This window comes from Marmota monax, unplaced genomic scaffold, assembly GCF_021218885.2.
Source record: "Marmota monax isolate L192 unplaced genomic scaffold, Marmota_monax_Labrador192_F-V1.1 WCK01_AAM20220418_F8-fsc00729, whole genome shotgun sequence".
NCBI classification, from domain to species: Eukaryota; Metazoa; Chordata; class Mammalia; order Rodentia; family Sciuridae; genus Marmota; species Marmota monax.
In genome coordinates, this window is record NW_026693654.1 from 6,998 (window position 1) to 67,945 (window position 60,948).

The 60,948-nt window shown below is 39.2% G+C and overlaps 1 protein-coding gene across 1 annotated transcript; it reads left to right on the forward strand.

Annotated features, from left to right (window-relative positions):
* Positions 1-50,470: 50,470 nt before the first annotated feature.
* Positions 50,471-58,469, forward strand: LOC124103259 (msx2-interacting protein-like). Its single transcript, XM_046459769.2, is given in 5 exon segments — positions 50,471-56,255; positions 56,595-57,011; positions 57,013-57,238; positions 57,241-57,307; positions 57,310-58,469. Coding segments are annotated over 5 exon segments (7,545 nt in total). The 5' UTR covers positions 50,471-50,580.
* The last annotated feature ends 2,479 nt before the right edge of the window (positions 58,470-60,948 follow it).

Here is a 60,948-nt window from a genome sequence, read left to right on the forward strand (position 1 = left end):
AAAGATACCAGCTTGGCCTCTGAGGGACTCAGTCAACTATGGATGTTACTGATTCCTGATGCAATTCTGGACACCAATGTTTGGGGAAGGTTTCCTAAAAGAAAATACTCCACACAGACTGTCACACGTCTTTTCCAAGAAGAGTTGTCAGTGACACCACAGAAAGAGGACAACTGCAAGGTCCTCCTTTGGAACACTCCTGGACCGTGCAGGATGCATCTCGTTCCTTGATTCCTTTTAATCTCTATCCTTTCCTATAACACACCAAAATTGTATTAATAGTGAGTTACATATGAGTCCTTCTATAGAATTATCAAAGTTGAGGGTGGTCACAGGAACCCCTGAACTGGCAGTTGGTATTAAAAGTAAATGTGGTATTCTTACCAGGCACAGTGGTGCAGGCCTGAAATCCCAGCAGATCAGGAGGCTGAGGCAGGAGGATCATGAGTTCAAAGCCAGCCTCAGCAACTTAGTAAAACCCTTTCTCTAAGTAAAATACCAAAAAGGGTTGGAAAAATGGCTCAGTGGTTTAGAATCCCTGAGTTCAATCCCTGGTGCACACACATACACACACACACATACACACACACACACACACACAAAGGCAATATTCTGAACTATGCTTTTTCTTGCTTTTCTGGTAGAGGAGCTGCCTTTCCTGAGTTTAGAATTTGGAACATATTCCGTGTGTTGGGGTATTCGTATTCCCTGCCCAAATGTTGCTGTGCATGCTTTCTGAGCCTGTGCAAGCATCTTCCCCAGATTTACTGAAGAGAACCAGGCCACTGATTTGGCACCTAGGGAAGAGGGGTGGTTGTGGTGACTATGGGGGCCAGAGATGTAATTTGTGTGTGTAGATCTGTAGAATTCTTTCACAGGCCTGAAGAGTAGGCAAGTGCCATGGGGACTTCCATTTGTACTTTATGCTCTAGGCCTAATAAAAGAGGGTGAGAGTAGCTTCATCCTCTCTTTCCTTGCATTCTTAGGTAATTTGGGATTGGTCCACCCTTTCCACTTTTCTCTGACTTGGCAAAACAATAACTAGAGACTTCCCCCCACTACCTTACTTAGGTAGGTACATGTATCTCAAAATACATTCTTATTAAGCAAAAAACCAATCTTAGTCTCATCAATCTTAGTCTCATCAATCTTAGTCTCATTTTCAGCTTCTGACTTGGGGATGTCAACTGACCTATATGGAATGTTCTGGATTCTAAGAAGTATGTTATCATAAAATTCACCTCTGGCATAGAAGTTTCTTTGGGGAAGGAGGGAGAGAATATTTCTTATGAAAGTTTACACATTTATAAACTACAAGGTGCATTTTGTTTTCAGAAACTTTAAAATATGATAAACATTGTTAAGACTAAAGAAACTTGATGTATTTAGTATCATCACACCTCTCTGTTGCTAGAGCATTTAATCACATCTCCTCTCCTTTGGTCTCCTTAGATCCTCATTAAAACTCTTGCTACAATATCAAGGTGCACTCAGCTCCCTTAACCTCTTCCACCTTCTTTCTTTCTTCCCTGCACTCCAATTACTGAAATTGGTCTGTGATCTGAGGACTCCACCCCAGTGCAGCCTGATCCTCACTTCTCCCCATTGGCAGGCCTTTGTTTGGCAGAGAGAGGAGTTGTTAGCAGGGCCTACCATGTGTCTGGGATGAGGTTTGGTTTGGGGCAGGGGAAATGAAAGGAAGAAGTGGCTGCTACACAGAGAACAGCTGTGAGGCCTTGTTTCAGATAACCTCCAGGATGATGAGAGGCAGTCTTATGCCTAAAGATAAGAGTGATAAAGAACAGGCCCTTCTGGGCTTTAGTTACCTCCTCTGTAGAGGGGTATTAATGATTTCTACATTATGGGGTTGCTTGATTATTAAATGAAAAAAAAATTTATATATATACATACTTATACAGATAGATAGTATAAATGTGTGTGTTTGGTGTGTGTAAGACTTTGCCTGGTATCTGGTGCTCATTAATTTTACATGTTATATTAAGTTTGAGACTAGTTCAGTTCCTAGCAGAGAAGGCAGTCAATGGCAGCTCTAATTATGATTATTGTCCACTCTTCCTCCAAGGTAGCTCTAAGGCAGAGTCCTTCCCAAGTCATTTAGAGGACAGGGAAAATGCAAAGAGGAATGAGTCAGAAATAATGCAGATAGAGTATTTTAGTATAAACAGAGTCTAGGTATCTTTCTAAGGAAAGGAGAGAAAGCTTCGGATGCTTCTGGCTCTTTTTCTCACACAGGTAGAGATGAAGTCCAGAGAACATCCAATGCCTAGCTCTATGTATAAACCCATGGTTAGAAAAGACAGGAAATTGACAAGTCTTCCTGCTTCTGTTCCACCTCCCCTGCCTTCCCTTGGGGAAGTAACCAAAGTGATCTGAAGCCATAGAAGGGATGCGTCATCTTCAGAGAACAGAAGAGAGGGAGAAGCAGGTGCTACCTGTGACCTGAGAGGAAAGAGGATGTTATGAAAGCAAGGATATCGGGAAGGAAGTGAAAGGGAAGTAGACAGGGCCACTCCCAGGAAGTAAGAAAAGAGGTATCTGCTGGGAGCCATTAGCCAAGTAGGTATGACAATTTCCTTGCCAGCGTACCCCATGTTGCTTAGAGGAAGGACTCGTGGAAATGGACTTGCCTTGGACATTTGCAGTGACATTGCATGTATGTTCGAGAAAGGTGACCTTGCTCAAGGACCAGGGCGGATCCTGGTTTGGGGCAGATCAGGGTTTAGGGCTCTCCTTGGGTTTAGGGGGGTTCCAGGTTTAAGGTTATTCCTGCTGGGAATAGGGCGTATCCTGCTGCCTGAGTTCCCCTTGAGTTCTCACGGGATTCAGACAGTATTTTTGGGGAGACAGAAGCCCAGTGGGGGTGGATTTGGGCAGAGAACGTGGATTTCCCCAGAACGTGTTTGTAGAGTGCCGGTGTGAGTTCGGGAATAAAGAGTTGCTGTTTGAATCTACAAGGTGTGTGGTGGCTCGTGATTTTGTGCCCAGCCAGACTGCGGCAGGTATCCAGGAAGCCATGCAGACTGGGTGTGATGGTTGAGATATGAGGTGTCCACCAAAAGGTCATGTGTGAGCCAACACAAAAAGTTTTAGAGGTGAAATGTTTAGGTTCTGAGAGCCTTAACCTAACCTGTATGTTAATCCACTGATAGGGATTAACTGGACCATAACTGTGAGCAGATAGGGTGTGGCTGGAGGAGGTGGGTCACTGGGATATGTCTTTGGGATTTATATTTTGCCCTCGATGAGCAGAGCTCTCTTTCCACTTCCTGGTGCCATGTTCCCAGTTGCTTTCCTCTGCCATGCCCTTCCGCATGATGTTCTCCCTCCCCGCCAGCCCCATGAAAAAATCTGACTGAAACACCTGGAGATTCTCAGGAGAGTGCCTGAGCTAAAAGCTTCTGTGATTCTCAAGGAAAAGTGTCATCAAACAGAGAAAATCAGAGGAAAGGTGATGGGGGAGGACAGGATGATAATCTGGAATGTTCTTCTGCCATCATGACCATTTCAAAGAGAATCTAGACAAGTCGCCAGTGATGGGCTGCACTGGCTGAATTCTATGACTTTCCATGAAGGAATCCTGGGAATGTAACCACAATTTGTAATAGTATTTCTGTGGGAAAACTGATGTCTGACTCTCACATTTTCTCATTTCCCCACTGGCCAAGAAATGAATTTCTAAAATGCAAACCATGCCCAGAAAGGTGATGGTTAAGGCTGTCCTCCTGAGTAGAGAAAGATGTGTTTGTTTTGCTCCAGACAAAAGCAATTGAGGACTTGGAAGCAGATTAAAGAGGGCTCCACATGAATACTGTATGGAGCAGGCAGGCAGTTGACCCTGGAACATGCAGTGTCCCGGAGAACGTTCCCACATTAAGTTGGATGGAACTCAAAGCACATTTGCTCCAACATTTTCACCTTAGTGGCTCCCTTATTTAGTTCTCTCTATATACTTTTGTTTTATAAGTCTCCCTTCTTCTTTGCACCCACTCACCACTGCTTCCAGGGGAAAAGAAACTGCATCCAGTATAAAGCCATTTGGATTTTTTTCAATTCTGAACTCTTATAGCAAATTGGAATCTACTCAGTCAGGTCTAATTCTTTATGTTTATTCCTCTACAAAATGTAGATTAATGTTTCACAAATTTAAATAATATGTCTTGAAAAATATTGTCAAATTTTTAAGGCCAATGTCTGTCCTATGATTCTGTCCTTCACAGAGCACTGCTCAGTGTAGATTCAAGAACGTCCCTGCAGAGGTATGGTTTGCTCACATGTTCACAGACAGTGATGACTGCTGCCTGATTAATCTTTAACTACTATCACCACCACCACCATCACAACATATAACCCTGTGTCACCACCCAGAATCACACTGCCACTAGAGATTTTGTTCTGCAATTCAGAGTTTATAAGTGATTCCACATACAAAATTTTATTTTATATGCACAACTACATTATCAGGGAGGTATTATTTATTATTCCATTTTGTAGATGATGGTAAAAAATATAAGATGACTCTCCTGTGTAACAGATCTGCAAGTCAGAATTGTTTTAGGTCCTCCCTGAAGGCACATCTTCATGTTTGTGTGAGCATGAAACAATGAGACTGCTTTCAAACACTTTGAAGTGTTGTTCTGATTATATAACAAACCTCCTAAAATTTTAGTGATATAAAAGACAACCATTTTCTTATGCTCCCGATTCTGTTTATTAGGATTTAGGGACAGGGAACAATGGGACTGGCTTGTTTCTGTGACATGATACCTGGAGCTTACCTGGGTGAATCACATTCCTACAACCACATAGCTGGGGCTTTGGTCCTTTTCCCCATGGCATCTGGTATTGTGGCATCTGGGGCTGAAAGTCTGAGATAGTTCTTTCATTAGTATGTGCCTGGCACATAGGCAAGAATGGCTTGAATAGCTAGAAGTGCTCACTGTCACTCTTTCCCCATATGTCCATCTTGGGCTTTTTCAGAGCATCGAGTTTTTAGAGTTGCCAAACTTATTACATGGTGGCTGGCTTCCTCCAAAACAGGGGGTCCCAGCCACAAAGATGGAGTTGCATAAATTACCATGACCTAGAAGTCACACAATCACTTCCATCACATTCTATTGGCTATATTTGGCCAGAGCAGAGCAGTGTGGATGTGTACTATATAGGAGACATCTATGGAGATCAATTATCACAGTTGTTTTAACTGATTATTATCACAAATACGCAATTCCTTTGGTCCTGCTCAAAACATTCCTTGAAAGGAAGAAGAATGTCAACAACAACAAAACAGATCTCTTTTGCAATTGTTAAAGTCAGAATTAATTATCTATAGTTTAAACCTGCAATTGCCCCTTTTCATCACAAGGAGGTATGCTGTGTTAGTAGCTTTTCATTACTGTGATCAAAATACCTGACAAGAACAATTTAGAGGAGGAAAAGTTTATTTTGAGCTCACAGTTTCAGAGGTTCAGGCCATGATCTGATTCCATCACTCTGGGCTTGAAGTGAGGAAGAATATCATAGTGGAAATGTTTGGCAAAGAAAAGTTGTTCAGGTCACAGAAGTCAGGAAGGAATGGGGGGGGGGAGAGAGAGAGAGAGAGAGAGAGAGAGAGAGATTTTTGAAAAGCCAGGTATAAGATATATTCCCCTAAGGCAGACCCCCAGTGACCTACTTCTGTCAGCCATGTGCTGCAGTCCGGCTGCAGCAAAATAACGGGGGGGGGGGGGGGGGGGGGGGGGGGGGTGACTAGGAACTTGTGAAGATTGATACAGCAGGAGTGGGAGCCGTTTATTGTAGGACCAGAGGGGTGTATATACATTACACACAGGTTATCTTAATTAACATAAACTAGATACAGCAGTCAACCAATAAGGAATCTCCACACTCAATGGCTCGCTGGTATTACTTCACAAACCACTCCCTCTGCAAAATGCCAGGCACCATCTTGACTTGTTTACAGACTCTAACATTTCCCCCTTTTGTTTAATTTAAATAATGACCATAGTGGTTTTTACACAAACACCATAAATAATCTGCTACAAGCAAAAGGGGAGGATAAAAAATTCCACAATACCAGAGGTGAGGCAAAGAACCTCACCCCCGCACTGGCACCAATGCCAAATTTGGGGGCCAACAGAGGTGAGGCAAAGAATCTCACCCCCCCCCACTGGTGCATAGGCCTATCCACAAGTATGGCTGTATGCTGGACCGGTAGTCAGTGACGGGTATGATCCAATTGCAGTGGTACCAACCTAATACAGGAGGCTGACGCCTAGAGGTCAGCTCATCCGATGACAGGTAAGGACCATATGTAGCATTGGACAACCTAACAGGCACAGTCCCTAAGCCACATTGCTTGTTGTTTAATTAAACAGAAGGGAGGAGATGCTGAAAGTCATAGCCAAGTAGGAATGATGCATGGCATTTTTGGTTGAAAGGTGAGGCCAGCAAGCCATTGAGATGATAATGATTATGTTAAGATGTGCATTCAATTGGAGATTAGACCCCTGCTGTCTTCCTAGGCCTACTACTTTGGAGCTCTTGTGGGACTCCCAGAGAGTTCCCATTGTTTGGGGAAGTGCGGTAGGAGGGAATTCCAGAGGAGGGATTTCCTGTTGGGGTGTCGTCCTGGGAGGAGCCGCGTTGGGCATTTTTTTCCCAGGAGCCTGTGTGGAGTGTGCTGGTGGAGTTCAGAAATAGTTTGTTCCTGCTTGAGTGGCTCGTGATTTTGTGCCCAGCCAGACTGCGGCAGCCATGTCCTACTTGCCTATAGTTTCTACTTAGTAGTCCATTCAAATTATTAATCCATCAAAAGTGTTAATGCACTGATGAAGTTATAACCCTCATGATCTAGTGATTTCTCTTCTGAACAGTCCTACATTGCCTAACACCTCACATTGGGGAACACCTCACATTCATCCACAACATATGCTTAAATTAATAAGGCAAAAGTATATTTCAATTGGCCTTGAAGATCACAGAAATTACAGAATAAACAAGTTCATGTAGAAAAAGGCAGCAATAGCTTTCATGTAACTTAATTTTATTAAGAAAAATAACAGAATAAATAATTTGAGGGGATTTTTGAAATTTTTTATTTTTATTTTCTGCAGTCTGGTTTTCTTTTTTTCTTCTCCCCAAATTAAAGTATTTAAAAAGTTGACTTGGAGTCCTAGAGAAAATAATGATCTTCAATTTGCTACATGGATATTTATTGAGCAGCTACAAGATGTCAAGCACAGAGATAGACATTGGATGTATCAGAGGGCAAGTCAGATATGGTCTCAGCCCTCATAGAGCTTATTGTGTAGTGAAGGGAACAAAATATGCAAAGAAAATAAAACGTCCCTATTTTTATAAGACCATAAAAGAAAGAATCTGTATCGAGTTAAGTTGGTATTAAATAATGTAAAATACATGTCATGGAAAGCCTTTTTACTTTAAATCTAAACATTTGGAGAATTGTGATAAAGCATACATAATATAAAATTAGCCATTTTAACTTTGCTAAGTTTGTGATTCAGTGGCATTGAATGCATTTGGAATGTTTGCAACAATCATCACTTCCAGGACTTTCTCATCATCCCAAACAGAACTCTCTATTCCATAAAACAATAATTCTCATTTCCTCACTCCTTTAAGCCTCTAGTAATCTCTATTCTACTTTCTATGAATTTGCCTATTCTAGGTATTTCATATAAGAATTGTGCAATATTTGTCATCTTATATCTGGCTTAATTAGTATTCAAGATTGATCAATTTTATAGAATGTTATCAGAATTCCATTATTTTTTGTGACTGAATAATATTGTGTGTGTGTGTGTGTGTGTTTTCATACACATTGCATGATGATTTGAGTGTATTCTCCAAAACCCATGTGATGGAAACTTAATTTCCATTGCAACAATTTTGGGAGGAATTTAGGTCATGAAGGCTCTGCTTACATGAATGGATTAGTGCTGTTTTATAAAAAGAATTTTTAGGAGTGTATTCACCCTCTTCTGTTTTTAGGCCATGTGAAGACATGCTATTTCTCCTCTCCTGAGGTGTACAATGCAGCAGCACCATTTTGAAACCAGAGACTGAAACTGCCAGTACTTGGTCTTGGAGTTTATCATACGTGGAATTTGTTGAGTTTCTTGAATTTGTAGGCTTCATATCTTTTAGCCAATTTAGGAATTTTTGGTCATTATTTCTTCAAATGATCTTTGTTTCTTGTTCTCTGTCTTGTAAATTAAAATACTCCTATAATGTGTCAGGATTGGTCCATTTGATGGTATCTTTCGAGTTCCTTCATTATTTTTCTTTCCATTCCTCAGACTTGTAATGTCCAATTTTCTATCTCCAACTTAGGTAATTATTAGTTCTGCCTGTTCACATTTTATGTTGAATCTCTCTAATGAACTTTCTCACTTCTTACATTTTTCATATCCAGAATTTCTATTTGATTCCTTTTCAAAATCTCTTTTTTGATTTTGTCATTTTGTTTATACTTGTTTCTGTGATTTCATTAGACGTTTGCTCATGTTATAAGCATATTTAAGATGGTTGTTATAAAGTCTTTAGCTAGTAAGCGTGGTTTTTTGTTTTCCTCATGGATGGTTTTTGTTAATTTATTCTGTTTTTGGAATAAGCCACTTGCTCTTGATTTTTCCCAAACTATTTTTGAAAAAAAAAATTATTCCATGTTATGTAGGATCACTCATGTCTCTGTGGTCAGTTAATATTTTGACAGAGATTTGAGTACCAGAAACTCTTCCTGTCTTTACAAATTGGATCTGTGCTTAGAAACCTCTTCAGCACTTAGCTAGGCTTCTTATGAGTCAGCAATAATCTTAAAGTAAATGTTTAAGGTCTTCTTAGTTTTTTTTTTGTTTGTTTGTTTGTTTTTTTTTTTTTGAGCATGCATTTCCTGAATGTGTGTGGCTTTTTAGATTCCTCCATACTCATGAATGCTTTTCAATGTCTTAATTTTCCAAAGAGTCTCACTTCAGTTTTTCTGGACTTAGATGTCCTGTTGTTTGTCTCCACTTGTATTCTTTTGCCTGGATATATGCAGGTAGATAGTCACTTTTCAGTTTTTAAAAGCAATGCCCACTTTTCCTGCCTAAGGTCCAGCTGAATAAAACAGTGATGGTTACCTTGAACCCATATTGTGAATATTTCTCAGAAAAGCTACAGTAGATGTACACAATAATTTAAATTTTGCTCTGCTCCTTCAAGTTTAAAGGTAGGGGACTGTGAAGGAGTACACTGCCTAAAGACCAAAACCTACCATGCCAAAGAGGAAATGGGACAAGGACAAGTAAAAATACCATGAAATTTTCTACCAGTTTGAAGATGTCTTTCTTTCTTTTTTAATTAGATATTGACTTGGTAGCTGTAAACTTTGACTATTTTCCAGAGCTCTGATGAAGTTGGTTCAAACAGTCTCTATTTGGGTTTTTCTCAATGTTCTTTTGGTAATGAGAACACAGAGCTTCCTAGGCACCACTTCATAGACATCACTTGAACAAATCACAGCTCTACTTTTGATGAAGCTATTCTTGCCCACTGCATCTAGACCAGGTATATTCTTAACTACAAAGGTGAATTCCAAAAGTTCAGTCTCAAAACTCACTCCAAAATAAATTCTATAATATTAATAATATGTAGTATTTTGGAATAATAATTCCTCTGATTTACTAACACTTTATTTTAAAAAAAAAAAAGTAGACACATTTGGGGAGCTAAATATGTCTAAACATTACACAATGCATACACATGTTGAAATATCACATGGCACCCCTTTAATATGTACAATTTTATGTTATGTATCAGTTTTAAAAATTAAATATATAAAAATAAATTAATAAAATAAGTGTAAGCCACCATAGCTTATGGGCATTATCATGATCAACATAGTTTGTTTTTAACTTGCTATTAATTACTTCATAATTATACCACACACACCCATATTAACGTGGAAACTAATTTTAAATACATACAATTAATTTCAAAATCAGTGAATTTCAGATGTTTTTCTTCCATTATTATTCGAGTCTCTTAGGTTATATTTCTCTAAATAAATGAAGATGACCTTATTCCATCCTTACTACACTCTGTCTGGATAGAGCCATATTCTTCCCAACTTTTCTGAAGTAATAAAAATAAATGTTCCTGCAATCCACTGTCCTTAAAATTGTATTTGAAAGATCTTTACCAGAATTTTATGTATGTGGACTTAAAAAAAAACTATGGAATTTGATCAAGAAGTTTTCCCTCACTTTGCATTTAATAAAGTATCTTTCTTTCAAGCTATTGTTCAAAGACAAAAAGAAATGGTAAGAAGTGTCAGAGGTCTGGGAAGTGTCCCCCTTTATCTTCTTAGGAAGCTAATTTTCACTGAAGAAGAGAAGGCAAAGATCTAAAGCTATTTATGTTCACAGGGGCACCCCACCAGGCCAGGTGAGACAAAAGCATAGTGAAGGGTAGATTTCTGCAGATTGACTGTGAGGTCAAAAAAGAAGATAAAAATTTTGGCTAGAAGAATATTGTCTCTACTTTCGCACTGTGGAGAATTATGTAGAAATTGATTTCAATACAGAATTCTCTGACATTTTCCCCTATTTTTAACAATGCTGCAAAGTCTAATTCTTGGGGAAGCAGAGTAGGAAAAATACATAATTGTCCTAAATTTCTTTCCCTCACTGGGGCCCTCGAGGTGCTGGTTAATAAAGGGTTCTTCACTTGTGTACCAGCTGGAATCGCTCAGGGCATTTCCAAAGAGTCCACCCACCTCACATTAGTCAGCAGCTTCCTATGAGAGAAACCTTAACTTTACCTCACTGAGGGATTACTCAGCCTTATAAAACACACCATATCCCCCTTCTCAATAGGACATTTAATTAGCCCCCATTGATTCACCAGGCAAAGCAACCAATAAGAATTTTTTGGCTTTTCATTGTGGCCCTAGGTTATCCACCCACTTCTTGGTATTTTGAATTTTTTTTCGTTCAAGCTCTACTCTATGTTTCCACAGTAGAGAGAACAGAAATAAATAAATTCTGCAGGCAACCCAGCAGCACTGTTCAACCAACTGTGAGGTATAAGCTGAACTACCTGCTGGAGAGGTGGAGAGCTAAAGGCGGATCTTTGGCAGAGCAGTGTGTGCAGAGAGCTATATTGGTATCATTGCTCTGGACTGCTTCAGGGAGGCTTCCAGGGAAGCCCTCCTGTTAACCTGAGGTGGCAGCACCTTCCTGCATGCTCCCTAGAGGGTGGTTTTCCTGTTAAGAAGGCTCTATTTTCTATGATTTATAGTCTGAACTAAATTCCAAAGCAAAATTAGGGAAATATGTGCCCATGGGTACACATTGATCTTTGATTTCATTTTACCTGGGCTGTTGGCAATTATCAGACTGATACCTCAATTTTATCATTGAAGGAAAAAAAAATGCACCTCTAAGTCTTCAGTAGTAAAACACAATGTATGACCCAGTTTCTGTAACAAGGTTGAGACACTGGCTGGACCAAATCCTAAAAAGCCTTTTCTCTCCCTCACTGTCAGTGTTTGTTTCTAAATTCATAAACAGTAGGAATTTATTAACTCTCCACCTCTCTGCTAGTAGATTTCTTAAATTATCTCACTTTATATTTGTAATTACTGTGTGTAGTAGATGTGACTAGTCCTTTTCCTAGTCATTTAGTACATAGCAGGATTTCAATAGACACTTGGTGAAAAAGAAAAGCTAAATGGATGAACAATTGCATTTACAAATAGGTAAAACTAAGTGACTTCTTCATAATCAGAACTGGATTGTGTAAACTGAACATTTTATATATTGAGTAAAAAAAATAGTGGTAATGAGGGGCAATTACATGACACTGACCTAAGCCAGTCTGCTCAAACTCCTGGGGATCAATCCTCTATTGAGTGGAGAACACAGGACTGTACAGTATCCAGATGGTGAGGCTGCCCCCACAATGTGGAAGCTCTGTCTGCAGCTTCCTTTTCCTTATGCATGAGAGGGTGAAGTTGCTTGTATAAACCTTTGAGTCAACAATTCTCAAACCATCTAGAGTGTAGTAAGTATGAGACCCAGTTTTTCTACAACAGCTGCCTTCCTTTGCTTAGGTATGTCTTTCTCCCAGAAACTACTAAAGCCCTTGAGCTAAAACTACTTTAGATATTGCCACTCCTGGAAAAAGATGAGAGAAAAATTGCTGGACTCCCATCTGGGACCCTCCAGTGGGTGAGCTCTCCTTTGGTACTACTTATGGGAAGTGATTGTTCCTTAGAATGTAGTTGTCTGTCAACCATTATCTATTTAGATATTCCTACATACCCCTGAAAGCAGGAATGTTCCAGGAGCAGGAAAACCCTCCAAGGACTCCAGCTTGCTCCTCCTTCTCATTTGGCATTCATCTTTGGACAACTGTCCTGCCAGGGAGATCCTAAGGACAAACTTCTTCCTTTCTACCTTACTTAAGACACACTTGTACAGATTTGCACCCACTGAACAAAAGACACCATTTTGAAAGACACCTTGATCAGAGGCATGTGTTATATTTTTTCTCCAGTCTAGTTCTCCAACCTTTAACCTATGTAAAAGAGAGTAAACCAGCATGAAACTCACAGAGCTCAGTGTCTTAAACATACATTTATTTCAATAACATTTTAGTGCCACCTATTGACAGGGCATTGTGTGCTTGCTATGTCCTGGGACATTATGTTAAAAAGAACTTCACAGTCTCTGCCTTCAATAGATGCATAGTCTGCAAGGATACTTGACAAGAGTCAAGAAAATCCAATTGTATTAGGTGTTGCAAAGAAGAGGGGCAGGTTGTTAGGAACATAACTATATCCCAGTACTTCAAGATGTTTAATTCTCTGAGAGTTAGAATTAAGGCCCTAAGATTTCTTCAATCCAGACCTTTATTTTTATTTCCAGATGCCTAATGAAGACATGAAGAGGACTTCAGGACAAATGGTTGTACTTTCTAATACCAGATGGTCAGCAAGATCTGTCAGTCTTTAGCTACACTAGTATTAGAATAGGTCTCATAACTTTCTGAAACTTGTCCACATGAAAATTAGATCCAGGAGTAAAAACATAAAAAGACAAAACTCAGAGTGACCTGATGGTACCAGCTAGATACTACATGACACTTTTATAAATTAGTGATGGAACAATAATGGGAAGCCATGAACATCAGACCAACTTGTGGTTTTTTTTTTTTATTATCTACAAGTCTCTCATTTTTATTACAAAGTTAAAATCTGGCATATAATTTATACAATACCTATTTGATGTCAATGTCTCCCTGCTTTGTTCTCCAAAATGCATGCCAATAAAACAACTGGACCAAAACAACATATAGCAGAAAGAATGGTAGCTTTGAATTTGGACAAATTCTAACTTCACCCCTTAGTAGTTGTGTACCTTTGAGCCTTTGAAGTGGAGAATAACATTACTCAGCACATCAAAGGTCCCAAATCTATTGTATGGGAAGCACCTCCCACCATTAAGCTATTGGACCTACCCTAGGAGCACATGAGAGCTGGTCTGTACCAAGCTGTCCATCTGCATGAATGAGGTAGAGCAGAAAGCATAACCTCACTGGAGGCCACAGCTGCCAAGCCACTTATGATACCCAACTTTTAATGCAGACAAATGCCATGACAGATCAGTTATTAAATATATAAAATATACTATGCTGTATGAATCTTTGTTTCCCATAGCTTTCTCTTGGATTAAGCTGATTCTTGAAACAGGCTGAGAAAGGGTAAACATAGAAGACTAGCACATGGCATTATAAATGGGTGATATGTGATCTGGAGTGTGGGTTAAATCAGAGAATACAGTGTATAGAAATCCCTTCCTCCCTCCCTCCCTCCCTTCTTTCCTTCCTTCCTTCCTCCCTCAGACAGTGGCTGCATACTGTGTTCCAGAGACAGAATTGAGTGATGGGGAATATAAATGAATAAAAATACTTTCCCTGACCCTTAGGAGCTCTAAAATTTTCTTAGATTTATGTCAACCTTGAAAATGGTAGTATTTTCTTGGATTTCTTGGCCTAAATATGAGATTCTTAAAGTGCATAGAAAAATTGAGCAAATTATTAGAGAGAGATTCCTGTATATAAATATGTTCCAGTTTTCATAGGAATTACCCAGCCTTCTTCTAGTTGTGAGTTCTTAACCATAGAATCATAGTCTGCTCCCCTGACTCCTTAGCTTTCCATCTACAAGGTAATTGAAAATAGTTGTTCCCTACACAGGTGATAGTAGCCATCACCATTAGTGCTTATTCCTTGCTATGGCCCAAGTGTTTCTAAATATGTCCCATGGACACTGTAGGAAAGCTTTCTTCATGTTACTTAGGCAATTAAAATCCCAAATGACATTCATTATACAAAACCAAAGAAACAGGATAAAATGCATTTATTGGTTAAGTAAGAATTGAAGTCCCATAGTAACTGAGGTAGTTCTGTGAGCTATACATCTAAACACAGTGCTTTTAGGAAAATCTGTCTCTTTCCTTCATATTCGTCCTGGTGGGTTTCACAGAGAAGGCAAAATTTCCTGACTTTATTTTAATTTCACCTTATAATTACTCATACCAGTTACTTATGTCACCAGCTTGGTTTCCTTCATTTGTGTTTGTGCTGGGTGTTGACAGGATAACAGCTAACACTGTCATTAGATGGTCAGACGCATGAAAAGAAGTAAGACAAAGTGGGTCCTTTCTCATTATAGCCAAGACATTGAAAGTCAAGAGGGAAAGACACTTTAACTTGACCTGCATAAGACTCTGTTTTCTTTTCTGTAAAATGAGATGAGCAGTCCAAATGGTTAACAAGTGCTCTTCAATAGAACTTTCCTCAATGATAAGAGTGCTCTCTATTTGTGCTGCCCAATATGTAGCCACTAGCCCCATGTGGCATTTGACCAGCTAGTATGAATAAGAAATTAAATTTTTAATTTTATTTGATTTAAATTATTTTTAATTTTAATGTAAATAACCACATGTGGCTAGTGGTTACCATACCTAACTGCATCTGAAGCAATCTCTACAGTCCTACACAACTCCCAAATTCTAGGATTTTAGAACTAGCCTATACATAAGGATTGTTAACTCTGGTTTTCTCCATATCAAAGTCCTTAGAGCATCAAACCCATTTTGTGATCTCAAACACTGAAGTTTCCATTCAACTTCTTATTCAGCTGAAAGATGAGTAAAGGTATATATAAACAGAAAAGCTCCCGGGGGAATGAACGACATCTCAACAGGGCTCTTGTCAGGTGAGCATTCCAGCAGACTCCCAGAATATATTACCCTTGTGAACGATTCTCCTGCTATGAATGCTGAACTATCTAAAATATTGCTGGGAGGCCCTTCCTCCCTGTCTTTTTTGAAGCAGGCCATTTCTTCTGGATCATGAGATACACATATCTACAATGGGATTGCCTATGCCAAACAAGAGATCATGAAGATTTAGGAATTACTGGTTAATAGAACAAATAAAGGTAGCCCAGCCATGTATGGCAAGACCCCCCCACAAACCAGAGAATATTAAAGAAACAGGTGAAAATTTCCATATTACAGATTAGATCTATGTAGGCGAACACTTAGTCTAGTTTGCTGTCTGGCAAGTATCAATTTGGAGTTTAGTTCTCTATGCTGAGAGGTTGAGACTTTTTACTAACATTATCATCTCTAGAGCTGCTGAGTTCAGTTCAGCTAGAAAGACCAAAGTAGCAAAATATATGTTGATCCCTGTTTTCATGCTGTCCTAAGTAGCAGACCAGCTTTCTCTAACTCTGCTCCAGTCTCAATACCCATCCTAGGAGGCCACTTTGCTCAAGGTATGGTGCATCACCCTGAAGAAACTATCTACAACACAAACTGGGTTAAGTCTACAAATTGTCAGTTTTTCTTCTTTATACCTTTGTCCTTAAATGACTCAGAAAGCTGGGACAGCACAGCTAAGCAGAAAGAATGGAGGCTTTGGATTGACTCTGTTGAATAACCACCTGAAGACCCCCACTGATGTCAATTTGTCCTCCTCTGAGTTCTGAGAAATGCAGAGAATCATGGGAAACAACATAGCCCATTGTGGTGTGCTTGCTTTATTCAATACCAGGGATGCCAGGTGTAGAGAAGCTTCTGAAGTGGTATCAGGCTGAACAAGTGTTGACTCCCAGCTAGAAACTCCTCTGGGGTTTGCACTTTAAGGAGTCAGTCAAGATTAACTTGGAAGGGGGAGGTTCTCTGTATGTGGACACCCAATCATCTCTCTAAAATTCATTGTATTGTTCCTCTCTCCTTGTGTGGTGGCACCCAAATGGTTTTCTTTCTTTCTTTCCACAAATATTTACAGAGCACCTTCTTCCTGTCAGAAACTATTCCAGGAACTGTTTGGGCTGTGAATCAAACAAATCTCTATGGAAATTTTATTTTGATGCAGAGGGTGAGGGTGTGGGAGAGACAGAGGCAACAAACAAGTAAATAAATGTTTAATATGTTGGGCAGTAGAAAGTGCCAGAGAGAAATTCAGCAAAGTGAGGGTGAAAAGGAATGAAGGGTTGTTATTTTTATAAGGTAGCCAGGGTAAAATTCTTTCTGATAAGAAAACACCAGATGGAAGTAAAGGAATGAACCATTTTATTAGATGAGGAGAAAGTATTTGGAGCAGAGGAAATCCTTAGTATAAAGGAAGCAGAAGGGTGCTTGGTGAGTATGAAAAACTGCCACGAGATGATGTCACCAGAGAGATGTGAGCAAGGAAGGGGGAAGGGAGAAGAAGAAGAAACTGGAGAAGAATGTGCTTGCGTGCTTGCATGCATGTGTGTCAGTGTGTGTGCATGTGGGTTTGTGTACATGTGTATGTGTGCATGCGTGTGTATGTGTGTGTTCAGGGTGAGTATATATAGCCTTACAGGCCATTGCAAAGAATTTGACTTTTACTCTTCGAGAGACTGGAAGCTACTGAGAGAATCTAGACTTGGAATTGGCATGACCTAATTTAAGATTCACTCTGCAACTATGTGGGGACAGAGCCAGAATCAGACTGGAGTAGATGAGCAGGGCAGATGAGCAGCAAAGCATTGTCGCAGTCTGGATCTTTTAGAAAGAGGACCTAAAACAGATGCTGTAGCACTCACCTATAATCCTAGCAAATAAGAAGGCTGAGATAGGAGGGATGCAAGCTGGAGGCCAAAGTGGGCAACTTGGGGAGACTCTGACTTAAAAACTTATGAAAAGGGTTGTGGATGTAGCTCAGTGGTAGAGTGTCCCTGGGTTCAATCTTCATTACTGGGAAAAATGTAAATATGAATATATAAATAAAGGCAGACTTAACAGGATTTATTGGTGAATTGGTTGTGAAGTGTGAGAGAAGATTCAAGGTCTGACCTAGAATTATCTTGGAAGTAATTTCTAACGGCCCCAACCTTGTACATCTTAAATGAAGCAATGACTAGAGGTGGCTGGGAAGAAGGTACCCAGACAGACACCTGAGCCTTTTGACCTCTATTTTAGACAGAAAGGAAGGGAGCATCCATCAAGTAAGCCTTTCTGATCCAGCAAGCCACACAGATTTGGGAGTGAAAAAGACTTTGGTAAAAGGTAGGCTGTCAACCACTTATAATCTTCCTTGAGATGTTTACTCATCCCTGGTCTCCAAGTCTTTATCTTATTAGGATTGTTGAAAGAATTAAATGAGATAAACAGAGCACCAATCAGAGGTTTGGCATTTACTAGGCAGTCAGTATGCCATACCTATAAAAGCTAATTTTTTATTATTTCATATTACAAAAGTAAACAACTAATAAAATCTGAGCAATGAATGCTTTTGTTTTTATATTGGTATCTGTTTATGTTCATAAGAGGCTTAGTTTCACTCTCCTCTCTCTGAGTCTCTGGGGACTGGGAGTTGGAGGAGGTGGAGTGGGGAGTGGTACCCACCAGAACAAGCGATAACTCTCAGATAACACCATTTGTTCTTTTCCTTCACGTTGGTGCAGCTGCAGCCTGGGAGTTCACATCAGAGTCTATCATAAAGTGGCTTTATTAAAAATAATAATAATAAAAAAAGGATCCAGGTTAATTCCAGCTATTGACCCTGTGGGCAGCACTTATATGGGCAAAAGGGGATTCTTTCCAATGCTGGTATTGATTTCCATGTATAACTCCCTCCTCACTGAGTCTTCTCTTCATTGCAGCCAGCATAAAAGTAATCATTCTCTTTATGATCACTCCTTCAAGTCAGCCCCCAAGCCATTTGTAAAAGAAAGAAAAACAGCCAGGAAGGAGAGCCCTGCAGCATAGTGAGGTATCTTCTAGTGTAAGCAGTGCTCTGAGTTAGCTCCAGACCCCAAACCTAAGTGCCCTGAAAACACATGAGATGTGGCAAGAGCAGAAGTGAGCAGAATTCTGAAAAATCCATTGAAGGTGTGTTATGGGGAATGGATTGTTGTGTAACTAAAGGAAGCTTGAAATGGAATCAATGGAATGCTTTCTGTCTCACACACACAGAATCACACACATACATATCAGATTGATCCACTTTTCCTTTCTTTGAATCTATCTCATACCACACAGGGCCTTGCGCTCATGTGTGCTATGATTCAGGCTCTGTCCCCCCAATAGCTGCAGAGTGAATCTTAAATTAGGTCATGCCAATTCCAAGTCTGGACTCTCTCAGCAGCTTCCAGTCTCTCGAACTCCTCAAACTCACTCCTCCACTCCTTCTTTTATAAATTCTGCTGTGCCCTGGGTTTGATTCTCAGCACCACTCTATGTCCAAATTCATCTCAAAACCTTATTCCCTCAGCTAGCACCTACTACTAGTGAAACCTTGAGTATGAGGATGTTCATTCCACTTCCACAGCCAGATATACCCTGTGGGAATATCCAGGCCCCTGAAGGTGACTCATAGCCATAAGGAATTTGTGGTTCTGGGATGGTCAAGAATTATCTAGAATTATGCTATAATACAGTAGCCACACCACAGGGGCCATTGAACACTTGAAATGTGGCTAGAATTAAGATGTGTTGTGAGTGAAAAGTACACATTGGAACTTGAAGACATATTACCAAGAGAAAGAACATAAAATAACAATTTGCATGTTGATTATATTTTTAAGTAATAACATGTTGGATATACAGTTGTTCCTCAGTATTCATGAGTTTATATCTGTGGATTCAACAAACAGTGGATCAAAAATATTCAGGGAAACAATTGGCCTCTGGACTGAACATGTATAGACCTTTCTTGTTATTCTCTAAACAATGCAGTATAACAACTATTTACACAGCATCACATTGTATTAGGTACTATGAAAATAATCTAGATCATGAAAATCAAAAGGATATTAGTAGAATAGAGGAAAGGAACTTGGAAAAGGGAGGAGAGGTTGACAAGGAGAAATACAGGGGAATGATATTGGCCAAATTCTATTGTTATATCGTGTGCATGTATGGATATGTAACAACAAAATCCCACCATTATGTACAATTATAATGCACCAATACAAATGGAAAATATTTTTTAAAAATAAAAGTAATCTAGAGATCATTGAAAGTATATGAGATGATGTGCTCAGGTTATAGGCAATTACTGCACCATTTTATATAAGACTTAAGCATCAGGGATTTGGGTATTCACAGGTGGTTCCTGCAAACTGCCCTCCATGGATACCAAGCATAACTGTATAATTAAACTTAATTTGTGTGTGTGTGTGTGTGTGTGTTTTAACATAGTTACAGGAAATTTAACTCACATTACATTTCTATTGGACAGAGCTGTACTAGATCAGTGGTTCTCAAAATGTGGTGCCAGAACCAGTAGCATCAACATCTTTGAAGGAAATGGAAAAGTGTTAGAAATGCGAATTCTCTCAGGTCCCACCCCAGACATAGTAAATCAGCAGCTGTGAGTCCAGCAATCAGTGTGTGAATCAATAGAATCACCTCCAGGTGATTGTGATGAGAATCACTAGCCTGGAAGAGAAAGGAGGCATTTTCCTTTTCCCTTGGCACCACACCCCTTATACCTGCAGGGAAGGGCCAAGGGCCAGACCCTCTGAAGACTCAGAGGCCCTGCCGCACCCCACACCAAGGGCAGAGCTGCCCTTGGCCCTTCCCTTAGTGCCTGCCTGGAGCTGTTCTCCTGCCTACCAGGAGATGTATTTATTCAACGGGTTCAGTCATCTTGCTAAATAAAATCACTTGCTTAGGCTGGCAAATATTGACTCAAGCTGTTACGCTTTTATGTATTTCAGCAGCTCCCAATGTTGGAGAGCTCAGCAAGCAAACAAGAACAGGTACAGGAAGTTATTGTGGTGTTTGGGGCCCTTGTTTGTTTTTGTGCTGCTGATGCCTGTTGCTTAATGTGTAAGGCTGGTTACTAATGACCTTGTAAAAGAGCGCTCTGAAGTTGGTAAGGCCAAAGGCTTTAATAGAATACAAATGCATGTTACATTTCCACTTGAGGAGTTTATTTTAATTGTGTTTTGAAATATACTGTACCCTAAAGGCCTCTCTTTACCCAGCAATGTACATCCTCAAAATAAAACCCTACAAAGAATGGAATGCATAATGGGGTGCCTAATAATGGGCAGTTTGAATTTAATTTGAAGGAGGGCTATTGCTATCCTTCTGCATAAATTTAAATAGGTCTCTGCAGCTGGGAGGGAGGAATTAAGGGCTGCCTCATGAAAGGCCTTATGGAGCTGTGCATTCACCATTCATGGTTTCAAACAATAGGAAAGTGGTGGAAATTCTTCATAAGCTTTTGCATTTTCTTTAGCTTCTTGGCACAATCCTAATGATGGGGAAAATAATCTTTAAAAAAAATTCTGATTCTAAATGGAGTGTTGGAGACCATGTTCGGAAGTATGATAAGAAAGCTTTGGCATGCACAGGGTTGGACAATGGATGGGACAGGCATGGTAGAAGAGTCTGTAGCAGCTGGAGAATTTGAGGAAAGACAAGATGTGCAGGGAGAGGAAAGCCAGGATCCTCAAACTCACTCCTTTACTCCTTCTTTTATAAATTCTGCTCTGCTCATTCTTTCATATCATTTTCTCTTTTCTTCCTTATCTTTTTTCATTCTTGATGATTTCTTCTTCCTTTCTGCCCCTTCCTTCATCCTTTTTTAATTTTTTTTTTTTTGCCTTCTGGAACAATGTGAAGACAGAGAATCACTTAAAGGAAAAAGGGAGGGAATTAGCCTCCTAAATAAATCATGCTCACATATCCTCCCCTCCCTCACACACTTGTACTTGCAAACACATCTTTACATAACACATATAGTCCCAACAAAGGTACATAAACATATGTATGTGTATGTCAAATGTGTGAGAAATTCTTCAGATGTCAATCTATGGAAAAATAAAAATGAACATTTTTCCAAAATGACACTGACATTGAAAAAGATTTGGTGTTTGGGGGTCTCCTGTTTAAAGTGATCATGTGGGGCTAACCACATCAGGGAATGCTGGGCACTGGCTAGGCAGTACATAAATATCACAGCATTGCTGTTTCTGGGGTGAGAACCAGTCATTTGAAGACATCCTGTTGTTCAACCATCCATTTTACTTGTTCTCTGTCAACACCTTAATGATGTGGTCAAAGCATCAAAATCATAATTAACCTGGTACTTATTTTCATTAAGCCATTCTTTCAATTGTAGATAACTTACACAAAATCTAATCCTTAGTGAACTAATGTTGAAAGCTCTTAGTGTCCATTTATCGCTTTCTTTTTCTGAGTCTGTCTTCCTTGACAATTCAAATGAAACCTAGTGATGAAACAAAGTCATTTCAGTTCACTGACCAGCTAATCTGTTGCTTGGGGATGACCCATGATTTCATTACTGAGAGTTCATTCTTGTACCAAAGCTTCAGATAAAGACTTGGTTCCAAGCCACTGCCCTATTGATTTCCCCCTGACTTTAGATATCAGTCTGTGCTTTCTCACGGCATAATTTTGGAGGGTCCTGGGAATCTAGGACCCAGATAAATTAAACTCTGTGATGCTGAGCTGAGCATTTTGGGCTTTATTCAATTCCTCTCTGGGGTGGAATCATACTTTTTTTTAGTGTGACAATTCTTTAATGCCAGATCTTTTTTCTGACAATTCTTTAACCCCAGATCCTTCTATCAAAACAAAACACCAAGTATGATGGTGAGACTCTTAAATAGATTTTGATGCAGGCATTTTGCCTTATGAGTGATAGTTATAGATAAGAAAATAATATTTGCTAAAATTGATTCAGTCATAAAGGTAAGCCAAGAACCATATCCATACAATGTTACGCTGTTAGATCCAGTTTCTTCAAAGTGTCATCTTGGCTATAAACCCATCAGTCCATTCTAATTTGAATGGACTAACTGGATGGTAAGTATATGCAAGGGGCTAAAGGAAGTGGGTCACTGGTTTTGTGCCCTGAAACAGTTCACCTCCCCCTTTCCCTCTTTGCTTCCTTGTTACCATGAATGGAGCAATACTCCTCCACTGCATCCTTCCAACATGATGTTCTGCCTCACCTTGAGTTTAGAGGAATAGAGTCAACACACAGTGGCCTGAACCTCTGAAACCATGATCTCAAAACCTTTTCCTCCTCTAAAACAAAAACAAACTGCCATCCTAAAGTTTGTTAAATGTGTGCATTCATAGGCCCTGTCCTGAGTTACTAAGAATCTCCAAGAAGGAGTCAACAAATTGTGGGCTCAGATCTAGGACTAGATATGGAAACTAATATTTTGTTCCTGTTATCTTTTCTTTCCCCCTAGAGTTAGTTTTTACTCTAAGTAGATGGACTTTAGTTTATGTCATTTGAGTACAAAATCATATACTTTCATTGTAAAAATGTTCAGATTAAAAGTTTAAATAATAAGTTAAAACCCATCAATCATCTCACTACTTAAAGATAGTGATCAATGCCATCATATATATACATTGTGTATTAAAATAAACAAAACCATTCTGTGAACATCGCTGCTGCCTTCATAGAGCTACAAAATTAATGTCATGAGGGAAGCTGGAGATGGTATGTGTCCTACTCCCTCACTTATATTTAAAAACTAGGTAATAAGATACCTGACAAAGGTCCAGACAATGACCCCAGGTAAATAAACCTAAAAACACCCCTATCAGTCTCTCCATCACATTGTGAATGAAGCTTCAGATTAGCTATGTAAAATGCTAGTGGCTTAGGACAAAACTCTATATAGTTTAAAATTTCAATAAAGCCTAAATAGTGTGGGCAACTAATAAGGCTCATAGCTTTCTCTTGGGGAAGAAAAGAAATAGGTAATGGAGGATAGTGTATGAGACCCACTAAAATTATTTTTCCATCTTCAATGAAGTAGTCTACATAATAACAACCATCTATTAGTCAGTTAGTACTATGAAATATATAATAGAAAGGCAACTTTTTCATCCTTCTATTTGATGTTTTCACATATATTGTCTGAGCATCTATTTTGAGCCAGGCACTACTCCTATAGGACTAGTGTCTTGGTGTTATGGTTTAGAACTTTAATGTCCCCCACAAAACCCATGTGTTGGAAGCATGATCCCTGATTCAGCAAGGCTCAGAGGTGGGGCTTTACCACAGTGATTTGATTGTGAAGGCTGTAATCTCATAGGTGAATTAATCCATTTGATAGGTTCATTTTGTGAACGGACCACAGGGTGATATCTGTGGCTAGAGGAAATAGGTCCCGGGGCATGCCCTTGGGGACTATATTTTGACCCCAGCTTCTTTCCGTCTCTTCTTTCTCTCTCTCTCTCTCTCTCTCTCTCTCTCTCTCTCTCTCTCTCTCTCTCCCTCTCTCTCTCTCTCTCTCTCTTCCTCCCTCCCTCCTTCCTGGCTGCCATGAGCTCAGAAGCTTTCTTTGGCCACACGCTTCTACCATGATGTTCTGTCTTCCCTCAGGCCCAGAGTAATGAAGTCAGCTGACCATGGACTAAACCTCTGAAACTTTTCTGCCTAGAAGTTATTTTTGTCAGGTATAATAGTCACAGTGATGAAAAGCTGATAAGATTTTGTAACATGTAAAATGTACACATTTAGGTGTATCAGTTGACTAAACTTTTACCTTCCTCAAAAATAATCTTAACTTGAGGTGTTCTATGAGGAGCTAGGTTTTTTGAAGCTAAGAAATTATGTGCATCCTCCTTCAAATTTAACTGCATACACTGCATATCATCAAATGAACTTAATGAGAATATTCCATCTCTAGAGCTGCTCAATATTTGGAGATTAGCTTTTAATGAAATATTTTGTTGTCATTGTCCAAATAATCAATGACCTTTCCAATGGTAACCATGTATAAATGCAGGGAAGGAAATCAGTATATTTTTTGAAGGAGAAAAAGGGGTTGGGGGAGAGAGGGAGAGAAAGGCAAGCAGCAAATAAAAGAACAGGAGGGTAGGAAACATTCAACAAAGGGAATTATAAAAATGAAGATCAGTACATGTGTCTTCTAGGAAATCACTTGGTGCTCCTCATAGTAAGGGCATCTAATGCCAGGAAGTGACTTTCAGGGAAAGAGTTTCCCAGAAATGCAACAATCACACAAAAACTTAAAAAGAAAACTTTAAAAGCAGATATTTTCCAGATTATCAGACTCTGTGCCCTCATTTTATTGATGAGTAAAGGGAGGCTCAGAGATGTTACATGCTTCCTCACAAACTAGAACCTGGGTATTCTATTTTGCTCTTTCTACCATTATTTTGCCTATACAGCTTCAGAATGCATGTTCACACTGCTCCTCTTTAGTCAGGACTAACATTATCTTATAACTATGCCCTACCATTACTATAAACAGCCAACCATTATATGGTAGTGATAGTCATGATATCACCTTTTGGTTAGGGTATTTAGTGAAAAATAAATAACATACTCTCCATACATATGGGAAGTTCATTAAATTGAGGCTTGAGAATACAGCAAAATTTGTGGGTGATGTAAAGGGTGGGTATAAGGGAATGTGGGGCTGGGGAAGGTGGGAACATTCTGGAAAGGACAGCTACAGAAGTGCCTTTGACAGAAACTATGGTCAATGTGAGCTTAAAGCAAAAATTGATTGTTAATTTTTTAAAAAAATTTTCATACATCTTGCCTTTCTTCCTTACAATAGAACCTAAGTTTGGGAATCTAACTTTTTTCTCAGTTCATAATGTATTGTTAGGACAAGGCAAGGAAAATGGTTTCTAAATATGATATTCCACTAGGAAATGTCTAGACGGCTGTTTTTGCTCTTTTCCTCTTCTCCTTTCCAATCATGCAGGCCCTGAATGTGAGAAAGACTTAAGGCCTTCAAACAATAGGCCAAATAAATGTCTTTCACATTCTGGAAGGAGGAAAAAATGGGTCTCAAGGGCTCAGTAAACCGACTTTAAGTTGTCCTGGAATAGCCACAGTTCTTTTCATCCTCTAGACTCCTCACCGTCCTTGCAGAGTTGTTTCCCTGGCCTTGAAAACATGCTCTGTGACATTGTGGGGCTCTTATGTTTTATGGTGAATTACTGTATCCAATGCAAACCTCCTCCAGAGCTCAGGGAGATCCCAGCAGCAAGGAATATGGAATTGTTCAAATCAGGACTAGATGGGGACTTTGAAGATAGAGTAAACTGTATTTTCTTGTTGACAAAATACTCTGAAGCTTTTGTTGTACATTTCCATAAAAGACTTCCCAGGCACAAATCAATATGGCAGCACCAACTCCACAAGAATAAGAAACGATAAGTATAGTTTTCAGCACCCCATAACCACTCATTACATTTATTTCCCAGTTTTCTTTGTTATTCCTTTCCTGTTCAAATCCGAGCCAGCACATTTTTGGCTTCCCAGCGGAAGCAGGAGGCACTGCCAATCAGCAGGAAATATAATACAGATAAGATTCATATAAACTCTTTGAACTGGTAAAATAGCTGGATGGGAAATGGATGTTAAATTGTTTACATTTGGCACGAGAAGAAAACATTCCATTTTTAAATTCAAAGCCTCTGCACCTTTGTAAATGAAAACAAATCACATGGGTCATGTAGTGTTCCACTCTGTAAAAGCCATCAGGAGATGGATAAAAGCTTTTGTAAATCACTAACTTTATCTGGGACTTGCTCAAAAGAGTCAGTCCCCAGATTAAAATGATGTAGCCCTTGTCCCAAGTCTTTAGAAAAACTGCACATCAACAATTGGCTTCCAGAATACTCTGAGGAGTGCTCTACAAACAGTGGCAAGTGGCTTGCAGGGGGTTCAGAAAACTTTAAGAAAAATGCCTATGAATTCTTAGTATTCAACTTAGATCTTTCAAAAACCTTATGAAGGTGAGAGAGCATGAAGGATTAAAAGTTATGGTCTGAAGACAGCATTGTGAAAGAGCTTTCATCTTGGCAAACATTGGTGCAGCAAGCTAAGTTCAAGTGATAAAATTGGTTTGTGAAAATAAAAAGTAATTTTTAAAAATGGTCTGTGAATTCCATGAAATAACCAAGTAGCTTATCCCACAGGATGATAAATTCCCATATTGTCTAAATGTTCACCTATCTTGGCTAGTTGCTCTTATTTCATGAAACATAGTCTAAACTCTAAATGATGTAAAAATTGCTCAGAATGTGTTTAAAGTTAAGTAAAATTAATTATCCAGCTGAATTAGAAACAGCTGGCTGGGTAGTAAGCCCTCTGCCATAGGTGGGATATAGAGCCTGGCATACCTTATCACAGTGGCCCCTCATGAAATCAATCTAAGTTATTGTGTCATAATCAAATATATCATAGAGTCAACCACATGGACCAATGAAAGGGGACAGCAGTATCATGGTTGTTGCAATTACATATCAGCCTGCATTGCACATGGAAAAACCATCTGGTTTTTGATTATTAGAACTATGCAGGCTTCAGAATGAGGCAGATAGGAGGATTCTGTGCAACTCTGCATCCTTTTGGATGTGACCCTTAGAAACTCTTCTGGGAGGGGTTTCTTCCTTTCATTCATTCCATAGGGAAAATCCTGACCTGCCATCAGGAATGTAAAATGAAATCAAATGAAGATAGCTCTCTTCATGCACGTTGACATCTCATTTATATCCAAGCAATTTCATGATTTGTGAATCAGGAGATATTTTCCTTAAAACTCTGGCATAGGTCCAGGTTCCTGAGATTTCAAAATGGTGGAGCTAACACAGGCAGGGGAGAGGAATAAGAACACTGAAGAGCTTCCTTTGTAGACATTCTCCTTCTAGGCTGGATCTGAGTTCTCATTTTCGGAAGATGATTCATTGGAAAGATGGTGCCCAGTTCCCCAGGCTCTACTTGGTTTTGTAGTTACTCCAAAATGGAAGTTTCAGACCAGACACTTGTCTCTGCCTGCCACCTATTGATTTTCTTTTAGCCAGCACCTCACAGATTTCAAGCAAGTATTTAACAGAAGCAAAGTCAAGGACTCAGGACATAGCTTACTCTCCGGCATTCTGAGTGTTGCTAAAAAGACACTTTGGAATCAGTAAACTTAACATGGAAATTCCTTTTTTTTTTCTATGCCTGTGAATGCATAGAAAGTGAGAATCATTTTCTTTCAAGTGTTCTTTGTCACCTTCAGGTTTTCTAATACTACCAAAGAGTAGTGCTATCTGTTGCTGTCATAAGGAAAAAAATTATCAAGCCAAGCATTGCATTAAAAGAACAATAATATGAATGCCTAAATTAGACAGCACCAATAGGACATCATTTTAAATATTCACAGAAGTTATAATATACTCCTAAACTAACACTTTTGTTCAATACTTGAACAAATTTTATACCTGAATTGAGTACAACCTCTTATTAGTGCCAGTTATTTGTATGCACAGCACATGAACAAAAGTAATAAACAAAGTGAACTTCTGCTATTGAAATTTGACACAAAGGAATCACCCGATATGTTGGGGAGATGTAGATGCTCTAAACAGCTTATTTTTGCACTGACGAACAAATGAAACCATACTTCCATCAAGGCTTGGAAGAAATAAAGCAATAAAAACAAGAATCATGGAAATAAGGATTTGGGGCTTAGCAAATATCAGCCTGCAAAATGTTGATAATGTGGTTGGGTAAATGGATAAAGTAGATCCCACCCAGAATTTGCAGAGGGCTCACTCAGGAGGAATAGCAACACGTAAACACTTGGGATTTTAATTAAACTATTAAAAACAAAACCCAGGTGTCAGTTTGAAAATTCATTAACAATAATGCATTTGGGATCCCCAGTGTTAATGTAATCAAACCCAATATTGGGAAATGGTGACTCATGGAGGGTCCAAACAATATGCAGTAAACTCTTTTCTTACCCAGTTATTTTATTGAAAGAGAGGCTGTTTTCCAGTGATAGACATTTAGAACATTTGGTGATGGAATGAACAGAAAATTATCACAGCATAACTGTACTAATGATACTTGGCATTGAGTTTAATAAAGGTGACTGGGTAACAGGTGTTTTTCTGATGAGGTGATGGCTTCTACAAATCAGACAAAATGTGCTGAGGTTGGCTTTGTAGGCTTTTCCTGGTAATTTGAGTTTATAGCCAGAATTAGAGCAATAGCCCTTTATAAATTTGATCTGATTTGAATCTTGCTGTATGATGTTGCTTCTGAAGTTTGTTATCAGAGTCTTTTCTTCTTTAAAGTTCATCCCTCCAGGATAGCCATTGACTGTCTTAGTTTAGAATCCATCAGAAGCAGACCCTGAGGCAAGGATATGAAAACAAGTAGAGAATTTGAAAGGCAGTCTCAGATAGGTTAGACAGATTTTATAAAGAAAAATGTAAAAGTTCAGATATACTTTCAGATAAACTAAAAATAAATTAGTGTAAGTTACAGTCTATACGATATATCAGACATGTAATAAAAATAATAATTTGTTATTTATGTAAAATTAAAATTTAGTTGGGCATTCTGCATCTTAACTGACAATCCCAATTCTAGGAAGCTAAGAGAATGGGGGTGAGGCAGACAAGGGAAGGAGACCAGTGCAGGGTGAATTAATGAACAAGTTACTGCTGTAACAACTGTAGCCTTTGGGGACTTTAGAAAACTGAACAGAACATTTGTCCTATCTTGGGACAAAGAAAGTTGAGAACATGTATCCACTCTCTCCTTCCACCATTTGTTAATTGCTAAGCCTGCCGGTGTGAGCCTTCCCATCCATTCTGTTTGCCCCACGTAAGGTAAGGCAGGGGCAGGGAGCACATTCCTGCAGTCACAAAAAAACTCCAGGCAGTTTCAGTGCTTATTGGTACTTGCCTATCAGTAGATGTGGGCAAAACCCTAACAATTCCTTGTTTGAAGACTTTGAGTAAGTTATGTTACTCCATTTTGTCTAAAGTCTCAATTCTTCACACTTCTTGCTAGAGGCTCTCTTTTTAGGATGGTGAGTCACTGATATCTTCACTAGGAGAATCTGCTCATTTTCCTAGATTAGGGAAGAGATTTGAGATTGGTGTTTACTTGGTTCCCTAGACTATCATTTCTTCAGTATCTTTTTACAAATTTGCATTTCATCCCTCTTGTCAGTTTATTAGCAAGCCTAGCACATTGTTCATAGTTCCACCCTGACTCACACACTAAATTCCTCCTGGGCAACACCTGTGTGGATGACTCCCCTGATACCCAGAGAGACCTTTGCCTCTACTTCACTCCAGCCATCTGTCCTCTTAGACACAGCCCACATTGTCATCATGTGGAACTGTTCCTCTACCAACAGTAAATTTCATGCAGCACCCCCCCAATTTTACTGTTTCCTGATTAGTCACTCTAAAGACTTATTCTTTGCCCCACTGAGACTTCTAATACCTTGAACCCTGCTGTTAGCCACACCCAGGCTTCACTGCTTTTTCCACCCAAGAGTGACAACACGGTTTACATCGTCAAACTGACTCTTGTGATTTTTCTAACCCTCAATTCTAATGCCTCACCCTCAGCCATTCATCTTTCCATCTCCTCTGGGTCTTTGCTTAGGCAATTAAGTCCTTCCAAACAGCATCAGAACTCTTGAAAATTGTGACTCTAAAAATTTGTGATCTTTACTCTTAACATCTTAATCCTCAGTACCTCTTGCAATCATATATTTCCTGAATGTGCTCTCCCTGGCCCCAGACCCTGTATTTCCAACAACTATGTCAAATTTTTTTTTTTTTACTTTCCTCTAATTTCCCTCACTCAATCCTCCCTATCTGTACTCTCCCTCCTCAACTCTACTTCCTCACTCTTAGGATATAATTTTACCCTTCGCCTCCTGTTTCACAAAGAAATAGGAGCCATTGGGATGAAAATTTTCAGATTGTTGCCACTTAAATCTCAAATTTTCCACACTTACCTTTTTATAATTTTTTCTTGTCAAATACAAATGGAAGCAGGATTTCTACTTCTTTTTATAACTAAACCCTTGATAAATGGCATGGAATCCATTAACACCCATCTTTCCTGGGATCTCAATTACACCTTTTTACTTTTCTGAAACCTCTTCTTATTTACTAGCCTATATCCATCAACTTTTTTCGGGGGTGGATTGGGGGGTATTCTTTGGCCAGTATTTCTCAAATACAGTTTCTGCCTCTGCTAACCAAATGCAATGGCCTTTATCTATAGTCACCAATGAAATCTTAGGTAGTACATAAAGTATGTACTTTTCAGTGTTATCGTACTTGAATTCTCTGAGATATTTGAATGGCTGATCACCTCCTACTTCTTGAACTATTCACTTCCCTTGACTGTCTTGAGCCTCTTTAGCTGTACTTTCTCAATAATCCAGGGTTTCCTAAATCTGTACTTTCCCTTTAATTCTCAATCCTAGACACTTTCTCAGCTTGTATTTTCCTTTCCTAGATATCTTCCATGGTTTTAATTCTTATCTATCAAAATACTCTTCCAAGATTGTAATTATTTAATAGATTGATAACTTTTAGTTCTTCTCTGAAAGAATTTTTCATTTGTCCATATCTCAAGGACAATCCCAAATTAGTATACCCCAAATAGATTAATCATCTGTCCTCTAGCCCTGTCTTTCCTCCTACATTATTTGCACAATGAAAAATCACTACCTTCCACCTAACTGCCCTGTAATATTTGGGTCCCATCTTTAACTAATCTTTCTTCCTCCTTCTCCTTCCCCATCTTATTGTTTTTGTTAGCCAGATTTTTGGTGATGTGACAAATATCTGTTGAAACCAACTTAGAGGAGGAAAAAAATAATTGTTCTTATATAGTTTTAGTCCAGGTCACCTGGCTCTGAGGCAGAAACATCATGGTGACAAGACATGGCAGAGGAAAGCTGCTCAGCTCATGGTAGCTAAGAAGCAGAAAGAGACTCAGAGAAAGAGACTGGAGACTAGAAATATCCCTCTAAGGCATTCCCCCAGAGACCTACTTCTTCCAACTAGGCCCCATCTCCTATGGTTTCCATCACTTCCCTCTAATGTCATACAATTATTAATACACCAATGGATAGATCCTCTGATGAAGTCAGCAGCACCTTCATGATCCAATGACTCCTCCAAAGTTCTACTTCTGAACGTTGCTGCATTCATGCCTTAAACACATGAGTCTTTGGGGGTCATTCCAACCCCAAACCAAAACATCATTAAATATTATTATCTCCTATCAATTTAGATTATGAATATCACTTAAAGTTTGCATAGTTTGTCAACACAATTGCTTTAGTTATAGTCCAACCTTATCACTAAAATGCTTCCCTTCCTGTGGTCTTGATCCCCTGTAACAGTGGTCCACATTATGCTTTGAATGTAGCCCTTGATGCTCTGCCACTGCAACTTATTTTTGAAATGGATATGTTTCTTTCTCTTCCTCTATCTCTGCTTCTCCCTAACATATCCCCCCTAATATTGGGGAAAACCAGACCTTTCTTCCCCATTTTAGACAGATTTATCTGTTCTTGAGCACACACCCACCCTAAAAACAAAGTAATTCAGACTTTGGGGATGGCACCAGAAGATCTCAGAGATGACTATCTCCCAAATTAATACGTAAATTACAACTCCAACCGAGAACACATGGAATGTAGCCTTTGAATCCCCTCTTTAGAAGGCTCCTGTTCCTGCTGATGGGCAGAATCATAGCCTCTGGGACAGGTGTCCCCTGTGTTTCTTCCACACAGGCCAACCATTTCCTCTTGTTGGTCCCACTGCTTGCATCAATCTCTGTCCATCACCCCTTCCAGTTGCTTTGTTCATTTTCTTTGGGAAGCTCTGTCTATGGTTCTCTGTTCCCACACTGACCACTTTATGAGTTAGGGATCCCATGGCCCCCATACCCTTATATAAACTTCTAGCCTTGCCCTAAGTTTACTGTAACAAGAAAGTCACCTACCACCTCTAGCCATAAAACCTAGGACAAAAGAACTAACAGGTCTAATTGGTTCATAGTTGTCTCCATCAGAACTCAGTAAGTATTCTAAAAGTGTCTGTTGAATAAGTGAGTAAAAATGAACTAAAATGAATTAGCTTTGTATAAGATTCCTGTGCTCCTTAAAGACAGACATTTTTGTTTTCAAGCATTGGATTTCAGTAAGGATCACTGAGTCTCAGAGATCATGAATACCATAGGTAATCTTTTTAAAGTGACAGTGAAATGAATGTTTAATTCATTGAGTTTAGTCAATAAGATGGCCAATTAACAAAAACTGGCCCTGTTTATTTGATACATTTGAAAGGTAAATTCTATATAAATGAAGAGATCCTACAGCATTATATAAACTCCATCTGTGTTAATGCTTAGGGGGAATTTTCAGCATCAAAAAGATTAAGAATTCTCAGTGAAGAAGAAATAATACTGTTAAAATAAGCATCCATATTTTAGCAGTCCTTTCTTGCTGGATTTCTTCTATCAGTCTTACAAAACCTGGAGATTGCTATTAATTATGATTTGGGTACATTATTGTTTCTTAATGTACATCAATTTCAAAATGCAATATTACTTTCTGAACATCACCTTCTTCTTTCTATGTAAGAAAGTTCAACAAAAATCTCAATTCCTATTTTTAAATTTCAGTGAAAGACAAAAAATGACTTTTCCTTCTTCTTTGAAGATATGAGTATTATTTCAGTTCTTAGACAGTAAAAGAAATCAGCATATTTTAGTGATTTTATTTCTCATTGAATAAATTCATTCATAATTTCTCACAGAAATTTCGGACCTAAAAGATCAGTTAAACCTCAATGCAGAAGTTTGTTTTGTTGGGTACCCTATGATTTCATTAGCAGTTATAAATCTCATAGTTGATTTTATCTTGAAATAGCCTAAAAATGGTTATATTCAATCCAAAAATTGCAAAGATCAAAAGAATTTGTATAACAGCAAAACATTTTAGTACCTAAGATCAAGTATAGACTCAAAATACATCTAATTATCTACAAGACGATTTTAGCATTTGCCTCAGTGGATCTTGTGTATGATCAAAATTTCATATATTCTCTTTCCTCTGTGAAATCCCAAAGCACTGCCATTATAACACCCTCTCACTTATAAATGCTAATGGGGATGTTAGATCACCAGAGATAAAAGGAATTTGACAATATTTGATGAATATTACTCAAAACACTTTTATTCTCATTCGTTCATGGGATTACATACTCCTCTATTGCTCTTCCTGCATCTCACCTTCTCTGACCTCCCACCTTCAATCCACCTTCTTCTAGTTTGGGGTATAATAAGTAGGAATGCAATCCTGTGGTAAGCTCATTGGTGAGATAATAATACATTGTATATTACTATTACTGACTCAGTGAATCAGATCATGGTGGGAAAATCATCTAGAGTCACATCTAGAGTTACAATGAACAGGCAAAGCCCAGATAATGAAGAGCTAAAAGAAATAGCTTTAAAAAAAAAAAAAAAAACATTTTTTACCCCTGTAAAAATGCCTCCATATATTGAAGGGCTTAAAAACTTTCCAAAATATTCTTATAAAATAAAGATTTTTAAAAATGGGGAAATGCAGATCAAAAAATAGGAAGGGGATCTAACACTTGGGATAAGTAATTCAGCACTGCTTTTAGCTCTGAGCTCCCTGGAAACTAAAGAAAAAAGGAAAAACCAATGTGTCATTATGATTCTCATTATTTGAAGTTTTTAAAAATGCCAGATGTTTTGAGAGTTGTGTTCATGGCAGTGAATTCTGAAAGGAAACATGTCAATAAAGATTATAGATTCTTACAAAAGGGACATTAATGACAGTAGAAAATGCCTTCTCAAAGCTATAAGCATGAAAAATATTCTTGAATTGGTTATATTTAAAACTTTTTTTTTAATTGGAAGATTAAGTCATGTGCAGAATCAGAATTAAAATGAAGACTTTGTACTTAGTTCCCGTCTACTGTATGGTGGTCCAAAACAACACCAACAGAGATTTTAATGGAGGTATTGGGGTGCTATCTATCACTTCAACATACTGCTTTAGTCCATAAAATTCCTGGAGATAGAGCTATCTTTATGAGCCATCACACAGTTTTAGTAGGACATTTGAGGTTGGACTAAGTCCATGTTTGGCTGCTTATATTAAATTGTCATTTCAAAATTGGGTGTATTTCAACATGGCTGGCATGAAACACACTCATCCTTGCTATCACCAAGCCAATGGACCCAGACCTATCTCTGCATTTACAGTGTCACACTCACCCCATCGTTCACCCATAGTTAATGGCACTAAAGCTGCATCCGTGGAAAAATGAGGACCTGAGGTATTCAGCCACTATATTCAATATTCAGAAATTCTATAAACTTAAACGCATCTTTATTCAAGGCAATTTTCCCCACAGAATACTTTTGTTTATTTTGACCTTTTACATTTTCATGTTGGTTATATAGTTTAGGCTGGAATAGGGTAGAAGTTTCAGGATGCCATGAGAAAGGCAAAGACAGAAACCAGAAAATATTAAAAACCTCAAGAGAGAAACTTTGTGCCACATCTCCCCTGAAATTTCAAAGGCTGACATGAGCCAGACTTAACTCATTTGACTGGTAGAGCTGTAAACTGCTTTGTTTAGCAGATACTTGGTGGTTGCTGATGACTAGCCTGCCATTAGCCTCTGACCCTCCAGCTCCTTGCAAGCAGGTCTCCTTTTTAATCTATATGATACTTCCAGTTCTGTTGGCAACTGACAGCCTCAATAGTTGCATATCTAATTATGAGCCAGTGTAGCTGAAGCCAAAGTCTACCATAGCCATTCATGCTCTTGTTAGTATAGAATGAGTGGACATCTTCAAAATGAAGTAACAGAAACAATTTTGTTTAAATAACAGTTGATGTGACTAGCAATAATAAGCAAAGATGCTTCTCTCATCCACTTTCAATTTTCAGTTCATGTGTGATGGCAAATATCTGCATTTCCAGCTAGTTTGCATCTTTATGGGGCTAGTAAAAAATTTTCTTTCAAGGACCTTCTGTCAGTTCCACATGAAACTGGACAAAATGCAAACTCACCATTCTTCCTGGAACCCAGTTCCACCTTATTTGCTGTTCTCCTTTTTTATTCTCCAAAGAAATAAATCATTGTCTTCAGACCTGGATGAATTCCCTCTCCATCCTACTTCTTCTGCAGTTCTTGGGTAAGATAGTTCCTTATTAACATAGCAAGGAACATCTAAGCTACTTTTCAGTTGGGGCAAAGTTTTCTTCAATATCCAGTAGTACCAGAGAAGTACACCTAGTATCACCAACAACTTTATGTTCTGCTTCCACTGTGTTTCCCCAACCCAACCATATAATTAAGAATAAAAACAGTACTAACTACTAAAATAGCTACTGTACAAAAATTCCTGTAGTTTTTTTTTCTGTGATTACTTCTGTATACTTTTAAACATTAAATTTCCACTTGTTTCTTCCTTGTCTTCCTTTCTTTCAAGCTTCTCCAGATTTTCAGATATCATAAGAAAACATTTCAACTGCCTTTGGGATATTCCCATTGGCAGTACCAATGTTGCTTAATGCTGGGCCTCCACAATTATCTGTGAACTCACAGCTGAATTCTAGACTTCTCTGCTCACAGAATCTTTTTGTTTGATGCTGCTTAGTCAGCAGGTCTGGGTTATAATCTGAGTCCATTCCAAATTTTCTGACTTTGGCCATTCCTTGGGGCATGCTATATCCTTCCTCATGTCTGAGCCCACCTGATCTCTGCCTGCTTGCTGCAGCCTTGCTGTTACCTTGCTCTGGTCTGCAGTGCCCAGGCTCATTTCCATTCTGAATTATTTTCCTAGACACTAGCTCATTTCTGACTGAGCTCTTGGGCCTTTCCAGAACTCTCTAGTCCTGGCCCATGCCTCTTCCTCTCAATGGCCCCTTGATCCTTCAGTTTTCTACTCTGGTTCCCATCTGACAATCACCACTGCCTGACACCTCCTGACAACCTTACCTGAAACCTAGTCATTATACTTGATATTATTCCTAATGCTCTTGGCTTCTCTTAATATTATTAGAGATCACTGTTCTCATCTGAGACTGTTGTTGTAATTACATTAGTGTTATCCAGGCCTTTTTCAGTCCTGACAATTTTCAATACATCAGGGACATAATTACCAGATTAATCTTTTGGAAAATACTACTTTAATTATAAGAATCCACAACTCAAGTACATGCCTACATTCCTTTCTGTTGACAAAATAAATTCAAAACTCAAAACATAGCATTTTTAGAAATTGGCCTGAATTTATTTTTCCAACCAATATTTACCTGTACTATTTACCTTACTTAGCTGGTCAATATATCATCCCCAAAATATAGTTCATGCATCTATACTACTCAACTTTCTCATTTTTCTCATCTTTTAAAAAATACTTCAAGCCACAAATAGGATGGTTTGGAGTAAGCTACATAACCCCTTCAGAGTGCTAGAGCAGTGTAAGAGGAAGTTTTATGAGACAAGATGATCCCTGGAATTCTTTCCACCATCAAAGTCTGATTCAGAGTATTCTATCCTTATCTATATACTACAAGTCTTCAAGTTGTCCCTGAGGCCAACTGTATCTGCTTCCACCTACAGTAAGCACCTTTTCCTCTAACAGTATTTTGCTCATTCTCTCTATTGTACATTTGGCCTATTAACAGATGACCTCTTATATTCTGGTTCAGCTTGACATGTGTCTATATTTTCTCTCTAATTTCTGAATCATGGGACCTAGGTATTCCATCATCACATTATAGTTGTGAGTGCCCAATCGTTATCCATTGACAGATGTTGAGTGAATCAAATCATTAGTGAAAGTTGCTGGAAAAATAGATTAGAAATATAGGTATCACAAGGGGACTCGTTAAATGTACTCTCACTGGTCTAATTGCATTTAATTAAGTCCCTTGGGGAATAATTGCCCCTTAGGCCATGTCACCCAAGGTCAATGTGACTCATTTTAATCAGAACTTCTCCTAAGGGTGATGGAGCAATTATACAGCATTTTGGACTTACATCTATGATTTGGTTGAGGCATCATTTTAATTTCGTGTCTGAAATATCAGGATTTTTAAGTATAAGAAAAAGACTTTAAATTAGGCTAAAGAATAGTAATTAAGATCTGCTTACACAATCGTTCCAGATTTCCTCACAGTTTCTGTCCTTTTGCTATGGGCTTTCTTCTCAGAAGCCTTGGACTCAGGTCAGATGGCATGACCTTGGGAAAACTAGGGGTGAGATGTAGCTGAAGGTTAAAGTCATGCAGTTTTTAATAGGCATGTTTTGTCCAAGAATATAAAGCAAAATGAAATATCCGGTGGTACCTTTGAGTCATTGCAATGATATTGGTTTCTGAACATATTAACCAAGAAGCTCATAAGTGTAACAGATTGGTAGTTATCTAGGTTTTACTTTTGGGGCCTTTTTTAAAATTATTACAATCATGGGTAGTGTCTTGAATCCACAGGCATCTGCTTTTCGATGCCGAGTATATGTATTTCATAATCAAATAAAATGATTGCAGAAATTACGGTGCTACCCATCCATTTTGTCCCTCAAGTTTTGGGGAAATGATTAGGTCTGTTTAAAGATTTCTCATAGGTATGTATTATTCACTCGGGGGGGGGGGAGGAAATATATATATATATATTATAATATATATAATATATATATTAATAGTATGTGGAATTAATATATATATATATATATATATATAGAGAGAGAGAGAGAGAGAGAGAGAGAAAGAGGGAAGTGAATTCTATTATTCCTTTCTAATTATTTCAAAGAAGCACTACATGGGCCCACTCAATTATTAAAAAAAAAATAAAAACTGAATAATTTTGGAAACCAGAAATATTATTTATTTTTATTTTAGACTAGATCGGGAAGAGGGTGTTTGAATGGTGACACATAGTTTGGGAAAATAGATATTTAGGAAAAGGAAAGGAGATTCATGGGACCCAGGATGGCATCTGGGCCTTGATCCCAGTCCTACTCTTAATGTGGTCTGTGACCTTGAGCTCATCATTTGATGTCTGGTACCTTAATTTCCCCAATGGTAAAATGGTAATAATAACTATTCTTTCTGCTTTTATTAGGTTTTCAGAATGGTTATTTGAGATATTTTTTAAAAGACAAAATAATTAAATTACTATACATGTTTGACCTATTAACATTCTTTTTTTAAAATTTTTATTGTTGGTTGTTCAAAACATTACATAGTTCTTGACATATCATATTTCACACTTTGATTCAAGTGGGTCATGAACTCCCATTTTTACCCTGTATACAGATTGCAGCATCACATTGGTTACACATCCACTGTTTTACATATTGCTATACTATTGTCTGTTGTATTCTGCTGCCTTTTCTATCCTCTACTATCCCCCATCCCCTCCCCTCCCATCTTCTCTCTCTACCCCATCTACTGTAATTCATTTCTCCCCCTTGTTTTTTTTTCCCCTTTCCCCTCACTTCCTCTTGTAAACATTCATTCTTGAAGGTAGCATTGAGAACTGTCCTTTGAGCCATTTGAAAATAGGCTTATCCCAATCTCATTTTCATCTACTCAGGATCAAAATGTCATCATTTGACATATAAAGATAATGATAACTAGCAGCTGTAAGGGCAGTATTGAGTCACTGGCTGGTGATTCCATAATTTGTACTGTCAAATATATATATATATATATATATATATATATATATATATATATATAAAGGTTCCAACATATGCTGAACACTTATAAAAAAAGATGTAATATATGAAATTCACTTCCTTTCCTCAAGGACTATACGTTTTTATTGAAGATAAAACGTCTGATCATTCAGCTTCATTGATGGTGCCTTCATACTGTTCATGGAATAGGAATAATTCAATTCATTACCAAAAACTGATATTTTCTATGTGCAATTACTATCTATACACATAATGAAAATAAACAACAAAATAACAATGAAGAATTAGTTGAGTTTTCAGGTTTGGAATAAAATCTGGAAAAGACCAGGACATAGCAGTAAACCAGAAGTAAATTTAGGGTCTGAATCAAGCTAAGGATAGCTTTAAAGAGCATCTATTGGTTTTGAATAGTAATGATCTGATTGGTACTATAGTTCAGTCTAGAGAAAGCTGAGGAAAAAATTAATAACTCTGTCACTGTTTGTCTGTGTGATTCTGGCAAGTCAGATTTGTTGGTCGGGCTAGGGGAAATGAAGTATCCCTTTTGTAAATGTAGGGACTTGGAATAGATGGTTTCCAAGAGTCATTTTGGGATCTTCTGTGCTTTGTGATAGGTATGTGGAATTAATATGTTAAATAAAACCATATCCATAAATATGACCTACCAGCCATTGCTCATCATTCCTCCTTCCTTTCTGAATTGCCCCCAACAACAAATCTCTTTATTTATACCATATACTCCCTTAAAATCACCTACTTGAATCTTCACATGTGAAGAATTATGTGCTACAATTAGATACTCAGCATATACTAACATTTAATATTGTCCCTTTTAAAAACTGTTTTCCCTATTTTTTCAGGATTTCTGAATGAGCAATGATGAGCATATAAGAAAGATGCCATTCCTATAGAAGATATGCTTCTCATCATTTCAGAGAAGAGCCCCTTTGCATTGAAAGAATAAAGAGGGAAGAGATGGGGAAGAAATGGTCCTCAGTAATACACACAGATTGTTTGCCATCTTGTCTTCCCTCATGTACCATGTAACCATGGGCAAATTATACAGTCTCTCAGAAACATTTTTATTCCACTTGTCAAACTGAAATCCACTTCTTATCTCATTTGAATAACACTTCAAGGCAGGGGGCAATTGATAGAGAAATAGGAATAGGGATAACAAAAGTAAATGTGCATTTGAATTTATCAGTTTAGCCATCTTCAAAACCATAGAGATCTGATTACCCTAGAGCTGATATTTGCATGTGTCATGATTGAGGGCAGAAAAGATTACCAAAGGCTTTTTAATTAATCTTGGAACTGACAAGAAAATGCAGGATGCCAAATACCACCACACAGGATCACACAAGGAGTTGTAACTCTTTTTCTTCTCCCTCCTCCCTCTGCACCAGCTGCTGTCCTGGACAGACCTAGGCTTCTGGAGCTGGAACACTTCCTGGTGCTTTCCTGGGTAGATTCAGGCATGGGCCTGAAATTGGGAAACTTTGTAGGCTTTTTATAATAAAAGAATGCAATAGTATATATCTAAAATTAGATAGGAAAATAAATGTTTTAGAATAGGAAAAAATAATAAATTACAAATTTCACAAAGTAAAAAAATACTATCCACCTCACAAAATCCAAAAAACACTTTTAGATGAAATACCCAGCACATGTCTATATATACATTTTTCTCCTACATGTTTTTGCTTTATAAATGTTTTCATTATTAACTGAACAATGATTTTGTAAGAACTTTTCAAAAAAAGAAAATAATTCATTTTCTCTTATCATGATTAGTCATGCTAAATCATGTTTTCTATTATTGATAGTTGAGCAAAAATTCATTCAAATTCACTAGTTATTGATAATTACTTATAAAATCAAAGAACTGTGGTCAATTTGGGAAAGAATTCTTCAAATTTCTTTCTTATAAAAACAGAAAAGTTTCAGGACATTTCAAATTTTCTACTGTGTGACTGATCTTAGTCATTAAATTGACATCACTTATTTAGCAGTTAATTATCAGTGTGCTTATAGCAATGGCATATGATTAGTTTTCATTATCTTCTTTGTTATTATTTCACATCAAATCAACAAGTATGATGGATAAAAGTGGTCACAATTTTTTCCTTTTTATTCATCCATCTGTTTTCATAGCATCTCTCTCTGCTTTAGGTAACTGAACCTAACTACAGCACTTACTTTGATGGACTATTACCAAATACGGTCTAAGCTAAGGCCAGAAAGGCACTTCAATTTGAGGCTAGCTATTATTAGAAACACTGAAACTATCATCCTAAGAATAAGCCCTGACCTGTCTTCTGAATAATGAGAGACTGTGGCCCATTCACTCTGTCATTTCTGTTGACTGTTCACCTGCCACCAAACCTATAAGGGATGGTGTATCAGATAACCAGTCTTTAGGTAATCCCACCCACCCAGCTGACTGCAGACACATGAGTGAGATCAGCCAAGACCAGGACAGCAGAAGAACAGCCCAACTGAGCCCATCCTAAAATCACCAACATGATGAATGCTGAGTTCAATAAATTGGTTTTAAAATAGAGGTTGGCAAGAATTCAGTATATTAGACTTTCTGGGCCACCTGTGGTCTCTGTTGTTGTTCATTGTCTTCTTCTTCCTTCTCTTCTTTTTTCTTCTTTCTTCTTCTTCAACACATATTTAAAAATGTAAAATTGTTCTTAGTTCGCAGGATGTACAAAAATAGGCTGTGGGCCAGATTTGGCCTATAGAGTATATAAGCCATTAGGTTTGGGGAATTATAATACAGCAAGCAAGAGCTCATTTATACAGCAACAAATTTAAATATTTTCCCAAATGTATTCATATAATTCATTTATCTTCATTGTTAGATTCAAACTAATCTCAGGATTTGATCATTTCTTCTATTCAAAATTCGTCTCTTCAACTTAATAAATTGCTTCTTTTGATATGTCAAATTCCCTTCTTAAGATCAGAATAATTTCTATTGATTTCATTCCTCATCCTTATCCCTTATATGACATAACCTATTATTTTTATATTAACATTTTCTCAAATCATTTGATGATAAAATTAAAAGTGAAAAAGAAGATACTCTTCATATATGTCCAAATCAGGAATCTGTAACTTCTCATTTGTTTTAATTGAATATTCCAAACTATCTTTCCAAATAGCAGTTATAATAATGTCTTTGAGCTTTTGTGATTTTTTTTGAATAATTTTACACCTTATTTTTTCAAAATCTTTAAGAAATATAACTTAGAGGTTTTATTTTTAAAAATTATATACATACATATTTTAAGCTTTGAAAATATTTTACACAACTATTAAATGGGAAAATATCCCATAAACTATTGAGTGGAAAAATATTCCATAGACCAACTCCTTTCTATCTGCAATTTAAACTTTGTTTCTTCTCCATGGGATATGTCAGTTATGGTAAAACATGTACCTTCATTTTTTTTAAGTGATTAGGTGCAGTGAATGGCAAGACTATTCCCAAAAGCCATTTCCAAACTTGTAAAATATCAATAAGTTAACTGTTCATGGATCTGTCTACATCACACAAAAATACATACGAACAAAGCAAACAAATGTCTTTCAAATTTAAGTTCCATTTAGACACAATCCAAAAATGCTCATGTTCACTCCAATATCACCTAAAAAAAGGAAGTGTGAGGGAGAGAAAATCACAGTAGTGCGCGTGTGCGCAAATACGCGCACACATACACTATATATATATTTCAGTGTTAGTATCTTCACTGTAAATCTACCTTTGTTAACTTTCAGAACATTGTAATCACATGAAAGGAAGCAAGCACAGGCTCAAGTGGGTGAGACACTTATTGCCCAATTCCATTAAGAGATAGATTTTTATCTTTAAAAATGGCAGACTTCTACCTGAATTCTCAAGCAGCAAATGGATTTTTTTCAGAATTTGCCTAGCCTATTTATGCACCACAGTCTCCATGTCAGACATTCTCAAGTACAGCTAAATATTTCCATGAGATTTCCCCCCACTTCTCATATGATATATGCTACATTTTTAGCTTCAAAGTATCAACTTTTTAAATTAGCATTTTAACACATCCTTGGAGCCACCCATCAATTCTATCTGGTATCTGTTTGTAACATTGGTCACAGATGACACAAATGGTTATGTTTTTGTGAAACTATTCCCACAATTTAAAGACTATTATTTACCAAAAACTTGTTATTGGTCAACAATGTGAAAATGTTTTCCCTTGGCCAGGTTAATTTAAAACAGTGTTGTGGTTTGGGAAAAAAAAAAAAAAAAACGTTTCCATGAGATTTTCCTTATCTCTGTTTCCCATCTGGCTTGCTGTTATAAACATTTAATCTAGTGTTTGCTGCCAATGTTTCCCAGAAAGCCTTACAATTGCTTGGAATTTGTATGAACAGTTCCAGTCTGGTGCACAATTAGGGATGCACTATAAAATTTTCATTGCTTGATTTAGTTGAAATTATAAGATGGATAGGGAACAATAACACCCATGGTTGTAGACCATAAAAATGACTACTAGAAATTTGCAAATAATAATAATAGCAATAGATTAAAATTTGATATGTAGTTATAAGCCCTTACACAAAGAAATCTTACATCCAAATGTAGACATAGAATGTTTAATTAGACTTTATATGTGGAAAAAAATAACTTGATGTTTAAAATTTACAGAGTTCAAGAGTTTGGGGGAAAAGTAGGCTTGTGGCCCTGTGCTTTCTCAAGTAAATTGGCTTTAGTTTAAATCTTTATTGACTCCTGTAAGAAGCAATATTTTTCTCTGGTTCTTTATACCCAAGGAAACAGAGAGGCAACTAAATAGTGACAAAAGGCAATTAGTATCAATGTCCTGCCAAGATTTGGCTGATTGATCCAATTGGCATTCTTAATTTCTGAAATAAGCTAATTGTGCAAAATCTTTCTAAAGGACTTCTTGTTGTGCAGTGGACTATAATTTCCATGGTTTCTATAGTTCTTGAGGCTCCCAAATTGCTGTACCATTGGGTATGCCATCAGAGTATATCCATTAATTTAAGAGAATGGTAGTTGTTCTGTGCCAGTTAGTGTCTGTGAGTGTTTGTGTTGCCAACATCTAATTGAAAAGTATACAGTCCCACGCTTGTACTTCAAATGTTTCAGCTCTGTGGGTATATAAAATTAAAAGAATAACACTGCTGGGCTCTTGGCCTAAAAATGAACTTGAGTGGAAAATCCAGGTGAAATGTAGATAACACAAATGAAGGTAAACTGGGATTTCTGAAACACTTTTGCTATGGAAGGCCTGCTGTGAGAGGACCCATGTGTGGAGTGAGAAAATGCATTAGCTCTTAAGAGCCTACTAGGGCTGAAAAGTCAATGGCACAACAAGCCAATGTCAGATCCAGAGTGGGATCCATCTGTTTATTCTATCTAGCTTATCTATCTATCTATCTATCTATCTATCTATCTATCTTCTATCCATCATCTATCCATCATCTATCCATTCATCTATCATGTCCATCTGCCAATCCACCAATCTCATTATTTCTGACCTACCTAATGCATGGAGATATTCAGCTGTTCCACTGACCCACCTGCAGGTGAGAGGATGCAGAAGAAATTCACTGGCCAGTCAAGGGAATGAAGAATCCCCAGAGTAAGATGACTCTGAATTTGTAATGGAACCTGGAGGAATATTGTAGTCAGATTTTAGTTCAAGAGGTTATTCTAATTCTAAACTTTCAAAGTCCTTAAATTTAGGATGCAAAAAACCTTTCCAAAATTCAATACAAAGTAAATACTGCTACTTCATATCAGACCCTGCTGGCCCATTACCTGTATTTCTATTGCACAATTCTCTCCAAGGGCATTTGAATATCCCCAAACTGGCATACACAAATTGGGTAGTTTTATACTAACTAACTATTGGAATAAAAGCAGTACATCCTATAGAAATTCTGCCTTGATTATATTGATTAGAATCAGAATGACATGATTTTCTCTTTGTTTAATTTTAAGCAATAAGGAAAGACACATTGTGAGAAGTTACACAGTCCTGATTCTGCTACTTAATACTTACTCAATATCAAAAAATTCATGTCAATAATTTACAATTTTGTGAACCTCAGCCTTCATCAGAAAATTGGGCCTAATAGTTCTACCCTATTGTATAGATTATCTTAACAAACTAATAATAATTACTTTCATCTCTCCAGATTAATTGTATGGAGAAGTGTATGGATAACAGCTCGATTTCCTTCTTTTTATTTTAATTTTAACCCCATGCTTTGGTGTTAGGCAATTCTGTCAGTGTGTTAACTGTAAAACAGGAGTTAGACTATTCTTATTCTCATAGGCAAAATAATAGTAATAATGTTTACATTCAAGATTTGTTAGAATTATTAAACAAGATTTTTTATGTATACATATTGTGTGTGCTTAAAAATAATAAAATTATTATTGTTGATTATTTATCATATGAGTAATAGTGTAAACACACAAATCAGCAATGTATTTTAAAAAGAATATACATTTTTGGTTCAGGGAATAAAATATCTGCCATCTTTTTGATAAAATAGTAAAATTTGCCATATATTATCCAGAGAACTTGTTGGGACTGTCAACATTTTAGACACATCTAAAAATAGCTTTAAAACTTAGAAAATAGTATGACTGACATTGCAAATGACTGGATCAGAAATCTCAGGCTAATTTCTAATCTTCTTTTCACCCTTGAAAATGTCTACTCTCCAAAGTGGCATGTTTGGCCCCGGTCAGAGACATGGGCCTCACCTATGTGAGTAACTACACAATTTCAGGTTTTCTTTCCCTTTCCTTCACTTCCTGTAGATTCACTGGACTGCCAGTGAGGAAGAAAGTTGAAGTATGAGAAACCACAAAAATGTTTTAAATCCATTTATATGAAGCTCTTGAGATTTACTTGGTGATGAAGATAACCACAGAATAAGGACAACATTATGAAGGTTTTCAAGCCCAAACTTGTCCACAGTGTACTGTGAGTGTATTTTAATGTTTCCTCTCAAGTTTCCTTTTGAATGAAAAGAAACTATAACCTAGACAGTGGGCATCAGAAAGCCCCGAAATTTCCTTGCATTATAATAAACTTCTTCAGGAAGCATTGCCAAGTTGTAGAAATCTGTATTGCAAAGTGGTGTCTATGACTTTAAATGTGAGCTGTATGCAGTGTTAGACTAATCAGTCATTAATTCTACCCCTCCGAAAATGTAGAAGAATCTAAAGTAACAGCGAGTACCTGTTCTCAAAAGAAAAAAAACCTACTTATACAATTGCCTCATAGAAGATGCCCATTAGCACTTTTGAATTCACTGCCCTGGGGAATAGCATATATAAATCCCTGAAAGGATTTTGGAGTGACACCTCTAAGATATCCTGGGAGGAACTCTTTCTGGGTCTATTCCAGTTTGCACTTGATCTCAATTACCAATTTCCAACCGTGAGCAAACTGCATAACCTCCCTTCAACTCAACTTTTCAATTGTATAACAGGACCCATAATATTTGTAACCTAACTCCACAAACAGGATGCTGTAAAAATGATTACAGCAATGTTTCCAGGATGCTGGGAGGTCTGGGATTAACATGCTGAAATGTGGCACAAAGTTAAGTCTTAATCAGTTGTGCATATAGGTGAGTATGGGTTCTAGTTTTGTGTAGGCAGCATCTGAACTTCAATCTACTCCAGCTCTGAAAGTCTGTGTTTTCTACAATACACAATTCAGTTTTGCTGTGTACTCACAGCCTATCTTATCTTTAGTGATGTAGACTATTCTTGCACCCCTGTATCTCTCTACCATCTATTGTCCCTGGCTCTTAAAATGCCCCAAACCTTTCATTCTTTACTTTTTAGTACTGTTTTGTTATATTTGTCCTTGGTTAGTAAAAGAAAAAAAGATAAAAATATTTCTAAGTATATGTAGCTTTAATGCCACTTAAAAATGTAAACTCAAAAGGGAAAATGAAGGATAGCAATGGGATTTAACAGTATTTAAAGGTCAATGCTATTTAAGCCACATTGTATTAATTTGATCCTTAGAAGAAATTTGATGACAATCACTAGATCAAGTTAGGAAGTTATTTAATGCTAATGCCTGTTTATAGGATTTCAGGATAAAGGAATATTCATTGGTTTCCTGTTTTAGTAACATCCCGAGACAGACCTACTTGAAATCTCCTCTTTAATCAAAAGTAATCATGATACCTCTCTTTCTTTAGCTCACATCTTTGCTTCCGTCTTGCATGCTCATGTCCCAACACAAGCACACAGACATTCCCATGGAAATAGTTATTAGCCAGGGACAGGTTATTAAAATTGAACAGATAATGTCAAGATGTAGCTGCCAAGAAGTATCATCATTTACAGAGCATCCCTTATTGGATTTCTCAGTGCCCCTAAAATTCACAGGCTACTCATTCCCTAGGTAAGAAATTAAAGAGTGTCAAGATAAAAACATTTGTAAATGAGTTAACACTTGTATCTCAGAGGTCCAGGTTATGAGAGAAGATATAGATCAGTCTTGATGAAGGGAGGTGGAGGGATATGTGTATAGAATAGGATGTTAGTAAGTAGAAGATCAGAGGTGCATATATATAAAGAAAAAAGAGCTCCTGGGCAATAATTAATTAACAAGATAGCACTATGTATGCAGAATTGATGATGTAAGTTCAAAGACAATTGGAGAATCCCATCATTTGTTGTAACAGGGCTCAATATTATGTCGCATGTAAAAGCTGAGGAAAGACAAATATACCATGGCAAAGAGATGACTCACAAGGATTCTAATAACTTAATTCAAATATCTTTAGGGATTTCTATCACTGGGATGCTTAACTTAAGACTAGATGACAGTTGATGTGACTGCCATAGAAGAAACTAAAGCACCATAGATGTTGAGTTGGACCAAACACATGGAGAAAGTTTTTTTTGGACTATAATTCTATGGCTTCATAAACTTTTTGAAGACTGGTTATCCTATGAATACTTACATTGGAAGGTGAATTGGAAATCACATTTATCAAGAGTTTTGTATTCTGTATTTGACTTTATTTAAATGTCTGCATAATTTTTAAGAAGCCAAGGATGAGTTTTAGAAAGCAATTGAAAATTTGAAACAAATTCTAGGATTCACACAGGGCCAAGAATAGCTTATGTCCTACCAGCCACTGTTAAAGCCTCATAATATGAAGGCATCAAGTAGAGTCTACAGATTAGTACTATCTTAGTTCTGGTGCTACATTGCCTCTAACTCAAGGCTGCTCTGAATGTGCCCTAACAAAGTTCAAAACAAAAGACTTGAAAGAATGCAACTGATCCTAAATTGACTTTACACCAGAACAAAATCCAACATGATTTCAAGGGACAGAACCAAACCCAGTAAACAGCAAAAACAAAACAAAAAAAAATCACAATATCTATCATTCAATAAAAATAAAGCTTTTGCAAAGGAAGAAAATTGATTCAAAACCAGAAGAAAAAAATAAAACAATAGAAGCAGATCTCAAAGAGCAGAGATGACAGAATTAGGAGACAAAGACATTGAAATGGCCTTATAAATATATTTAATGGATTTAAGGAAATCAATGCATAAAATAAGCATCATAAGAAAAGAAATGGAAAATATTTTCAAAGGTTGAAATGAAAATTTTAGAGCTGGAATACTTGAAATGTGAAAATACAAACAAACAAAAACACTAAATGGGATTAAAATCAGATTAGCCACTGTAAAAGATAAGGTTGGTGATCTTAAAGATATAAAAATATAATGATTCACAGAAAGAAAAAAGGAAAATAAAAGATCAGAGTATCAATGACCTGAGAGTATATAAAATAGCTTAACATTTGTATAATAATATTCCAGAAGGGGGAGATGAAGAAAAAATACTAGAAGAAAAACATTTGGCAAAACATTTTCCAAGTTTAATGAAAGCTATAATACTAACTCCAATGACTTGAATAATTTGCTATCCTCCTCTCAACACATGCACCAAAGTTGAGTCCATCTTAATCCTGATTGTGACCTTACTTACAAACAGAAAATTTGTAATGTAGTTAATCAAGATGAGATCATTCTGGATTAGGCTATCTAATTCAATTACCTGTGTTTTTATAAAGATAGAAAAAATTGGACATATATTCAGGTATGAAGGCCATATGAAAGCAGAGGGAGAAACTGGAGTGACTCAAGGCAACCACCTGAACCTAGACAAAGCAAGGAGGGACACTTCCCTAGGCCTTTCAGGGGGGAGTTGGTCATGCTGACACCCTGAGTTTAAATTTCTTTGCCCTGTCACTGTGAGATAATAAATTTATGTTGTTTTAAACCACCCAAATTCTGACAATTTGTTACAGTGTCTCTAGGAAACTACTAACTCACAAACCCAAGAAACTCAATTAACCCCAAGAAAAAGTAAACAATGAAAAGTCATGCTGAGAGCTAGCCTAACTACTTCAAAAATGAAAGTATTATGAAAAAGGCACACAGGACCCAACCTAGAAGACCTCTAAAATGTCAGAGTTTTAATGATTTGAACAAAATTACAAATTATGTAGTTTTAGATTATAAGCCAAAGTATAACTTAAGTAGTCATAAGTCACCAATATAAATAAATGATTTAATAAATAATTAAATGGGGTAGATTAGGCATATCTGGTATACAGAAAAATTTCCAGTAATTTATGTACATCCTACTCCCTACAAGTATTCAACTATCTCTAAATATTGCCTATGCTTAGTGACTTGCTTCTAAAGAGTTTTGAAAGCTGTATGTGTGGTGTGGGTGTAGGAGATAATTTTATAGTAGAGAAACCAAGCAACCACTATTTTAACCAGGTTATGAATATTAACATCATTAGGAATAGGGCATTTCCATGGCACATACCCTTGATATGATATAACAATGGCACATCACCTCTGTGATCTTCCTCCCCAAAGAACATCAGCCCAATCTAATAAAGACATTATACAAGCCCGGCGCCGCGCGCCTGCGCGCAGGCTGTGAGGAACTCGGCATCCCGGCCTCCGTGGGCGAGGGGGCGGCGGCCAGGCAGCGGGAGGCGTGCCGCGCGCTCCGATGGGAAGCGTCCGGCAGCCACAGCGCCAGCTCCGTCGTAGTTGCTGCAGCCCGGGTCCCGCTCGCCCCTCCTCCCGCTCCCCCGCTCCCCCCGCCCGCCGCCGCCCGCAGCCGCCCGCGCGCATGCGCCGCCGGAGCGCGGGGGTCGGCTTCGGGTGTGTGGTGGCGGCAGAGCGGAGCTGCGAGGCAGAACCTGGGGGAGAGGGATGGTCTCTGCACCCGGGAGAGCCGGAGGAGCCGCCGCCGCCGCCCCGGCGCCCGCCTCCCGGCGCTGACGGCCTCTTACGAAGCCGGCGAGGGGGAACCAGCCACCGCGGTCGCCTGCACGCCGCCCAGCATGGTCCGGGAAACCAGGCACCTCTGGGTGGGCAACTTACCCGAGAACGTGGGGGAGGAGAAGATCATCGAGCATTTCAAACGATATGGCCGCGTGGAAAGTGTCAAAATTCTCCCTAAGAGGGGATCTGAAGGAGGAGTGGCTGCCTTTGTGGATTTTGTGGACATCAAAAGTGCACAGAAAGCTCACAACTCTGTCAACAAAATGGGAGATAGAGACCTACGCGCGGATTATAATGAACCAGGCACCATTCCGAGTGCTGCTCGGGATTTGGATGATACAGTTTCCATAGCATCTCGTAGTAGAGAGGTGTCTGGGTTCAGAGGAGGTGGTGGAGGGCCTGCTTACGGCCCTCCACCATCACTTCATGCACGAGAAGGACGTTATGAGCGGAGACTTGATGGGGCTTCAGATAACAGGGAGCATGCTTATGAACATAGTGCCTATGGACACCATGAACGGGGGACAGGAGCATTTGATCGGACAAGACATTATGATCAGGATTACTACAGAGATCCTCGAGAGGGGACTTTACAACATGGGCTCTATTATACTTCTCGGAGTCGAAGTCCAAACTGCTTTGATGCTCATGACCCCGGATACGAACCTAGGGCTCGGGAGCAGTTTACACTGCCCAGTGTGGTACACAGGGATATCTACAGGGATGATATTACCCGGGAGGTAAGAGGCAGAAGGCCAGAGCGGAATTACCAGCACAGCAGGAGTCGCTCTCCACATTCGTCCCAGTCTAGGAATCAGTCTCCTCAGAGACTGGCTAGCCAAGCGTCTAGACCCACCAGGTCCCCTAGCGGCAGCGGCTCTAGGAGCAGATCCTCCAGTAGTGATTCAATCAGCAGCAGCAGTAGTACCAGCAGTGACAGTGCTGGGGATTCAACTCAGAGCCTCACACATGCTAGCAGTGATTCCAGCAGCAGTTCAAGTGATGACTCTCCAGCCCGATCAGTTCAATCTGCAGCTGTCCCAGCACCCACTTCCCAGTTGCTTTCATCTCTGGAAAAAGATGAACCCCGTAAAAGTTTTGGGATCAAGGTTCAGAATCTTCCAGTACGCTCTACAGATACAAGCCTTAAAGATGGCCTTTTCCATGAATTTAAGAAATTTGGCAAGGTGACCTCAGTGCAGATACATGGAGCTTCTGAAGAGAGGTATGGTCTGGTATTCTTTCGGCAGCAAGAGGACCAAGAAAAAGCATTGACTGCATCTAAAGGGAAACTGTTCTTTGGCATGCAGATTGAAGTGACAGCGTGGATAGGGCCAGAAACAGAAAGTGAAAATGAATTTTGTCCCTTGGATGAAAGGATAGATGAATTTCACCCCAAAGCAACAAGAACTCTCTTTATTGGCAACCTTGAAAAAACCACTACTTATCATGTCCTTCGAAATATTTTCCAGCGCTTTGGAGAAATTGTGGATATTGATATCAAGAAAGTAAATGGAGTTCCTCAATATGCCTTCTTGCAATACTGTCACATTGCCAGTGTTTGTAAAGCTATTAAGAAGATGGATGGGGAGTACCTTGGAAATAATCGCCTCAAGCTGGATTTTGGAAAGAGCATGCCTACAAACTGCGTGTGGTTGGATGGGCTTTCTTCAAATGTGTCGGATCAATATTTAACAAGACATTTCTGCCGATATGGGCCTGTGGTGAAGGTGGTGTTTGACCGTTTGAAAGGCATGGCCCTAGTTCTTTACAATGAGATTGAATATGCACAAGCAGCTGTAAAAGAGACCAAGGGGAGGAAACTCGGTGGGAATAAAATTAAGGTGGATTTTGCAAATTGAGAAAGTCAGCTGGCATTTTATCACTGCATGGAAAAATCTGGTCAGGATATCAGAGACTTCTATGAGATGTTAACAGAAAGGAGAGAAGAACGAAGGGGATCCTATGACTATAACCAAGATCAGACATACTACGAGAGTGTTCGCACTCCAGGCACATATCCAGAGGACTCCAGGCGGGATTACCCAGCTCGAGGAAGAGAATTCTACTCAGAATGGGAGACATACCAGGGGGACTACTATGAGTCACGCTATTATGACGATCCTCGGGAATACAGGGATTACAGGAATGATCCTTATGACCAGGATATTCGGGAATACAGTTACAGGCAAAGGGAAAGGGAGAGAGAAGGCGAAAGATTTGAGTCTGAGCGTGACAGAGACCATGAGAGGAGGCCCATAGAGCGGAGCCAGAGTCCAGTGCACTTGCAACGGCCTCAGAGCCCTGGTGCGTCTCCCTCACAGGCAGAGAGGCTGCCCAGTGATTCTGAGAGGAGACTCTACAGCCGGTCCTCAGACCGGAGTGGCAGCTGCAGCTCCCTCTCCCCACCACAGTACGATAAAGTGGACAAGTGTCGTCTGGAGCGCTATGCCAAAAATGAAAAGACAAATAAAGAGCGGACTTTTGACCCTGAGAGAGTGGACAGAGAGAGGCGCTTAATACGGAAGGAAAAAGTGGAAAAGGACAAAACCGACAAGCAGAAACGAAAAGGAAAAGTCCATTCCCCTAGTTCTCAGTCTTCAGAAACAGACCAAGAAAATGAGCGAGAACAGAGGCCCAAAAAACCAAGGAGTTCCAATAAACTGAGCAGAGAAAAGGCCGACAAAGATGGGATAGCAAAGAACCGCCTGGATCTCATGCCCTGCGTGGTCCTGACTCGAGTGAAAGACAAGGAGGGCAAGGTCATCGACCACACTCCCTTGGAGAAGCCCAAGTCCAGGCTGGATAACGATGCTGGCAAATCTTCTGCATTAGACCAGAAACTTCAGGCCTCTCAGATGGAGCCTGCAAAATCCGACCTGTCTAAACTGGAACCTGCCAGAGTGAAAGTGCCAAAGGAAAAAGTGCTTTTGAGTCACACCGAGGTGGTAGATAAGGAAGGCAGGCCTAGACCTCGGAAGCACCTCAAGCCCGAGCAGACTGCTGATGGCATGAGTGCTGCGGAGCTAGAGAAGCTGGAAGCCAGGAAAAGGAGCTTTGCAGATTCCAGTTTGAAAGCAGAAAGGCAAAAACCAGAAGTCAAGAAAAGCAGTCCTGAGATGGAAGATGCTCGGGTGCTTTTAAAAAAGCAGTCTGACGTATCATCTAGAGGCATCCTTCTGATGAGGGAGGGGGAGACTGAAAGAAAGCCTGTGAGAAAAGAGATTCTTAAAAGAGAATCTAAAAAAATCAAGCTGGACAGACTTAATACTGTTCCCAGCCCCAGAGACTTTCAAGAGCTTGCCAGTATTTCTGTGGGGTCTGGCTCAAGGCCCAGCTCAGACCTACAAACAAGACTGGGAGAACCAGTAGGTGAATCTGTGGAAAACCAAGAAATCCAGTCAAAGAAGCCCACCCCATCAAAACCACAGCTCAAACACCTGCAGCTCTTGGATGATCAAGGACCAGAGCGAGAGGATGTCAGGAAAAACTACTGCAGTCTTCGTGATGAAACACCTGAGCGGAGATCAGGCCAGGAAAAGCCACATCCAGTTAATCCTGAAGAAAAAATTGGCATTGACATTGATCACACACAGAGCTACCGAAAACAAATGGAGCAGAGTCGTAGAAAACAGCAGATGGAAATGGAAATAGCCAAGTCTGAGAAATTTGGCAGTCCAAAGAAAGATGTAGATGAATATGAAAGACACAGCCTTGTTCATGAGGTAGGCAAACCTCCTCAGGATGTCACTGATGATTCTCCTCCCAGCAAAAAGAAAAGGATGGATCATGTTAATTTTGATATTTGCACCAAGAGAGAGTGGAATTACAGGAGTTCACACCAAATCAGTGAGGATTCCGAAAGGACAGGCTGTTCTCCCAGTGTCCACCATGGTTCCTTCCATGAGGATGAAGATCCCCTAGGCTCTCCTAGGCTAATGTCAGGAAAAGGGTCTCCTAAAGTAGATGAAAAAAGTCTCCCTTACTCTAATATAACAGTGAGAGAGGAGTCCTTAAAATTTAATCCTTATGATTCTAGCAGGAGAGAACAGATGGCAGATATGGCCAAACTAAAACTATCTGTCTTGAATTCTGAAGATGAACTAAACCATTGGGACTGTCAAATGAAACAAGATGCCAGCAGATTTGTTGTGAGCTTCCCAAATAGCATAATTAAGAGAGACAGCCTGCGAAAGAGGTCTGTACGAGATTTGGAACCTGGCGAGGTGCCTTCTGATTCTGATGAAGATGGTGAACACAAATCCCACTCCCCCAGAGCCTCATCACTCTATGAAGGTTCCTGATTGTCTTTTTTATTGAGGGACAGAGAAGACAAACTACGTGAGTGGGATGAAAGACTCTCTAGTTCTTTAGAAAGGAACAAATTCTATTCTTTTGCGTTGGATAAGACAATCACACCAGACACTAAAGCTTTGCTTGAAAGAGCTAAATCCCTCTCTTCATCCCGAGAAGAAAATTGGTCCTTTCTGGATTGGGACTCCCGATTTGCTAACTTTCGAAACAACAAAGATAAAGAAAAGGTTGACTCTGCTCCAAGGCCTATTCCGTCCTGGTACCTGAAAAAGAAGAAGATCAGGACTGATTCAGAAGGGAAAATGGATGATAAAAAAGATGATCATAAAGAAGAGGAACAGGAGAGGCAAGAATTATTTGCCTCTCGTTTTTTACACAGCTCAATCTTTGAACAAGATTCCAAGCGACTGCAGCATCTAGAGAGGAAAGATGAAGAGTCTGACTTCATCTCTGGCAGGTTATACGGGAGGCAGGCATCTGACGGCAGGAACAGCACCAGTGACTCGGTGCAGGAGCCTGTGGTTCTGTTCCACAGCAAATTCGTGGAGCTTACACGAATGCAACAGAAAGAAAAAGAAAAAGACCAAAAACCCAAAGAGATTGAGAAACAGGAAGATGCAGAGAATCAACCCAAGACCCCAGAATCTGCTTCTGAGAGTAAAGAGCCAGAACTGAGGACTCCATGTGCAGCAGGGCTTGCTGGTGTCACGCCTGCAGCTCCAGAATTGGCATCATCAGCCCCAGAGAGGACGACCAGTGAGAGAACAGTGGAGGTGCCTTCAGTGACAGAAGAGAAGAGCGTGGAGCCAGCCACCCCCTCAGAAGAAGCAAAGCCCGAAGCTGAAGTGGCTCCTGTCCCTGTGGAGCAACCAGAGCAGGCAGACTTGCCTCCTGGAGCTGACACCAGTAAAGATGCCACTGTGGCGCCCCTCACAGCCGAAGATGGTCCACCCGCAGCCCCGCTGCCTTACCTGGATACCAAGCCGCTGACTCCTGGCACCTCATTTTCCCAAGTAGAGAATAATGTGGATCCGGAACCAGACAGTACCCAGCCACTGTCCAAACTGACTCAGAAGCCTGAGGACACCCACGAGCCAAAAGCAGAAAAGCCGGACGCAGCAGCAAATGTTGAGGCTAATACGAACCAAAATGCTGAAGTTGTTCCTGAGGTTCAGCCTCAATCTTCTGAAGGCGTAGTGGTTGATCCTCCAGTTGCTGCAAAAGATAAAAAGCCAAACAAAAGCAAGCGCTCCAAGGCCCCTGCTCAGGCAGTGGCAGCCAGTGTGGTGGAGAAGCCTGTCACAAGGAAGAGCGAGAGGATAGACCGGGAGAAGCTCAAGCGGGCGGGCTCCCCTCGGGGAGAGGCACAGAAGCTGTTAGAACTGAAGATGGAGGCGGAGAAGATCACGAGGACTGCTTCTAAAAACTCTGCAGCGGTGGGAGGGAAAGGGAGGAAGCAGGGGATTAGCAAGGATGGTGGAATGTGATGGACATCCTTATCCAAAGTTAATGTATGAAGACACAAATTGGGTGTCAACATACTTTATATACAACCAGAGATATGAAAAATGTGGTATATATGTGTAATAAGAATTGTAATGCAAAGAAAGTACATGTATAAAGACATAAATTGGCGTGAACATACTTTATTTACAAAGATATGAAAAATGTGCTCTATATGTTTAATAAGAATTGTAATGCATTCTGTTGTTGTGTATTTAAGAAAATAAAATCAGTAAACTCCAAAAAAAAAAAAAAAAAAAAACTCTGCAGCGGACCCGGAGCACCCTGAGCCAAGTTTGCCCCTGAGCCGCACAAGGCGTCGGAATGTCAGGAGTGTCTATGCCACCATGGGTGACCACGACAGCCGCTCTCCAGTCAAAGAGCCTGTTGAACAACCGCCGCGAATGACCAGGAAGCGCCTGGAGCGAGAGCTTCAGGAGGCCGCAGTGGTCCCCACCACGCCCCGCAGGGGAAGGCCTCCAAAGACACGCCACCGAGCCGAGGAGGACCAGGAGCACGAGGCCAAGGAACCCGCGGAGACTCCCAGGCCCACCGAGGGGTGGAGGTCCCGGAGGTCACAAAAGTCAGCAGCAGCAGCCGGCCCCCAGGGGAAAAGGGGGAAGAGCGAGCCAAAAGCTGATGCCGAGGCTGCCACTGAGGCAAGTCCCCAGGTGAACTAAAGAAAATAACACCAAGGCCAAGGCTGATAAAGAAGAAGCAGGAAGTGAACAGAAACGGGATAGAAAAGAAAGCAACACAGACAGAAATGTACCTGAGACTCCCCCAGTTGAAGTGGTGGAGAAAAAAACAGCCCCTGAGAAAAATTCCAAATCAAAGAGAGGAAGATCTCGGAACTCTAGGTCAGCAGTGGACAGATCTGCACATTTGAAAACCATGGACACGGCCGTCAGTCCGTGGCCAAGGGGGCTACAGTGCAGGCCGTGGACAGGGAAGCCGGAATCGCGGCAGTCTCCCCCAGAAAAGTGAGAATCCCCAAAAGGATAGTAGCCCCTCATCCCAGCTGAAAAATGATCCAGTTGAACCCAGCAAGGAACCGGAGAAGGAAAACGTGTCTGCCCCAGAAGCCACGCAGCTAGCCAAGCAGATGGAGCTCGAGCAGGCCGTGGAGAATATCGCAAAGCTCACCGAGACCTCTGCCAGTGCTTTCAAGGCGGCAGCCGCAGGTGCATCCCAGGGCCCTGCCACAGAGGACAGGGACAAACCTGCGCACCAGGCGAGCGAAACCAAACTGGCTGCATCCATTGGCTCCATCATCAATGACATTCCTGGGGAGCCAGAAAACTTCCCTGCACCTCCCCCTTACCCTGCAGAATCTCAGGCAGACCTGCAGCCCCCAGAGCAGAGCGTGGAGCCCGAGACCCATGAGGCTGTGTCTGGCATCCTGGAGACAGAGGCCGCTACAGAGTCTTCAGGGCCACCAGCCAGTGCCCCTGACCCCTCCGCAAGCCCAGCAGATGCAAAGGAAGTCAGAAGGAACAGCAGTGAGCCCTCCCAACCGGAGCAGGAAGCCAAAGGGTCAAAGGAACCAGAAGTTGCTCCCACTGGTAAGGACAAAGGGCGCCAGAAGACAACTCGATCTCGCCGCAAACGCAACGCAAACAAGAAGGCAGGTGCTGCTGCGGAAACCCATGACCCCGAGCCAGTCCCCGCTCCAAGCAAGAGCCCTGCAGCAGATGAGGGGACACCCGAACGCCCCCCAGAACCCCCACAGGAGGAAAAGCAGAGTGAAAAGCCTCAGTCCCCCCCTCCTCAGGCATGTGCTTCCGACCCAAGCAAGACTCCACCTCCCGAGAGTCCAGCCCAGGAAAGCAGCATTGAGGAGAAGACTCCAACCAAAGCGCCCGCGCCCCCAGACCTCCCTACCCCTGCCCAGCCAGCACCCGTGGATGAGGAGGCGCAAGCCAGGTTCAAGGTACATGCAATCATTGAAAGTGACCCAGTGACTCCGCCCAGCGACTCGAGCATACCCCTGCCCACAATTCCCTCTGTGACTGTAGCAAAGCTTCCACATAGTAGAATTCGTTTTTTCTACCTTTTTCAAGTGTTTTGTTATGCATCATTAGGTTATACATTTGGGATCTTCTTGATTTTCTTATGCAGGCACTCATAGTTACAAACTCTTTTTAGAATTGCCTTCATGGTGCCCCAAGGGTTCTTGTATTTTATATAATTATTCTTATTTGAACTTAAGAATTTTTAAATTTCTCCCCTGAATTATTCTTTACTCATTCATCTTTCAAAAGTGTGTCATTCAATCTCCATGAGTTTATGTAGTTTCTGTAATTTTTTTTTCGGTGTTGATTTCCTATTTAATTCCATTATGATCTAAGTAGGTGCAAGGAATTATAAAAATTATTTTTGTATTCACTAAGAGTTGTTTTGCAGCCTAAAATATGGTCTTTTGGAGAAGGTTTCATGAGCCATTGAGAAGAAACTATATTCAAGTGATGTTAGATATTCTAAAGATGTATGTTGATTCCATTTGATTTATCATATTTTTAGGTCCAAAATGTCTTTACTGAGTTTATATCTGGATGAACTACCTATTGATGAGAGTGGAATATAGAAATCACCCAGCATTATTGTACTGGGAGCTGAGTCTTTAATTTGAATAGTATTAATTTTATATAATTAGATGCACCCACATTGGGGACATAAGTATTTACTATCATTATATATTCTTGTTGAATAGTTTCCTTTATCAATAGGACATGATCTTTCCTCTTTTGATTAATTTTGTTTTGAATTCTGCTTTGTTAGAATATGAGAGTAGCTACTCCTGCTTGTTTTCAGGCTGCATTGGCATGGTATATCTATTTTATTCTTTTACTGTGGTTGCCTTTTCCTGTAACATGAATCTCTTGCAAGCAACCTGAAGTTGGGTCTTGTTTTGTTTTTTGTTTTTTTTTTTCATTCTGCCAGCCTATCTTTTAATTAGAGAGTTAAGATCATTCACATTAACTGTTGTTTTAGAGAGATGTTTATTAAATCTTACCACTTTGATTTACAATATGTAATTTAGTTCTCGTTCTCATTTACTTAGCTACTCTTCAAATGAGATTTGTTCACTTTTTATTTCATCTGTAGGCAGTATTTCTTTAAATAAGTTCTGTAGTGTCAGCTTTGTAGTCATGAATTCATTTAGCTTCTTCTTACCTTGAAAGGTTTTTATTTCTTTTTCAATTTTGAAGGATGCTTTGTTAGATATAGCAATATTGGTTGATGTGGACAGTGATGACTCAGATTGGGAGTCCATGGTTGATTCATGGCTGTGGTGTGCCTACTATCTGGGAATGTTTCTGTGCAAGGGATGCCAACTTGCTATGGTGATGGCCAGCCTGAAGAGGCTCTGTGAAAGAGTCTTATCAGTTTTGTCCTTGATCTCAGACACAAAGCTCCAGAGAATAGAGGATTTCTGAGTATGTCAAGAAAACCACAATGTTTCACCAGTGCTGCTACTTCCAAACCTGCCTGCTTAACATTAACTTTAGACAATGGGCTTCCTAAGTGCTGCAGGAAGCTCCAAGCATTGTAACAGTGAAATAGCTCCAAGAATGTTTGTAGCCCGGTAACTTTCTAGTTCGAAAAAAACAATACCTCTATAGTCTTTAACTTCTTGATGATGAGAACCTATAAAATAAACAAATTTGCTGGGCCAGCTCTTCAGTCACTCTTTCTCCATCAGACAGCAGTGTTCTATCTGATCCCAGCTTTCTCTCAATATCTGTGTGTTTTTCTTAATTCCATATCACCCCTTTTTGGTTTTCTAAAGGTTCAGCCATGCAAGTCACAGCAAGTTGACATTATTTTCTTTCAGGACTTGGAACACATCATTCCAAAACCTTTCAGAATTTTTGCTGAGAAATCAGAAGTAATTCTGGTTAGCTTGCCTCTTTATGTGACCTGATGTTTTTTCCCTTAAAGCTTTTAAAATTCTATCTTTGTTCTGTATGTTAAACATTTTAATTATGATGTATTGTTGAGAAGTTCTTTTTTTTTTTCCTTGTCTATTTAAGGTTCTAAATGCCTCCTTGTAGCTGAATGTCCATTCATTCTCAAAGCTTGGAAATTTTTCTGTTACTTCTTTAAAGAGGTTATCCATGACATGAGTCTTCATCTCACACCCCCTTCAATTTCTCTGATTCTTAAATTTAGTGTCAATGTTGTTCCAGAGTTCTTGTACATTATGGTTAGGGTTACTTATTTTCTTTAATACTCTCTAAATGTTCAAGGCCAGTCACTTTGTCTTCCATCTCTGAGATTCTGTCTTCAGCATTGTCTACTCTATTAAAGAGACTTTTAACTGAATATTGTACTTGATTTATTCTGTCATTCATTTCCAAGACTTCTAATTGGTTCATTTTTTCTTTAATATTTATTTAATTGTAGATGAACACACAGTATCTTTATTTATTTTTATGTGGTATTGAGGATCAAACCCAGTGCTTTACACATGCAAGGCAAGTGCTTTACTACTGAGCTACAGCCCCAGCCCCGTCTAATTGGTTCTTTTTAAAATCTCTTTCTCCTTACTGAATTTCTCATTCATATTGACTTCCTTAAATCATTCAGTCATTTTTCTGTGTTCT